Source organism: Canis lupus, chromosome X, assembly GCF_011100685.1.
Source record: "Canis lupus familiaris isolate Mischka breed German Shepherd chromosome X, alternate assembly UU_Cfam_GSD_1.0, whole genome shotgun sequence".
In the NCBI taxonomy this organism is placed as follows: Eukaryota; Metazoa; Chordata; class Mammalia; order Carnivora; family Canidae; genus Canis; species Canis lupus.
In genome coordinates, this window is record NC_049260.1 from 25,754,400 (window position 1) to 25,826,488 (window position 72,089).

Consider the following 72,089-nt stretch of genomic DNA (forward strand, 5'->3'; position numbering starts at 1 on the left):
TGTGGTATTGTCAAGGGGAAAAAAAAACAGAGCCTGTATCTAACATCCCCTCCTGTCCAGAATATCTCACTGCCACACTACTGATAGTGTGTCCTGTAGTCTGGGCCTGGACTGTGAATTGTTTGTTGCCAGTTCACAAGATTAAGTACAGAAACTGAGGAGTAACCAAATAAGAAACTTTACGGCAATTTTACTTTGCTGCAACTGCTAGAGTTTCATTTTTATTGAGATTTACAAAAAATATCAGACCTTGGTGAATTCAAAATTTAGAACAATAACACTCTCATACTGGTTCTTGCATACCAGCAGGGCCAATGTTACAAATAGGCTTTATTGGAATAGTCTGTGTTTTTGTGACTTTCATAGCAGGAATATGGTCCATTCCAAAATGTAAGCCCCTCTTCATGCCAGACCATTATTTTAAGTCTTTATTTCCATTCCAGTTAGTCAACATACAACATTACATTAGTTTCAGATGTACAGTATAGTGATTCAGTGCTTCCATATATCCAATGCTCATCACAACAGGTGCATTCATTAATCCCCATCACCTGTTTCCCCATCCCTCCACTCCCTCTGGTAACCAGCAGTGTGTGTTCTCTATAATTAAAGAGTCTGTTGCTTGCTTTGTCTCTCTTTTTTCCCTTGCTCATTTGTTTTGTTTCTTAAATTCCAGACCATGACTATAGCATAACTCCTTTGAGTGCTGAAGTCCTTTGGATGTTTAAGAAACTTCCTACTAAGTGCAAATATCTAATGGAAATCTTAGATTTCCACTAACTATTAACACTTTAGGCATCACTTGCCATTGGCATAATAAAGGAAAAAGAGGACAAGTCAACTGGTATTGAAGGTGCCCAGGAACAATCTTGAGTAACAGTATTGTAGCAATAGTGATATCAAGAAATGGGACCAAATGACCGTTCATCCTAAAAGTATGGCAACTGCAATATTAAAACCATCAGTTCCCAGATGTTGCTATGACCCATGATTTCTAAGTAGTAGTTGAGTGCCAACTATTTTAGTTTGACCTAAAGTAAAAATTTCTTAGTAAGTAAAATTCACTTGGAAGCAGCCCAAGTGTCCATCAATCCATGAACGGATAAAGCAGATGTGGTACATATATACAATGGAATATTACTCAGCCATAAAAAAGACTGAAATCTTGCCATTTGCAATGACATGGATGGAGCTAGAGAGTATAATGCTAAGGGAAATAAGCCAGTCAGTGAAAGACAAATACAATGTGATCTCACTCAGATGTGGAATTTAAGAAACAAAATAGATGAGCAAAGGGGAAAAAAGAGAAAGAGAAAAATCAAGAAACAGACTCTTAATTATAAAGAACACACTGCTGGTTACCAGAGGGGAAGGGAGTGGGGGGGGGGGAGTGGTGAAACAGGTGATGAGGATTAAGGAGTGCACCTGTCGTGATGAGCACCAGGTGATGTATGGAAATATTGAATCACTATATTATACACCTGAAACTAACATAACACTTTGTTAACTGGAATTAAAATAAAAACTAAAAAAAATCCAATCCATAGTAATTTACTATGATATGTGACTTTGTTTCTTGAAAGGATACTGTTGATTTAGCAATATCTTGAAGTATCTCCACTTCATCAGTTAGATATTGCCGCCAAAATGCAGCATAACAAACCGCCCTGAAACTAGAGGCATAAAACAATAATAATTTCTCCTTGCTTGCACATCTGCAGTTTGACTAAGGGCTGGCTCATGTGAGCTGGCCTCACATGGGCTTGGTGCCATGCTGCAGATTGGGTCCAGGTAAGCACCATGTGTCCTTTGTCTTCTTTTCATGGTACAGAAGCACAAGAGGAAGGGTGGAAACACAGATGGCTCTTAAAAATTTGGCTCGGGGGCACCTCACTGGCTCAGTCAGTACAGCATGTAACTCTTGATCTTGGGGTTGTGAGTTTGAGCCTCACATTGGGTATAGAGATGACTTAAAAATATTTTTAAAAAAAAAGAATTTGGCAAGAAACTGTCATACCATCACTTCCTCTTACATTTCTTGAATCAATGCAGATGACATGGAGAAGCCTAGGAAGAATGCTCTGCATCTAGTGGGAGTAATTGAAAAGTCACGTGAAAAAGGGAATGCATATAAGTAGAGGTGACAAATTCAATAACTTACCACATCTGTCAAGATCCTTACTAGAGGGACGCCTGGGTGGCTCAGCGGTGGAGCGTCTGCCTTCAGCTCAGGGCGTGTCCTGGAATCCAGGATCAAATCCCACATCCGGCTCCCTGCATGGAGCCTGCTTCTCCTTCTGCCTATGTCTCTGACTGCCTCTCTCTCTCTCTCTCTCTCTCTCGTAAATAAATAAATCTTTTTAAAAAAAGAATCTTACTAGAAATTTTGTTTTCATGAAGCCAGGGTTTGTGTGATATATTCTCCACTGTGGCTTTTGCTGTGTGAAAAGCCTCCCCAAAAATCAGTGGACTAAAGCAACAATCAATTGTTAGCTTCTGATTACGTGGTTTGAAAATTGGCGCTGGGCTCAGCTGAGCAGTTTTGCTGCTGGTCTCCTCTGAGTTCATTCCCACAATTCTCATTGGCTGGGCAGTTTGCTAGGGACCAATTGGTCCAGGATGGCCTCACTCACATGCCTGGCACTTGGTGCTGAACTGCTAAGTGAAGTGGTGAGGGTGAGAGGGCCACATATCGCCAACACTGTAGCGTGGGCTAATCCACATGCTGGACATTCAGGTTATCTAGGACCAGCAAAAGAGAGTGAGCCCTAATGCACAGACATTTTCCAAGCTTCTGCTCATGTCCTATTTTCTATTATCCTATTGGCCAAAGGAAGTCGAATAGCTAAGCCCAGACTCAGAATACTCAAGGGCCCAGATACTGAGTATGAACAAATTGTAATCTGTTACCACAATAATCTGCCATACCTGGCACTGTTTTTGACACATCACAGGCACTCAGAAATAGCAGTTGAATAACTGAACACTGGTGATTTGTCTTTCTGTTGTTGTTATCAGTATAAACTTACAAAATCTTCCATGCTGCTATTGACACACAACTAACATATCAATGTCTACCAGGGCAAAGGCTCTAGCGATGTGCTTTCTGTATCAAGGAGATTTAAAAGGCATGTTTTTCACATTTTCAGATGCCATGATATTTGAAGCTAATACATTGAATGATATAATTAAAATCCAAAGTATTGAGTTGGAATAAACATAACATTTTTAAATTATCAGAATATTATGTTCATTGCACATGTTTTATAATAAAACCAAAAAAAGTTTTATGTTAAAACATGGAAAACATATAAAAAATGTGAACAACCAGGAGCACTTGACAGGATGAGCACCAGGTGTTATGCTATATGTTGGCAAGTTGAACTCCAATAAAAAAGTTTTTTTTAAATGTGAACAACCTAATGACCAATAAAAGAGGATTGATTAAAAACTATAGCAATCTATATAATGGAATACTGTGCATTTTATGAAGCTGAGATATATATTCACTGGATAAATACATATACTGATATTCATTGGATCTATCTATCTATATATATATATATAGTCTGATGTGGAAACAGTTTTACAACTATTAAGTTAAAAAGAGAGTTACAAAACAGTATATTAAATATAATTCATTTTTGTTATATACAATGTTGTAGGCACATACATGATCATATATTTATATCTACAGAATACTGTCTGGATAATTATAAACAAAAATGGTTTGAAAAGAAATCTGCATCCCCATGTTCAGTGCAGCATCATTTATAATAGCCAAGATATAGAAAAAACCCAAGTGTCCACTGATAGATAAACAAAGAAAATGTGACATACACACACAATGGAACATTACTCAGCCATAAAGAATGAAATTTTGCCACCTGTTGTTACATGGATGGAACTTCAGGATATTCTGCTAATTGAAATAAGTCAGAGAAAAACAAATACCATATGATCTCACTTATATGTGGAATCTAAACAACCACCACCACCAAGCTCATAGGTACAGGAAACAGGCTGGTGGTTGCCAGAAGCAGGAATTGGGCAAAATAGGTGAAGATGGTCAAAAAGCCAATTATAAAATGAGTCATGAGGATGTAACATACAGTATGGTGACAAAAGCAGACAAGCAAACAGTATTTTTTTAAGATATATTTAGTTATTAGAGAGAGAGAGAGAAAGCATGGGGAAGAGAGTGGCAGAGGAAGATGGAGAGAGAATCTCCAGCAGACTCCTGCTAAGCACGGAGCCTGACTCAGAGCGTGATCTCACTCACAACCCTGAGATCATGACCTGAGCCAAAATCAAGAGTCAGACCCTTAACCAGATGAGCCACCCAGATGCCTCAGTAAGCAAACAGTATTGCTTAAGTTGTACAAAATGTTTAAAACCTAGTTCAAATGAAATTACTCTCTGTTGCTCCAAAATCTGATTCCTTGTTGCTGCCTTCTTTCTGGCTTTTTTTGTATCACAGACAAAAAATTATATCTCTCTTCCACATAACAATTCTACCATTGTAGGAACAGAAAGATCATCTTGTTCTCTTCTTTAGTCCTTGAGATGTTCTTTGTATAACATGCAGGGATCCGGCCCTTCTACCTGGAAGAGCCACATGTGCCAAGATGTGCCATTTAGGTCTCTCTGGGAGTTAGCTGTTTGGTGTCATCACCGGCCATATGTGTTTTGTGCAGCAGCAAGAGGCATATTCTCTACCACTGCCCCTTCCTGTGATTATCTTCCCTGTTCCTTCCTCAATGTGGCCTCTCCTCTCCCTCTAGTTGTGTGGTTTGTTCTATCAGTCCTTAGGTTGATTTTTTGAGTATTCAGAACAATTCGACAGTTACCTAGCTGTGTTCAAGGGATGAGGCAAGCTTAAGGTCCTCTTACTACGCTGCCATATTATCTCCTACCTCAAATAAATGTTAATTCTTTATTTTTTTAATATTTTATATATTTATTTTTAGAGAGAGATAGAGAGAGAACTTCTGTGAACAGGGAGAGGGGTAGAGGGAGAGGAAGAGAAAGAATCTTTTTTTTTTTTTTTTTTAAGAGAAAGAATCTTAAGCATGCTCAGCATGGAGCCCAACCTGGGACTCAACCCCACGACCCATGAGATCATGACCTGAGCTAAAGATCAAGATCCAGACACTCAACCAACTGAGCCATCCACATGCCCCCAACATAATATTTTTTTTAAGATTTTTATTTATTTATTTATTTATTTATTTATTTATTTATTTATTTGACACAGAGAGAGAGAGAGCATGAGTAGGGAAAGTGGGAGGCAAAGGGAGAGGGGAAGCCAACTCCCTGCTGAGCAGGGAGCCCAATGTAGGGCTTGATCCAGGCCCCTCAGATCATGACCTGAGCCAAAGGCAGATGCTTCACCAACTGAGCCACCCAGGCGTTCCCCCCCCCCAACCCAACATAATATTTTAATAGGATAACTAGTAAGTTCTGCATATAGATACCAAAAATTTATTTTTGAAGTTTAGAATGAAAGACCATGTTTCACCTCAAGTCATTTGGAAAAGACATTAGGTTATTTAGACAATTCCAAGTTCATTTGAAGCCCACAGCATCATATGTCCACATAAAAATGAAATTTTTAGTCTACATGGATAGGTATTTGGGATCATCATCCTAAGGCCTAATAGTACTGATAAGACCAGCATCCATACCTTTCACGCATTTCTAGATGTTCCACCTAAAGAACTTTTGTAAGTTAGAAAATGGATCAAGGCAAGCCGCCAGGACAGTGAATAATGTGGAAATCACAGATATTTATCCTAAACCAAGGAAACTTAGAGAAACATGATACTGATTCGCCAATTCTTTGAAGAAGTATATCATATAGAAGAAAGAACAAGCTGTGATGTTTCATCAGTTTCCTAGAACCAGCAGCCAGAAAGTTCCAGGGAGGCAGATGTTCGCTCAGTAACAAGGCCTAGCATTTAGATACACATGAAATGGAACCCTTCATAAAGAATAAGCAGACACTGTGTGGCCATCTCCCAGAGATGTTGCAGAAGTGAGTTTTTTAAATTTGGAGCAAGGTTGATATGCTGTTTAAGTTCCCAGTCAGATTCAAGTTTGCATCTGTTGCTTTGCATGGCTGGGTAGGGGGACAGGTTTGGGAGGGAGCTGTTGCCAGTGTTGGAGAAGACTCACTATTGTCACTTGTCTGTGGATTAGTTAGAATAATACTGTCACACAGTACCAGACTGAAGAGAAAATGACTCAAGGTTATTCTGCAATGGTAGCTGAATTACTGCAAATATTGCCAAGATGAGAGTCACAAAATCACTTCAAGTAAAGAAAGCGAAACTAGAAATTTCCCATTTTAATTATTTTCTGTACAAATTCAATTGTTAGTGTACCCATGAGTTTGCCCTGTCATTCCAGGAATATGCGTGGGGTTTTTTTTTTCCTTTTTTTCTCTTCTCTCAATGTAGCAATCTTCATCCTTTTATTACTGATAGAAACAAACATTTATTTTTGAATTGTAAAGCCATTATTATCCTTCCACTAATTAATTCTATCTCTGTGGCTGTGGTTTGTAAAATACTGCTTTTCCGTATCTTGAAGTACAAACAAAACTGTTCTCTGTGATGTTAAGCACAAAGAATAAAATAAATAAGTTCTGTTCACAGTCAGGATTTATCTGTTTCAAATTTTTCTAAAGCACAAAGCATTGTTAATGAAGCACTTAGCATTAAACTCCCAACAGCCTAGTATAAAAACAACCACACAAATCCCCCAGATAAAGAGAAACATGGGAAGTCATTTTCAGTGGGTGCAGGGAAGGAATTTATGCCCTTTTAGTGAAGTTTTAAAGGTTCTGGGTTCTATTATTGTGTCAGAGATATGATGACAAGGAAGCTGAATGATCTTTTTAATTGATTCCAAAAAGTTTAGGAAACAATGGAGTAGGTCTGGGGATGAATAAGACTGAGTGAGTGAGTGAGTGAGTGAGTGAGTGTGTGCAAACTTTCTTATTAAATGTGCAAGTTGAACCCCAGAGATCCAAAGAAAGTTCTATAATAAAAATCTGAGACACCATCTTGCCCCCTCCTGGTCCGATTGCAAGAAGTAAGGGGACCGTGCCAGGAAAGAGGGCTGTCAGTGAACTCCATTAGGAGCCCACTTGATAATCTTTGTTAGCAGAAGAGAGGGAGGGATCTATCAAGGCAGTCCCTACAGGGAACCAAGTTTGTGCCAAAACCTGCTAAAGGAGAAGAGGAGGCTGCATTTGTAACAATAATCAAGGCTTTGCAGTTCAAAACAATGTGTTCCAGGGGATCCCTGGGTGGCGCAGCGGTTTGGCGCCTGCCTTTGGCTCAGGGCGTGATCCTGGAGACCCGGGATCGAATCCCACATCGGGCTCCTGGTGCATGGAGCCTGCTTCTCCCTCTGCCTGTGTCTCTGCCTCTCTCTCTCTCTCTCTGTGACTATCATAAATAAATAAAAATTTAAAAAAAAAATAAATAAACAAAACAATGTGTTCCAGAAGCTATAGGAGATGTCTTTGTGAACAAGAAGCAACAGAATAACTGATAGAGGTCCTTTGGTATAGATGAATTAGAAGAACACCAGAGTCTTCAAGGATAAAGTTTTACGTCTGTCCTTTTGCCTGTGTCATAGGTCTTCATTTATACAGTAAGACATATGTATGGAGTCTACGTTTTTTGGAGATGGACCGGACTGAGCCCAATGAAACCTCAAACCTTATCCCTCTCATGGCCAAGAGCTGATACATACAAGATGACTGGCTTTGGCTTAAGATAGTATTTTTCCCCCAGGAAACCTAATTTCTCTATTTAAGAGACTTAATGACCCCATTAGAGGGTCAACACACAAGTCCTACACATAGAGGGCTCTTAGAAATATCACACACTTCAACAGATATTAGCCTTCAATGAAAGATGTTCTTTCCACAAAAAGTAGACACGCTTATTGCTGAAGAATCAGATAGAACTTTATGAAACTGCCAGATTTGTAAGTTCAAGAATCAGGATGATTATTACAGCAGGCATCTTGCATCTGTCCAGGGTTCCCACTCTTCCCCTTTCTGCAGCCTGCTGTGACACGGGAGGCTGCCCCAGATGAACTGCATCAGGGGACTCTTCTAGTTTGGCCTGCAGATTGGCCACTAGAGGGTAGAGGCGAGAGACAGGAGGGAGAGAGGAAGGGAGGGCGGAGGCCTTAGTTGCCCAGCTCCCTCTCTGGCTGGCTCCCTAATCTCCATCCCAGGCTAGAGCTGCCATCACCCACCGCACCCCACAGCCTTGTCCCATCCTCTGTCCCAGGGGCCGTTTCCTCCCCTCACACCCTGAGGCGTAGGGGCGGAAAGAGCACTCAGCAGTTACTAGTCCTGGGGATACTCTGAATCCTTTGTGGTTCTCCTATACTCTGACTATCCGTTTGTAAACCTATTTATGAAACTATCCTCAAATGACCCAGGTTGACAGCACCATCTTGACACTAACTGTTCTCAGTGCCTGGCAAATTTATTATATACGAGGAAAAGGGACATTCCATAGGAAGAGGAAACTTTTATACTTGGGTTTTCTTCATTAGTAACTACTATAAAAAAAATAATAGCTAATGTTTACTCGGAGCTTATTCTATGCCAGAAACTGCTCTGAAAAGTAGGCACGTGTTAACTCATATAACCTTATAATTAAGCCTGTGAAGATGTTACGCTCATTATCCTTACAGGCGCAGAAAGGTTGAGTGACTTTTGCCCATGTGATATTGTGATTTATAAGAAATATGTATTTGTAGGGATGCCTGGGTGGCTCAGCGGTTGAGCGTCTGCCTTCGGCTCAAGGCGTGATCCTGGAGACCCCGGGATCGAGTCCCACGTCGGGCTCCCTGCATGGAGCCTGCTTCTCCCTCTGCCTGTGTCTCTGCCTCTCTCTCTCTCTCCCTCTCAATGTGTCTTTCATGAATAAATAAATAAAATCTTTATTTAAAAAAAGAAATAGGGGATCCCTGGGTGGCGCAGCGGTTTGGCGCCTGCCTTTGGCCCAGGGCGCGATCCTGGAGACCTGGGATCGAATCCCACATCGGGCTCCCGGTGCATGGACCCTGCTTCTCCCTCTGCCTCTCTCTCTCTCTCTCTGTGACTATCATAAATTAAAAAAAAAAAAAGAGTGAGAGTTCTGGAATCCTACTCTAAAAAAAAAAAAAGAAATATTAATTTGTTTGGTCTTCATCCCCGTTTCTAGCTCAGAGCTCCTAAAGCCCTTGGAATTTCCTAAGTGGTCAGAGCAATAGGAAGCGTCTTTGGTTATTCATAACAAACCCCTTTCAATCACACCTGATTCTATGTTAATGAGATGACTTTTAGAAAGCACCTACGGATGGGGGCTGGTTGCCAGGGCAACCAACCACTTGGTTGGAGGATTGGAACTTTCAGTTACAACCCCCCTGAGACCTGAGGAAGGGAGGGGCATTAGAGGTTGAATCCACAGCCGGTGACCAATGATTTAATCAACCACACCTATGTAATGAAACCTCCATAAACACCCAAAGAGACCAGGTTTAGAGAATTTCCAGGCTGGTAAACATCGGAGATGTGGAGAGAGCGGTGCACCTGGAGAGGGCATGACAGATCCGTACCCTTTCCCCATGCTTTGCCCTATGCATCTCTTCTACCTGGCTGTTCCTGAGTTATACTCTTTTATAACACACTGGTCATCTAGTAAGTAAAATGTTTCTCTGAGTTCTGTGAGCCGCTCTAGCAAACGCATCAAAACTAATGAAGGAGTTGTTAGAACTTCCAATACATAGCCAGTCAGTCAGAAGCACAGTTGAAAACCTGAATTTGGGATGGGCAGCTGAAGTTGGGGGTGGAGGGAATCTTGTAGGGCTCAGCCCTTAACCTGTGGGATCTGACACTATCTCCATGTAGATTGTGTCAGAATTGAGTTGAACTGTAGAACACCCAACTGGTGTTAGAGAACTGCTTGGTGTGTGGAAAAAACATTTTGGAATTAGCACCAGAATTATACTCAATATCACACAACTAACAAGTGGCAGGGTTGGGATGTTGAAGCAAAGTAGTCTGACTGCTGAGCCCAAGCTGGTAACACAGAGCAATACTGCTTCTATATACAAGAACGCTACAAGTGTAATTCATGGGGAAAATTTATGTAATCCAAATGTAAAATTACACTGATCAAAACTTCTAGCATGTATGAAGTTGCTAAGTATCAAAATTAGACACGTTGGCTTTAAATTGTAGCACAAAAATTTCTAGAAGATAAAATGTTATACAAGGTAAAGCCCTAGGAGAAATGGTGCTTTCAAAAAGGTAGATTGGGGAGGAAATTAGTGATTTTTGAGCACCTACTCTATACCTAAATGTTTACATACAAACATTCATACTTACAGGGGCACCTGAGTGGCACAGTCAGTTGAGCATCTGACTCTTGATTTCAGCTCAGGTCCTGATCTCAAGGTCATGGGATCAAGCCTGCCTCAGGCTCCCCACTCAGCAGGGAGTCTACTTGGGATTTTCTCTCCTTCTCCTTCTGCCCTTTCCCACTTCCCCCCACTCACGCATCTGCACTCTCTCTAAAACCAAACAAACAACTAAACACATACATACTTATATACATTTCATAAAATAGAATCCTTGTAGCAAAACTGTATGACAGCTACCACTGTCCTTATTTTATAGATGAGGAAACTGAAGCTCGGGTTGAGGTCACACCACCAGTGGACACTGACCTCCCTGGTTAAAATATGGTGCCCACCTCAGTGTCAGGGGTGCTGGTATTACCACTACAAGACAATTCGGAGATTAGCGACATATCACAAGACCCACATGAAGCCCCATATTCTGAAGCCATCATAACCACAGTCCCATATTAGAGAATGAGATGATGATGATGACAAAGATAACAATGACAGAAAAACAAGCCACCTTTGGCCACATATCCAGTTGGCTCAGTAGAATCTGATAGTGTTCTCAGTTACTCTGAAACGACTCTTCCATTGGAGGTAGAAATCAAGTTGGGCTCCTTCATTTTCACAACAAACTATTAACTTTACTAGCACAGCTGGTGTCTTCACTGAGCAATTTTACAAACACTCCTTACCAAGTTCAGTTGAAACTGATAACCATCATTCCTCCCTTAAGTATAGTTCAGACAACTGATAATTGAAAAACCACAGACTAAGGAACATTAGTGATATGTTATATTTCTTTTTTTTTCTCTTGGTAGGTGAAGCCCACCCAGTTTTCCTATTGGTACAGATCCTAGATCCCTCAGGCACTGGACTAGAGTGGAAGAACAATCAAATATCTTCCCATCTTCGGTGTAGGTTGCTCTGTCTAATGAACCAAAGCATGGGTAAGAGATTTTTTTCTTTATCTAGCTAATAAGCCATAGCATTGTGAGAAATCCCTCCCAGATTTTGTTAGTAACGTCTTTTTTCCCTTTATTCTAAGCTTTTTTGGTTATTGTTATGTGTGAATATTCATGAGAATATTTTTGTGAGACATTAGGAGGATCTACCATCAGAGATACCTCTTTATATTCCTTTACCTACAATGTGTCACATTATGACACCTAAATTTTGTCAGCCTTTTGTTTCTTTTCTCCTATAATTTGGAACAATTTGCCCATTTCTAGAGACTTCTAGATTGTCTAGGGCTATCTTATGTGGGTACTGCAATCTCAACCAATTATAGACCTGAAAATTTTTATTTTTATTTTTTTTATTCATGAGAAACACACAAAGAGAGGCAGAGACATAAGCAGAGGGAGAAGCAGGCTCCCTCTGGGGAACCTGATGCGGAACTCAATCCCAGGACCCCAGGATCATGCCCTGAGCCAAAGGCAGACAATCACTGAGCCACCCAGGTGCCTCTGAAAATTTTTATTTTTATTTACATCCTTTTAGCTCCCCTAAACTCTGTTCCAATAAGTTAGCACTTGATGACCTTGTAATGTATGAACTCAGTTCTCTGACTAGCTACGTAGTTTGTTGGGCCCAACACAAAATGCAACTAAGGAATTTCTTGTTCAAAAAATTTATCAGTTTCAAGATGGCAACAGCAGAGCATTAAACCAAGCCCTTCTGAACACGGGGCCCCTGCCTTATGCTGCTGCATGGGCCCCATGCCTCAAGGCCTGAGATAGAGTGCCTTAAAATGTTTAAATGTTGCATTCTTTATTGGATTATTTTTAAGCAAGAGCATATATGAGAAATGGCTCAAAGGAAGCTTCTTGCCATATGTAAGGCATGAATTTACAGATTCACTTCCTTTTATTAAAAAAAAAAAAAAAATAGAGGGCAGCCCCGGTGGCTCAGCGGTTTAGCACCACCTTCAGCCCAGGACGTGATCCTGGAGTCCTGGGATAGAGTCCCACATCAGGCTCCCTGCATGGAGCCTGCTTCTCCCTCTGCCTGTCTCTCTCTCTCTCTGTGTGTGTGTGTGTGTGTGTCTCTCATGAATAAATAAATAAAATCTTTAAAAAATAAAAATTAAAAATAGAAAGAAATCTTAAAACTATTTTTTCTGGTATTTAAGGTTAGTAAAAAAAATGTCTCCAAACAAATGCATATGCTTTCTTCCATTATCCATTCCTCCATTTCTCAATACTGATTGATTAGCCTCTCTCTTCAAGCACTGCTCCGGCCCCTGGGATAGATCAGTGAACAGATCGGTGAACACGGCAAATCCCTGCCTTCCTGGAGTTTACAGTCAATGGGTGGAGTTAGGATCGATTTTCTAGCCTTGTCAGGGAAACTTGCAGCTCTCCTGAAGGCTGACAATGTTTCCAGCCTTTTCCTCCACCAGACAGCCCACTTTACATGCAATATTAAAGAAACAAATATTTAAAATTTTATTTCAGTGCACAGTAGGAGCAAAATGAAGGAACCACATTCTAACATACCACCCTCTGCACTTCACAGAGCTTTTTTTAAATGCAAGAGCAAATTTCTGTATAATTTATGTTGACCCCTTTAGACATGAATGAAAAACCTGTTTCCACGTAACTCATTAATAGATATATAATTGGTATTTCATGGCAAGTTTTACGCTTATCTCAATCACCTTCTGTCACGACCAGGCATCAGTGTTATGTCTACTCTCTGATAGAAAGGGGGCTAAGAAGCAAAACAAAAGAATCTAAACAAAGCTTTTTCATTAAATGTGATCACTAACTGGCAAAAGTAGGAAATAGATTCCCAGCTGGCACTCTGAGATTTCAAACTCCCACATCCAAACAAACACACCTGAAATGCCCTGAGCTGGCTGCTGAACAGAATCGTATTTATTGACAACACAGCAGTACATCGTGATTAGGAACTTGGAGCTTTGAATCAGACATTCTGTCATTCTGAGTCTGAATTAGAATCCCTAAATTACCCCCCAAAATCGGCCCAGAGGGAGGAAGAGGCAAGAGCGTGGAGGATTTTTAGGGTAGTGAAGCTACTCTGTATGATATAATGGTAGATACGTGTCATTATACATCTGTTCAAAATCCTAGGTCGTACAACACCAAAAGGGAACCCTAATGCAGACAGTGGACTTCAAGTGTTAGTGATGTGTCACTGTAGCTTCATTGCTTGTAACAAATGTGCTGCTCTGCCGGGGGATGGTGATGAGTGGGAGGCTGTGCCTATGGGGAGACAAGGGGTATATGTGGACACTTTTGAGCTCAGTACTGCTGTGAACCTAAAACTGCGCCCCGAAAAAAATACACTCTCTTAAAAAAGAAAAACCAGGCACACATAGCCCTCCCAATCCATTATGTCCTCCGCCAAAACACCACTCTCATCCTTACTTGGCCTTGCAATAAAATACGGTTCAGTTCGAGGCACACTTTGAAACTTAAAGTATCTCCTAATGGCTTGAAATATCTCAAAAGATTAAAAAATATCCTGAGTCAGAACAGAATGATAGGGAAGCAAATGGCTGGTGAGGGTTCTCTCTTTCAGACATTGTAAAAGTACAAAGTATTGAGATAGCTCCTTAAATCACCACATTCACCGTAAAATCCTGAGGAATGGAGATAAGTAGCAGTTGAGAGAGCTTTCCCCAACAGCTTCACTGGGTCACTCTGTCTTAGCGCAGGTCGCCATAACAAAATACCACAGACTGGGACATCTTAAACAGCACACATTTCTTTTTCTCAGTCCTCGAGGTCTGAGATCGAGGTGTTGGCAAGGTAGGTTCTCTGATTTCTTCTCTGGACTCCTAGCAGCATGCGTGCTCACGTGACGTCTTGTCTGCGCATGTGTGGAGAGGACCAGGGCTCCCGTGTCTCTTCTTCTAAGGGCACTAATCCGCTCATGAGCCCTACTCTTAAACTAAACACATTTTCCCCTCAAAGTCCCAAGCTCTAAGTACCATCATACTGGGGAGGGGGAGCAAATTTCAATATATGGATTTGGGGTTGTGAGGGGAACATGGGGACACGATTCAGCCTATAGCACCATTGTTCCAAGTGTGGTCTCTTGGCCCTACACATAGAAGATGAAGAAGGAGACTTTGTTTGGAAAGCACTTAATATATTCTGGCACTGGGTTAAGGTTTTCAATATACTATTTCATTTAATAGAGCAAACCGAATTGGGAGGCTCAGAGAGATGAGATCACTTTCTCCAGGTCACAAAACTAGTAAACTTTGCAGATTCCAACCCTGTCCCATAGGACCCCGGTGCTCTAGTCTTCCTGCTGGCCCATGGGGCCTTTCTTAAATTTCAGTACTTGCCTAGAGCTTATGTAAGAGTGATCAGGCCCACAGGAAACAGGCTCATACCTCCAAGGTCACAGGAAACCAATTTGAATCAGGAAGTCAGTGCTTTTATTTCATAGAGGGAGCTATAGTCAGTCGAAGAGCGTAAATTTGTGTTTGCTCTTGAATCCGTGAATGAGGTGAAGAAATTGATTTGTTTAATTGCTTAGTTAACGTGAAGTCAGACAAAAGGATTTGCATGGTCTGCAGGGGTATTTCAATACTGGCTGTTGTTTTGCATTCTTCTTCTTGACCACATGATTTTTCATGTCCCTTCACATCAGTATCATCTAGCTTAGGACGTAAGGACTATGTCAATCTAAATTACTGTGTACAGCTGAGTATATAGCAGCAAAGTGAAAAGACGAATTAAAAAAAGAATCCCAGTAACTGCTCTTTATCCGGCAGCATCGCTAGGTCCACCTTCAAATACTTGGCTGCGAAGCCAGGAGAATCTACAAGTGTTCTTCCTTGGGTTTGGAACCCAGCAGGTCCAGCCTCCAAGATTCTTACCCCTCTCCCATGTTGACCTAATACCCAGCACTACATTGCAGCTCCTTTCCCCAGCCCACTCTGCCCAAACAGCCCCCATTTAGTGCTACAGGGGTTGATGATATTTTGCTGTAAAGGACCAGATAGTAAACATTTTCAACTTTGCAGGCTATGTGATCATGAAAGCAGCTCCAGACAGTATATAAACAGATGAATGTGGCTATGTTTCGGTAAGATTGCATTCATTTTAAAAAGGCGGCAGCCCACATTTGGTCTGCTAGCAGTAGTTTGCTCACTCCTGCACGAGTAAATAACATAGTCTTTGCTTGAAATTTCCATGATGGAGAAGAGTGTTCATTAATATGACACGCTTCACCAAAGAACTCACTTAAACCCCCAATGAAATTCTTAATTGTTTTGGCCTCCAGTAGCGCCCCCACCAACCCCACCCCACCCCCGTCTCTTTTCTCTTTCCCTTCCTACCACAAAGACCCTAGTATTCTTCAAAGCATGTCAGTTCTTCCTTAAAACTTGCAAGGCCCATTAAACGGTTGACAATACCCATTGTCCTTTAAAAGCAGGTTGAGCAAGTCCTATTGTTAGTAGATTGTGTCTCTTGAAAGTCTCACTCTCTACCCCAAGATCACATTAAACATGCAACATCCAATAATTGCCTGAAAAGACTTCTGTATCATTAATCATCAGGGAATCACAGATTTAAAACTCAATCATATACCACTGCACACACTAGAATAGCTGAGATAAAAAAGCTTGACAACACCAAATGTTAGTGAGGACATTGCTTATTTTTTTAATAATAAATTTATTTTTTATTGGTGTTCAATTTGCCACATACAGAATAACACCCAGTGCTCATCCTGTCAAGTGCCCCCCTCAGTGCCTGTCACCCAGTCACCCCCACCCCCTGCACTCCTCCCCTTCCACCACCCCTAGTTCATTTCCCAGAGTTAGGAGTCTTTATGTTCTGTCTCCCTTTCTGATATTTCCTACCCATTTCTTCTCCCTTCCCCTCTATTCCCTTTCACTATTATTTCTATTCCCCAAATGAATGAGAACATATAATGTTTGTCCTTCTCCGATTGACTTACTTCACTCAGCATAATACCTTCCAGTTCCATCCACGTTGAAGCAAATGGTGGGTATTTGGAGGACATTGCTCATGGGAATGTGAAATTTTACAGCCACTTTGAAAAACTGTCTGGCAGTCTTTTGATAAACATACATCTACCCTATGACCCAACCATTGTACTCTTTATATTTGTCCAAGAGAAATGAAACCATATATCCACATAAAGACCCATATACACATGTGCATAGCAGCTTCATTCCCAATAGCCCAAATCTGGAAACAGGCCAGATGTTTCTCAACAGAAAAATGAAGAAACTGTGGTATATTCACATCTTAAGATACTAGTCAGCAATTTAAAAAAAGCAACGAATTACTGCTATGGACTTAATGTGTCACTCCCCAAAAGTTATCTGTTGAAGCCTTAATTCTCAATGCGATGGTACTCGGTAGTGAGGCCTTTGGCAAGTAGTTGGGTCATGACAGGGGAGCACTTGTAAATGGAATTAGTGTACTCAGAAGAAGAAACCTGAGAGAGATGTTCTTTCTTGGCCAAAGAAGAATACAGCAAGAAGGCAACCAACCTGCAGAGTGGGAGGAGGGCTCTCACCAGACACTGAATCCACTGGCACTTTGATTTTGAACTTCCAGCCTCTAGATCTATGAAAGATAAATATTTGTTGTTTAAGCCCCCCCGATCTGTAGGGGTTTTTCTGTTTTGTTTTGTTTTGTTATAGCAGCCCAAGCTAAGACAACTACCCATACACATAACAACATGAATGGTTGTCAAAAATATTATGTGAAGTGCAAGAAGCTAGATGCAAAAAAGAGTCAAGAGCATATGGCTCCTTTCTGTAAAATTCTAAATAGATGAAATTAATATATGAAAATACAAATGAGATTAGTAGTTGCTTCTTAGGTGGAATATGAGGATTGAGTAAGAGAAAACATGAAGGATCTTTCGGGAGTGATGGAAATATTGTGGGTCATGATATGCATGTGTTAAACTTATTAAACAGTATATTTCAGAGCTGAAAGTTTCATTGTGTATACATTTTACCTCAGTACACAAATATTAAAAATATCATATTTACCTGACATTTTTTAAGTCCCAAGATGACCTTTGGAGTTCCAACCATCACATCTGCAATCCGAGTAGTGAAAAGGAAAATGAATGGAAGGGTAAAAGGATAAAGGACACCTGCTGGCTCTCCATCATCCATACAAAAACTAAAATTCTCATCAACAAGTTGAACAACCCTAAGTGCAAGAGAAGTGGAAAAACAGACACATGCTATTTGGACAAGCACCTTTCAGACAGAATAAAATCTGTTTGTAGTAACAAGAACCAGGGAAGAATGGATACTGGCTATCCATTGGTAGATTCAACCACACCATAAAAAAGTGTGTGTACACACACACGCGCGCACACACACGTCTTACACAATTTCAGGGGATTCATGGGCCTTCACTGAATCCCATTCTATTTGAATTCTTTAGTAAAAAAAAAACCACTGGTCTAGGGAGTTTGAGGAACTAGATTTTTTTTTTAAGATTTACTTGTTTATTTTATTTTTTGTTTATTTTTTTTTTTGCTTGTTTATTTTAGAGAGAGAAAGAGCAAACTAGGGAGGGACAGAGGGAGAAGGAGAGAGAGAATCTCAAGTGGATTCCACACTGGGCGCAGAGCCTGACATGGGACTCAATCCCACAATCCTGAGATCATGAGCTGAGCTGAAACCAAGAGTCAGACACTTAATCGACCGAGCCAACCAGGTCGCCCAAGCAACTACTTATGATTAAGCACAGTTAATGAAAGTGTGTGAATGGCAGGTTCACACAGCAGTGAAGATTCAAGAGATACAAGATGGCTTAAAATATGCCTTGCTCAGCCACCTGGGATGAATTTTGTTGCCTGGGTCTCCCAAAGACTAGTTCACTATATAGCCTGTTCTGAATCGAACGTTATTTAATTATGCTGCCTTCTGAACTATACAACATGCGAATATAGGATGATAGGCCACTTCATTTATGTGTACATTTCACTTACACACTTGATTTGATGACATTAGTTTGCAGGTGTCTCTACTTCAATTAATTGCATATTGGTGAAATCCATAATTCAAACTTGGTACAAAACTGAAGTATTCAAATAATAGTCTCTTCAATATAATTATTCCACATAAGTTGAAGTGCTGACAAATGTTGTCCTTTTTTTAAAATAATACCTTCAAGTATGTTCAAGATTAGATAACATAGAAAATGTCAAAATTAAAATAATGAGATGAAAACTTTGTATCTTTATCTAATTTTTCCTCCATGGATAACACAAACTGTTCTTCCATATGAAACTGGGTTACAGTCACCCAGTGCCCTGCATGGTTTTTTCAGCCAGATTGGAAGAACAAAAGAAAGTTTCTCTAAAAAGCCCACACAAATACACAGTATTTTTGCTGACCAGTAAAAAGTTGATCTGTAAAAACACGCTGACTTCCATTTATTGTAATAGTGAAGAATGAAAATGATTCAATTTAACGGAGGGAATACACAACTTATTCTACACAGTGTATTTGCAGATTGACTTAAGTGATTTATTTTTCTTATAAATCAATCTATTGCCTGAGTAGATAATGAAAAATGGATGCCTATGGCCCTTCCCTAAACCCAAAATGTGGAAAATGTCATTTTATCACGGAGTCATTAATAGCCACAGCACCACACTACTAAATGAACACTTCCTGTCCTATCATAACACATATAGTTCTACTTGCTGTGCACCTGGTCAGCAACCTATGAAGGCTACTTCAATGACAGAGAGGATTTTACACATTTTATTTAATTAAGGATCAAGACGGAGAGGTGATCTTAAACTATCTGGATGCATCCAACAAAGTCAAAAGAGTCCTTTGAGAGAAAATATGATGTGAAGAGTCAGCCAGAGAGAGATGAAGATGCTCTGCTGCTGGTTTTGAAGACGGAACAAGAATCCATGGACCAGAAAAGGCAAGTGAGTTCTGACAGGCTCCAGAAGCTAAAAGAGGCAAGGAATGGATTCTTCCCTAGACCCTCCAGAGGGAAACAGGCCTGTTGAATCTCTGACACCAGCTCAATGAAACTGATTTTGGGCTTTGGGCCTTTAGAACTGTAAGAGAATCAATGTCTATTATTTTAAACCACTACACTCTGTGATAATTTGTTATAGTAGCAATAGGATACTGATACATTTTCCAACTTCAAAACTGCTCAGGAAGGAATATTATTACATACACACAATGAAGAAAATGAGATGTGAAGAAAGGAAAGAAAATAAGCAAGTGTACAACACTAGGTAATGGCAGAAAAGTGTGGCCTCTGGCCATGACTTGAAGCCCACAGACCATTTTTCTTTATCATGCTGGCTCATATGAACCATCAGAACACATTTCCCTATGTCTTATCCCCCCAATTTTTTCCTCTGTTGTAAGAGAAGCAAACCATAGTATTTCATGTTACATGGATTTCAAAGGGCAAGTATTTCTTCTAAACAATGAGGTGGTTGAATCAAATATTTGCAGGCCCTAGTCTGTTTCCATAAGAGGGCTTTTATAGTCCAAATTAAACTCCTTTGCCCCTGTAGGTGTGGGAAATACAAAGAAGCTATCAAGAATTGATTCTGCATGAATACTTCATGGAAAGGAACTATAAACCCAAGAGTGGCCACCATTTATGAAATCATTGCCCAATTGTGAAGGAGTCCAGCCTCTGCCTGAAGGTTTAATAATTCTGCCAAGCTTCTTTGTAGTGGATATGTGATATGCTCATCCAGTCTTCCCAAGAGTTCTTCTTTTGCTGGCTAAATTGAAATTCAAAAGGAATTTTCCAGAAACACCTCATTTGGGGTTGTACAGTTGACCCCTTGAACAGCATGGGTTCCAGCTGCATGGGCCCAGTTATACATGGATTTTTTGTAAATAAATACATGGGAAGAATTTTTAGAGATTGGTGATAATTGGAAAAAACTAGCAGATCAAACCACATGGTCTAGAAATACAGAGAGAAAAAGAAAAAGGTCCATCAAGAATGCAGAAAATATATGCAGATACTGGTCTATTTATCATTTATCACATAAAATATATGAAAATCTATTATAAAAAGTTAAAATTTATCAAAAAGTATGCACACGCTTAGAGACCATGCAGTGTTGTTTACAGTCAAGAGAAATGTAAATACACCTAAAGAGGCAGTATTAAATCATAACTGCATAAAATTAACTATAGTACATGATGTACTATGGTAGTAATTTCGTAGCCACCTCCTGTTGCTATTGCGGTGAGCTCAAGTGTTGCAAGTATCTGCTTAAAACAGTGTGATGCTAATCATCTCTGTGTGAGCAGTTTGTCTCTGCAGTAAATTGCATATCGTAGTAAAAAGTGATCTCTCACAGTTCTCACATATTTTTCATCGCGTTTTGTGCAATACCATAAACCTTGAATAACACCAGGGGACCCTTACAAAGTGCCACTAGTGATGCTGCAAGTGCTCCCAAGAAGCAGAGGAAAGTCATGACAGTACAAGAAAAGGTTGAATCGCTTGCTATGTACCACAGATAGGGGTTTGCAGGTGTGGTTGCCTCACCAATTCAAGGTAAATGAACCCAGCATTAAGGACCATTGTAAAAAAGAGAAAAGGAAATTCATGAAGCCATCACTGCAGGTATGCCAGCAGGCACGAAAACCTTCCACTTTTTGCAAAATACCTCTTTACCTTGTATTGAAAATGTAGCTTCTTTGTGGGTAGAGGACTGCTATAAGAAAAGCTTATCTATAGACTCTAACATGATTTGAGAAAAAGTGAAGTCATTATATGACCACTCAAAGCAAAAGGAAGGTGAAGGATCTAAAGCTGGAGAATTTGGTACCAGCAATGGATGGTTTGATAATTTTAGAAAGTGGCCTGGTTTAAAAAATGTCAGGATAACAGGAAAAGTAGCTCTGTCAACCAAGAGGCAGCAGACATTCTCAGATGCCATCAAGAAAATCATTGAAGGGATGGTGCCTGGGTGGCTCAGTTGGTTAAGAGTCTGACTCTTGGGGATCTCTGGGTGGCTCAGCGGTTTAGCGCCTGCCTTTGGCCCAGGGCATGATCCTGGAGACCTGGGACCGAGTCCCACGTCGGGCTCCCTGCATGGAGCCTGCTTCTCCCTCTACCTGTGTCTCTGTCTGTGTGTGTGTGTGTGTGTGTGTGTGTGTGTCTCATAAATAAATAAATAAATAAATAAATAAATAAATAAATAAATCTTTTTTTTTAAAGGGTTTGACTCTTGCTTTTGGCGCAGGTTATAATCTCAGGGTCATGAGTTTGAGCCCTGAGATGGGCTTCATGCTGGGCGTGGTGCCTGCTTAAGACTCTCTCCCTTTCCCTCTGCCTGTCCCCACCCCTTGCTCATGTGCCCTCGCTCTCTCTCTCTTAAAAAAGAAAAGAAAGAAAATCATTGAGAAGAAAGCGTATCTGCCTGAACAGGTTTTTAATGCAGACAAAAGTTCTCTATTCTGGGAAAAAACCACAAAGGACATTTATTAGTAAGAATGGGAAGTAAGCACCAGAATTTAAGGCAGAAAGGGATAGGCTAACTACTGTTTTGTGCAAATGCAGTCAGGTTTATGGTCAAGACTGCCTTTATCTATAAAGTTGCTAACTCTATAACCTTGAAGGGAAGAGATGAACACCAGCTGCCAGTCTTTGGGTTGTACAAGAAGGCCTGGACAACAAGAACACTTTTTCTGGATTGGTTCCATCAGTGCTTATCCCTGAAGTCAGGATGTACCCTGCCAGTAAGGTACTGCCTTTTAAAGTTCTTTTGTTGGACAATGTCCCTCGCCACCCAGAACACCATGAGTTCAACACTGAAGGCATCAAAATGGTGTACTTGCCCCCAGACACAACGTCTCTGATTCAGCACCTAGATCAGGGGGCTATAAAGACCTTTAGGGCCCATTACACATGGCACTCTATAGAAAGAATTGTCAATGCTATGGAAGAGAACCCCAACAGAGAGACCATCATGAAAAGTGGCTCAGTGGTTGAGCATCTGCCTTTGGCTCAGGGCATGATCCCGCGGTCCCAGGACCCAATCCTGCTTTGGGCTCCCTGCAGGGAGCCTGCTTCTCCCTCTGCCTATGTCTCTACCTCTGTGTGTGTGTGTGTCTCTCATGAATAAATAAATTTAAAATCTTAAAAAAAAAGAAAAGTCTGGAAGGATTACACCATTGAAGATGCCATTATTGTTACCAAAAAAGCCATAACAGCCATCAGCCCAAAACAATAAATTGCCGCTGAAGAAAACTGTGTCCAGATGTCTTGCATAACTTCCCAGAATTTAAATAGAGCCAATCAGAGAAATCATGAAAGAAATTGTGGCTATGGAAAAAAAGGTTGCCAGAAATTCAAGAGCTAACAGACACCACACCAGAGGAATTAATGGAAGGCAACTTGATGGAGATGAGTGCTTCCCAACCATTGCCGGACAATGAAGAAGACAACCAAGAAATCGCAGTGCCAAAAAACAAATTGACATTAAACAGTCTAGTAGAAGGGCTTTGATTATTCACACTGCTTTTGACTTCTTTTACAACATGACCCTTCTATGATATGGCACTGCATCCAAAGCACACAGTGGAAGGATTGGTATCATATAGAAACATTTTGAGAAATGAAACAGCAAAAAATTCAGACAGAAATTGCTATGTATTTCTATAAAATTACACTGAGTGTGCCTGCCCCTCCTGCCTCTCGTTTCACCTCAACTTCTGCCTCTGCCACCCCTGCGAGAGCAAGACCAACCCCTCCTCTTCCTCCTCCTCCTCAGCCCAGTCAACATGAAGAGATGAGGATGAAGACCTTTATGATGGTCCACTTCCACTTAATATAGCAGATAATCATCACACCATCTAGTTAATAGACTGAATCCATTGTGTAGGCGCGTTGTCTTCATATGGAAATCTAACAACCGCACAGCAAGGAATGTATGGGATATTTTGTGTCTTCGCCATCATCATTGCCTAAGTGTAGAACATTGTGTGCAAGTTATGTATGGAAGTGGTAGCCTACTCTTCCATAGGCATAAGGTAAGCGATATTTAATATAAAATTCATAATGTGTAGTTTTCTTACTGTTTTCTAACTTTGCTTTCAAAGAACCATATTAACATACAGTATGTGTCTCATGATTGGAGAAACATTTCAGCCTATCATCACAGGTGAGTGATTTTTTTAAAAAAAGTAATATTTCCAATATTGTATTATGAATATGACTGTAATATTGCATGCCATAAAAATTTTATGACAATTCATTCATTAGTGTGTAGGCTAGGCTACCGTGAAGCAATTGTATCAATTACACCAGGCTACCATAAAGCAATCCTGTTGCTGCTTCTGTATTATCAGTGCATGAATTGTTATACCTGTAAATAAATATGAATTTCTTTTTCATATTATCTTTTCATTTTTAATGCCTTACATTAGTAATACATATAATATCCATACTGATTTTTATCGTAGCAGACAGTATTGGTGTAGGTACTCACAGATGACTCATCTTGTAAACAGATAACATAAATTTATGATATTGATAAATACAATACAGTGCTTATTTTCTCTTTATGATTTTCTTGATAGTGTTTTCTTTTCTCCAGCTTACTTTTTTTAAAGATTTTATTTATTTATTCATGAGAGACACAGAGAGAAAGCAGAGACATAGGCAGAGGGAGAAGCGGGGTCCCCATGGGGAGCCCAATGCAGGACTCGATCCTGGGACCCGAGGATCATGCCCTGAGCCGAAGGCAGACGCTCAACCGCTGAGCCACCCAGGCGTCCCTCTTTTTTCTAGCTTACTTTTATTTTAAGAATACAGTAAATAATACATATAATAAACAAGATAAGTGTTAATCGACTGTTTATGTTATCAGCAAGGCTTCCGGTCATGAGTAAGCTACTAGTAATTAAGTTTTGGGAGAGTCAAAAGTTATATGTGGATTTTTGACCACACAGAGTTGGCACCCCTGACCCACGTATTGCTCAAGGATCACGTATATTTGTAATATTTGAGAAGTGATGAATTAATAGATGGTTTCATAAATCTTAAAAGCATAGAGTGGAGCAAATAAAGAAAAATACTTAAGTTAACCATGATAATTGTATCTACCCAATGTGTACGATGACGGGGTGGTTATTTCAAAGTCTCTGGAAGGTTCTGGATTTGGTGAAAGATGACCAGATAATTTGCAATTTAATCTTTCTTCAAGTGAAATTTTTTCCCTTAAACCAAAATTTCTTTTTTAGGTGTTGAGATATAATAGACGTATAATGTTATACTAGTTTCAGATGAACAACATTTGTATACACTGTGAAATAACTACCATAATGAGTCTAGCTTCCCCATGTCACAATAAAAAGTTACATAATATGCAATACAATATTGTTGACTATAGCCACCATGCTGTACATTACCTTCCCTTGACTTAATTATTTTAGACTGGAAGTTTGTAACTCCTGACTCCCTTCTCCTATCTCACCCACCTCCAAACCCCTCCACTCTCTCCATCACCAGTCTGTTCTCTGCATCTATGAATTTTGTTTTCCTTGTTCATTTGTTTGTTTTTTAGATTTCACATAAAAGTGAAATCATATGGTATTTATCTTTGTTTGACTTATTTCATTTAATATAATGCCCTCATGGTCCCTTCATGTCATTACAAATGGAAAGATTTCATTCTTTTTTTATGGCAGAGTATTATTCCAGAGTATGTGTGTGTGCATGTGTATACCACATTTTTTATGTATTCATTTATTAATGGACCCTTAGGTTGCTTCCGTGTTTTAGGCTACAGTGAATAATGCTGCAGTGAACATAGGGGTGCATATATCTTTTTGAATTTGTATTTTTGTCGTCTTTGAGCAAATACCCAGAAGTGGAATTGCTGGATCATATGGTAGTTTATTGTTAGGTTTTTTGAGAAACCTCCACACACTTTTCCACAGTGTCTGTGCCAATTTAAATCCCCACTAACAGTGCACAAAAGGTTGCTTTTTCTCCACATCCTTACCAACACTTGTTATTTCTTGTCTTTTTGATAATAGCCTTTCTGATGGGAGTGAGGCGATATCTCATTGTGGTTTTCATTTGGTTTTGTGTGTGTGTGTGTGTGTGTGTGTGTGTGTGGTTTTCATTTGTATTTCCCTGATGATGAATGATGTTCAGCATATTTTCAAGTGTCTATTGGCCATCTGTATGTCTGCTTTGGAAAAATGTCTATTCAGTTCCTGTGCCCATTTTTAATTTGTTTTTTAATATTGAGTTGTATGAGGGTTTTTTAAATATATTTTGAATATTAACTTTTTGAATATATGATTTGCAAATATCTCCTCCCATTATATATGTTGCCTTTCTCTTTTGTTGGTGGTTTCATTTGCCATGTAGTAGCTTTTTAATATAGTCCCATTTGTTTAATTTTGCTTTTGTTGCCATTGCTTTGGTTTCAAATCTAAAGAATTGTCACCAAGACTGATGTCACAGAGCCTATCGTCTTTATTTTCTAGTAGGAATTTTATGGTTTCAGAACTTACATTCAAGCCTTTAATCTATTTTGAGTTAATTTTTATGTATAGTGTAAGATAGTGGTCCAGTTTCATTCTTTCACATGTGGCTCTCCAGTATTCTCAGCACCATTTACATATTTCCTTATTGTATATTCTTGCCTCCTTTATTGTAAATTAATTGAGCAGGTATACATGAGTTTATTTCTGGAGTCTCTATTCTGTTCCATTGGCCTATGTATCTATTTTTATGCCAATACCACATTGTTGCGGTAACTAAAGCTATGTACAATGGTTTGAAATCAAGGAGCATGATGCCTCCAATTTTGTTCTTCTTTCTCAAGATTACGTTGCCTATTTGAGACCTTTTGTGTTTCCATACACGTTAGGATTGTTTGTACTATTTCTGTGAAAAATGCCATTGGAATTTTGATAGGGATTGCATTGAATCTATAGATTGCTTTGGGTAGTATGGACATCTTAACCATAGTAATCTTCCAGCCTTTGGCACAAATATATTTCCACTTATTTCTGTCTTTGTCATTTACTCTTATCAGTGTCTTACAGTTTTCAGTATATAGGTATTTTACCTCAGTTAAATTTATTTCTAGGTATTGTATTGCTTTGATGCAATTGTAAGTGAGATTGTTTTCTTAATTTCTCTGATAGTTCATTGTTAGTGTATAAAATGCAACAGATTGCATTATATTGATTTTGTATCTTGCAACTTTGCTGAATTTGTTTAGTTTCACAGTTTTGGGTGGAGTCTTTAGGGTTTTCTACATATAAGATCATGTTGACTATGCATAGTAAGAGTTTTACTTCTTTCCATTTTAGATGACTTTTATTTTATTTTATTTTATTTTTGCCTAATTGCACTGACTAGGACTTCCAATACTATGTTGAATAAAAGTGGAAAGATTAGGCATTCTTGTCTTATTTCTGATCTTAGAAAAAACCTTTCAGCCTTTCATTGTTGAGTATAATGTTAGCTGGGGGCTTACCATATATGGCCTTAATTATGTTGAGATATATTATTTAAATACCTGCTTTGTTGAGAGTTTTATCATAAGTAGATGTTGAATTTTATCAAATGTTCTTTCTGTTTCTATTGAGATGATCATATAATTTTTATCCTTCATTCTGTTGATGTGGTATATCACGTCGATTGATGTCACATGTTGAACCACCCTTGCGTCCCTGAAATGAATCCCACTTAATCGTGGCATATGATCTTTTTAATGTATTATTGAATTCAGCATGCTGATATTTTTTAGGATTTTTCATAATGTTTATCAGGGATATTATTAGTCTGTAGTTTTCCTACATTCTTGGAATGTCCTTGTCTGATTTTGGTATCGTGGTAATGCTGACCTCATAAAATGAGTTTAGAAGCATTTCCTCCTCTTCCTTTTTTTTTTTTTTTTTTTTTTTTTTTTGAAAACGTGAAAAGAACAGTTGAGTGGGGAGAGTCCCCAGGAGGGCTGAGTCCCTGGCTAAGGAGCTATGGACCCCAGAAAGATGGAGCACTTCTCTTCCAGCGTGATTTTGATCGTGGCCATTTCCAAAGCCATTCAACTGGACTTAGTTGCTGGGTTGGGCACTGTGAATTTGCACATCTCCCTCAGGGAGACATGGCTTTAGGAAATGACAGCATTCCGTCCCAGGAGGAGCCTGCTGTTCGTCATTGGTCTTTCCAGTTTGTGCCATCCAAAGGAATCCAGGACACTAAGCTAACAAAACCTGCTGCCTGAGTGGGAAAACCTAGACGCCTTGGTTGTCCTGTGCCTGCTCCCCTTCCTTCTACAGCTGGAACTGTGAGCATGATGGGAACAAAGAGAAGTATGAGTCTGTGCTCCATGATACCTGGCTGCCCAAGAAATGTTGCATATGTAAATGCTGGCACAGCCAGCCTCATGGCTTTCCTCAGACATTTCTACCAGGGTATGGTAAGTGGATAGGCCCCTCTCTTGCCCTTTCAGATGGTTGTGTGATAGTTGAGCACTTCCTGGTTTCCAGAACTTAAGAATTAACACTGTCTTCAGACAACACTTTTTTGCTCGCTGGCATCTGCCTTGCTATATAAAGTTACTATTAATGAACACTTGCACGCAATATTGGTCATGCAAATTTCGTGACCTGTAAAGGCTGTCATACCCATGTCATAACTGAGAGATGATCGTTTGTTAGTTGCCCTGAAATACTAGATAGATATCCATAATGGTCCCTAACATTTCCTTAAAGTACCAACTACTTCCTTCTCTCTGCCCTCTCCGAAAAACTGCTTTTAAAAAAAGTCAACCTAAAAAAAAAAAAAAGAAAAGAAAAAAAAGTCAGCCTGGGATACCTGGGCTGCTCAGTGTTTGAGCGTCTGCCTTTGGCTCAGGGCATGATCCTGGGGTCCTGGGATCGAGTCTTGCATCAGGGTCCCCACAGGAAGCCTACTTCTCCCTCTGCCCATGTCTCTGCCTCTCTGTGTGTCTCTTATGAATAAATAAATAAAATATTTAAAAATAATAAAATTTAAAAAGTCATCCTTCTCTACACTGTGATCAAGTTCTATGTTTCTTGATACATGTATTTCTACCAAGGGTTTTTCTTATTTTCCTTTAACTATTGAATTCTGTCTTCAGATAATTAAAGAGTATTCCTAATGTGGAAGTGAGTTTAAAGCTTTGAGTAGAGTTGATCAAAATCAATTAAGACCTCATGTTTAAAAGGAAAGAAAAGAAGCCCCCTGAAGGGAGCAGATGAGAGGTGAGGGACAGAATGCTGAGTTACTGGAAGTGTGTGTGTGTGTGTGTGTGTGTGTGTGTATGCGTGTGTGTGTCTACCAAGGATACTAGATAGAAAAAAGGAAGCAAAAAAGAGAGATTAGAAAAAATAAAATGGATAACTTGGTTGATGATTAGATGAGCCTGAGAAGCAGGTTAAAAAGCTAAGCTGAAAGGCAAGTTTCTATCATCTATAGAAAGCTTTAGAAGACAAGAACACCCCCTTTTTTCACAGTGCATTGTAAAAAGAATGAAGTCTCCTTGGAAAAAATTCTTTCCCCAAAAAGAGAGCTTAATAAGGGCACCTGGGTGGCTCGGTCAATCAAGTATCTGCCTTTGGCTCAGGTCATGATCCCAGTTTCCTGGGATCGAGCCCCACGTTGGGCTTCCTGCTCAGAGGGGCGTCTGCTTCTCCCTCTCTCTCTACCTGCTGCTCCCCCTGCTGGTTCTCTCTCTCTCTCTCTCTCTCTCTCTTTGTGTGTGTGTGTGTCAAGTAAATAAATAAAATCTTTTAAAAAGAGAAAGAGCTTAATAAATTATGTTTTCTCCATACTTTGCAAATATTTTAACTGCTGTAAAAGAGAAAATGTTCACAATATATTTAATCTTAAAGCAGGTGATAAAACTATGTATGGTAAAACCCATTTTAGAGTACATTGTGAAAAAACAAAACACATTGTATATATGAGTGTGTCCAGTAAAAATGGGAAATATATTGGAAAAAGAGTTTGAGAAGAACAGATAGTAAATCCTTAAATATTTAGTAGAAATCACCATTGGAGCTGTCTGGTCCTGGACTTTTGTTTGTTGGTAGGTATCTGATTACTGATTCAATCTCTTTGCTGATGATTAGAGTATTTAGATGTTCTATTTCATCATCATTCAGTCTCAGAAGATTGCATGTTTCTAGGAATTTACCATTTCTTTTCTTTTTAAAGTTTTTTTATTTCTTAGAGAGAGAGAGAGAGAGAGCGCCTGCACAAGCATGAGGGTCAGAAGGAGAAGGAGAGAGAATCTCAAGCAGACTCCACACTCAGAGTGGAGCCCAACTCAGGGCTCGAGCCCAGGATCCCGAGATCATGACCTGAGCCAAAACCAGGAGTTGGCCGCTCAACGACTTTGCCACCCAGATGCCCCAGGAATTTACCATTTCTTCAGCAGGCCCACAGAACTGTTCCAACTGGGATGCACCTGTTCCCCAGGGTTAGCAGGACAGGGCTGCAGGGGAACACAGGGGCAGGACAAGCAGCACTAGCAAGGTACAGGGAGAGTACAAGAATGGTATCCACCATCACTTCCGTCCCTGGAGTGAGTTCCAGTAGACCCCTGCACCTCAGGCAGATGCTTTAGGATTAGCCAATGGATATCCTTCACTTCCTAGGCACTTTCAACCTGCACAACCTGTCCTTGTGCGGGGTCCCAGGGCCAGTGAGTTTGTGTGCCAGCCCTTTAAAGGCAGAGCTGCAGTTTCTTACAGCTTTTTTGGATCTCCTAGACATAAGCCCCTCTGGTTTTCAAAGCCAGATATTTGGCAGAGGGGGTTGGAGCTTGTGTCTCCAGTGCAGGTCCCAAGGGTTGGGATGCCCTTGGGACATGGGTTGGGAAACCCGATATGGGGCTCAGGGAAGCACTCCGTATTTGTAAGATTCCCCCGCTGCCCTGTGGTGGGGTCTTTGGCAATACCTAGTCTCTGCCTTTACTCCTTGTCTCAATGTGGCTTTTTAATTCTTTGCTATGGAGGAGCTGTTTAGCTAGTTTTCAGGTCTTTCCCAGGAAGAATTGTTGTATATATAGCTGTAGATTGGATGTGTTCATGGGAAGAAGTGAGTTTCAGGGCCCTCCTATGCCACAAGCTTCAACCACCATTCTGCAAGGGAAATTTATAATGTCCCCCATCGGAATGATTTTGACAATAAGTCATTGAAACATCAGCAGAGGAAGATAGTTTCGAAGGGTTGCAGAAAAGCCTACCCTGGTAAAATAGTGACATCTTGTGGTCAGAGTTTGCAACAAACTCCCAAAAGTCAAAAATTAAGATGAAAAAGCCAAGAAGGGGAAAAACAACCAAAAGCACACATACAAAAGGCTTTATTAAATCTTTGTTTTGGATGATAAAATGAATTTTTCTCATTTTGGCTTTTGGCTGTGAGAAAAAAATTCTTTTTCCCTTATAATTATATTTCCCATACCAATAAGGACAAAGGAGTTTAATTGAGAAAATAAAACCCTGCCTATAGAAATAAATAGGACACTGCAAATATTTCCTTGTATACATGCATCATTTAAAACAAAAATATTTACATTTGAAATTCATGTAACATGAGAGATTTTTGACTTGTTTTTGTAAACTTTAAATTAAAAGAGAGGAAACCTATCTTCCCCTTTAGTGCCTTAGTGGCTGCTCTTGGCAATTTTGCCCATGTTCCTTGGGCTGACCCCAGCACCAGCTGCTCATGGGGGGACAGTTCCACAGTCCAGGCCTTCTCTCTGCCTGAGGTCAATCTCTGGCTGCAGAAATGAATCCTGCCTGGGCAGCACAGGCCGGAAGTACCTGACGGTTTTAACACCCTTGTGAGCTACCTTCAATCAGGAGGGAGGCCACAATGGAATAAATACCTCATTTCGTAGATCAACAGTGAGACAATTCTGAGTTGTGTACTACATGGTCTCTCGGGGGCCCCAGCAAGACTGACCTCCAGTTTGTCACAATGGTAGCTTGCTCATTAATGTGCCTTTTCAGGCCCCGGGGTGGCAGTCAGTTAAGTGAAAAATTCTTGGTTTTGACTCAGATCATGATCTAGGGGTTGTGGGATTGAGCCCTGCCTCAGGCTCTGCGCTCCGCGTGGAGTCTTCTTGAGATTCCTTCCCTCTTCCTCTGCCCCTCCCACTTGTTCTCTCTCTCTCTCCTCTCTCTCTCTTCTCTCTCTCTCTCTCTCTCTCTCTCTGTCTCTCTCCAATAAATAAATAAATCTTTAATACACCTTTTATTTTCTTTTTTCCTACGTCCTTCACCATGTTCCCTGGTGTCATCAACTCATAAACCACAGACGCCCCAACCACTGTCTCGGGGATATCTTTTGGAAGAATCCAAACAGGTGTAGTGATCTACCCATGCTGCACACATCTAGTCTAGTGTGTCTTGGTTTACTGCAACCATAAAGCCTTTCACAGCTTCTTGCAGATGTGCTGCAGTTCCCCTATGGGCTTCATCTTTGTGGAAATGGTAGTTCAATGTAGGGAAATTGCCTTACTAAGGAAAGAGGGCACCTCCACTCCATGGATTTTGTATCCAGCCCTAAATCCCTGCAAGAGAACTTGAACCGGGTGCAAAAAGTTGGTTGAACCAATTGATTTTCTAATTGGTTAGGAAATATGTTAAGATTCCATACATGAAGACCCAAAAATTAGAAATATATTTTACAAGACATGTTTATCCATGAGGAGTTGTCTTTTTTCCTTTCTAACAGTCAATGCGGTCGACTATTTTTCTACACTTTCAAGTGCATGCAAGGGGCAGAGACACCAGTATCTCAATATTTTACACAAAACAGATGCTGATATACCAGAAGTGGGGGCAGTAGGGCTAGTCGGCACTGTGACCATCAATCACATGCAAATTTCAACCGCTGGCCACAATTTTGCATCGGAGCCAATTTATTCCAACCTGATGGGAATGAGGGGCAAAAAAAAAAGAAGCTGTTTTATATTGGCATGTTGAAAATTACAATATAAATCTCAAATGTATTCACCTGAACTCTTGGTCACAAACAAGCCAAATGTGCTAACTACAGCATGTGACTAATAGCACTTTATACATCAAGTGATGTTGGTGAAGTCATGTTTTTATTTTCCTTTAATAGAAAAGTATTTTCAGGTCAATTATTCATCTCCTCAGGTAGTAAATTTATGAAGTTTAAGAGTCATTGAACTAAAGGAAAAAGGATTTATCTGCCCCAGGTTTCAAATGCCTTTCTTTAAACCACCATATATTCTAATCTCTAATCCCTACCTTGGAATCTACTCACGTCTCCCACTTCGTTGCATTTCTGAGTCCCAAAGTATCTTTACATCTGGAAGCATAATATTATTAATAGTGAGGCTTTCTGCCTTCTATTTTACATATACTATTTTAGTTAGTACCTATAAGACTGTGGTATAATGATAACTATATACATTTTACAGATGAGAATGCTGAATCTTTAGGGAGTTTGTCCAAATTCTGATCTGACAGAAAATCAAGCTCTTACTTATAATATCAGCCAACTATATCCGTATAATAAACAATCACAAAATCTCAGTGGTATACGACTCTAAACATTTCTTTTTCACGTATCTGCCTATTAGGCGAAGTGGCTCAAACTGATCTTGGTTGGGCTTAATTAGATGGTTCCAGGCTTCAGGCTGGATCCAGCTCTGCTCCACATACCTACCCGCACCCCAACCTCTCCCAAGGTAGTGACAGCTGAATAAGTTTAACCAGGGATCCCTGGGTGCAGGGCATGTGTGCTTAAATAGCAATTGTTGACCAAATTTTGGAAAGTAAAATTCTTTTATCCTCATATGAGTTTATTTTAAAACCGAATGTAGTAAAATACAATAGTGGTGCTATATTATTATCCTATTAGTAGTCAAATGATATTAATTCCCTTATTAATAGTCAACTGTTATTAGTTCCCATAAAGGGGAGCAGGAAAGAGACAAACTGACTTATTCTCTGGGTCTCCCTCTCAGTACACCCCGGCGACCTCTGAAGTTCTTCCGCAGATTCTCGAAGTACTGCGGAACACAGTTTGAAAACCTGTAACGTGAACTCTCATGTTAGGAATGTGTGATGGATCCTCTCGTCTTTCAAATCGCACTCAATCTCCCACAGCCTCTGTGAAAGCATAAAGCTCTCTAGGTCCTAGTGCCTCTGTGATGTGATCCGAGATGCATGTGAAATTTTTTTGCCTTTAGTCTGCCACAGTGTCTGCATACCTGCAGTTGGAGGGACTGCTCCTTTGGTCTAGGGCATTTTCTTGTTCAGGAGGCCTTTTAAATGTATAAAATCTCTTTAGAGAAACAACCCATCAGTCCATGAATACCTTAGCTTGAATAGGGATTTTCCGATGGCCTGTAGACAGTCACAGGTAGGTGGGGTAAAAAATCTGAGTCCTAGATGTTCAAGGGGCATGGTGAAAAGGGGTCAGGAGAAGCTCTGGGGGGGGGGGGAGGTGAACAGAAAAAAAAGGAAAATGTAAGTGGAAAGGTGAGGTGAATTCAAAACCGGGCAGAGTCTTGTCTGAGAAACACTTTTGCACTGAGTGGTGCACGTAGCATATAGAGATCATCTTCTCTGAACACAGAGCCTTTAAGAAGTTCATTTCCCTCTTCTTCTGTAGGGAAAACCAAGGAGGTAGGTTTCCTTTAGATTCCACACATACTGTGGGATTGGGTATAATTCGGACGGATCCAGAGCTCAAAACATCTGTTTCAAACCATCTTTTTGGAATGAATTGCCCAAGGAATAACAGCCTCAAAATTATTTATTTCCTATTTTTATAGGTGCTGGGAAGAAGAAATGGGGCAAAATGGGCATAGTTGGGGGTTACCTGACAGCTGTGTTACATCTTCTAAAGTCTATCATATGGTAAGTGATCAACTGTGCCTCATCAAGAGCACAGAGATATAGAATTTATTGATTACTGTAGGATGACTTATTATCTGGACTTGAAGTATATTACCAAGTAGCAGATAGTTGCTGAAAAGGTACAAAATCGTAAGACATAAAAAGAATTCAGTGTTTCCTGTCAGATTCTTTAGGACTTCACTGAGAGCTTCCAGTGTACTTGTTCAATTCAATTCTGCAAAAAAGTATTGCCCATTTCATGCCAGACACTGTGCTGGAAAAGCAGAGATAAATAGGGCATCCTGTCTGTCCTCCACATGCTCAAAGTCTGAGGGAGGAGGACAGAGTTATCAATGACTATATTGCTGGGTAGTCAGTGCTACATTCGAGGTATAGAGAGCCGTATAGGAAGAAGCAAGGGACCAAGTGATCTAGCCAGAGGCTTCAGGGAGATGGAAGAAGGTAGGTCGGGGAGATTCTATAGCTCAGGTGAGCCCTAAAAAGCCACTGGAGACATAGGGCTAGGTAAAGGCATGATTAGATCAGCTTTCTCAAAAAAAGCACTCTGGTGGGGGGAAAAGCAGTCAAACTAGTTAAGAGGTTCTTGCAATCAATCACTCAAGAGCTATTAAAAGAGACCAAATAAAATGTGGAGTCCTGGGACAGAGGAGGGACTTCTTCTAGGTGACCTCAGGAGGTAGAAATAATGAAAGCTTGGTACTCAAACAAGAGGTAATATAAAAGGCAACTACTTTACCACATGTATGAAAAAACTAAAATCTTCCAATTCCTGTCATGCATTGTGGTAGTCGTCATTATGGTAACTGTTTCCTCTAACTAAGAAAGAAACCAAGAACTCCTTTCTTAGGACTAGTCAGGCAGCTGCTAGGGTCAAGACATGAGTTCCCTGTCATAGGGAGACTCACATTCTCAGTTGAAGCATAACTACTGTAGTATTTTCCATGTAAATCCTATTTGAAATGGCTGCCCTCCTGGCATTGATAAGAGGAGGTTCAATTTGCACTGGTCCTGTATGTCTTCATATCATGATACATTTATGAGAATCACTGTCCTATATGTCTTCATATCATGATACATTTATGAGAATCACTGTATCACACAGGTACTATACAAAACATTGCAAAAGCAAGTAGAAAATAAAATATTGGCACTCCAGGATTAGTGCTGGATATCATGTAGTAGGTAAAGATGAGAGTGGGAGAGGGATGTCACCCCATCAGTTAAGAATCCTTTATTAAATGACAGTGCCCAGAGCTCTACCTGACATAGAGGAGTACTCAGGGAATATTTGATGGATGAATGAATGAACAGGAAAAGTAGTTATCAAGAACACATAAATGACTTTCTTGTGATACTTGTCTCTGAAATGCTAAGAAAATACTAATGCCCTCCTTCATGTGGTTGCAATAAAAAATCATAGTGAATATTTTGCCATTGTCTCTGGGTTTTTTCCCCATTTTTCATTTTCTGCAGTTTAAACCACTACTCAATTCTACCAGAAGTGGAAACATGTTTCAATTCTCAGAATAGCATATGAATTGACTTTTCCCACCTCATGTACCTTAGTGAGAAAAATATTTTTTTATGAATAAACAAAATATGGTGTTAGATCCATACATTCAGAATAAAATAAAGTGGGAAAAAGACCTGGGATATTATGGCATTCATAGTAGAAGTGAGTGGCCATGAATATTCCCACGTAAAGTAGTGGGGCACAATTCTATCCGCAGAAAGAGAGCTGAATCCCCAAATGCACCAGAAGTAGAATAAAAATGTGACCCAATATGTCAAAACTCAGTGAACATTTTTATGACCCATCAATTGTATCATTGCAAGTCGTTAGAGAGAAGATTTTGATGAACATCAATTTCTACATCAAGAAAAATAAATGAGCCTCCATTTCCTTCCTTCTCTTTGTTCTCACCTTCAAGTTGTTAAGGTCTTTGAGAAGAATAAAAGATGACACTTCAGTAGCTCACAAATCAGACTTAACTGTTCCCATGTCAGTTTGAGTTTAGAAAAGATTACTTTCATCTAACAGCCCTCTCAGATACAGTACTACAGTGGGGTACTATGTCACCTCCAGAAATGATTTATACTGTATCTATCTAAATTTTAAAATATTAGAGAACTCTGCCTTCTATCTATCTCCATGCTTTTAAAATAGCTCCCAACAGTGCCTTAATAGCATAAAGAACAAAGAAAGAACATTTTCATATTACTTAACTACCTACCACCCTAAATTAAGTCAGTGTTTAGAAAGAGGTTGAAAACAGAAGTCAAAATGAACACGCACACACACTACTCTTCTCCAGTTTTCCAGTCATCATATAAGAAACAATCCAAACCTGAAACTTGATTTACTTTTCATCCAAAAAATCAGAAATTAGAAGTAAGACACCCTTGTGAGGATTACAAATATAAATAATCCCTTTCTTCAGAGAATACCCGGTCTAACAGGGACAATAAGAGATGTCACAAATACTTACAATGTACAGAATAATAAGATCACTATCTTGGAAAGGTGTCCAAAGTGACAACAATACTCGGAGAAAGGAGGGCTAACTTCAGAACTAACTAGGACTGGGAACCCGAGGCCATTCTTGTCAAAGAAAATGGGACAAACATAGGACCCGGGGTCTTCGAGGTCCCTGAGGACTAAGAGCAGTGAGAGAAAGTTTTAAAAACTAAGTGTAGAATGAATACAATCAGTGACCTTGAATGACAGCACCAAGAGTGGATTTTATGGCCTGGGTGGCTGAATCGGTTAAATGTCTGCCTTCGGCTCAGGTCATGACCTCAGGGTCCTGGGATTGAGCCCCATGTCAGCTCCCAGCTCAGCAGGGAGTCTGCTTCTCCCTCCTCCCTCTCCCCTCTTTGCGCTGGCGCACTCTGTGTGGTCTTTCTCTCTCAAATAAATAAAACATTTTTAATAGAGTTTGGATTTTATAAGATAATAATGCTTCAAAGCAAGGAAATGATGTGAAGTCAGCTGCATTTTAGATTAATTAGGAAACGATGTGAAGCTGCAGTGGAGGAGAGCGAGAGACACCAACCAGACAGGTATTAAAACAGCCCAGGAAGAGAATCTTAAACCAGAGCACCAGCAAGGGGAATGGAAAGAAGGATCCAAATGCAAGAGATATAAAGAGACAGAATAGCTTCCAGTTTCTAGTTCTGCACATAAGAAGCTTGGGAGTCGCCACATTGTCCTAATAAGTAAAAAGCTGAACAGGCTGGAAAATCAGTGACTCTTCTTAGATTCATAAGACAGGGGAAGACACAGGGCAGACCATTGCCCCCAGGACTGGAGAGACAGACGAGCAAATGCAGGGAGTCAGAGTTTGTCAGAGCAGAGACTCACAAGTGGAAACCAGTGCCAAGGTAGAAAAACCCGAACTATAATTAATGAACTGATGGAGGCTCAGGGCTAGAAAGAATAGACATCCACATGCAAAAAAAAAAAAAAAAAAGGAATCTAGATACAGACCTTACACACTTTTCACAAAAATCAACTCAAAATGGATCATAGACCTAAATGTAAAGCCTCAAACTATAAAACTCCTATAAGATAACATAGGAGAAAACCTAGATGACTTTGGGTATGGTGATGCCTTTTTAGGTATACCACTAAAGACGCAATCCATGAAATAAATAATTGAGAAACTGAACTTTATTAAAATAAAAAACTTCTGCTCTGTGAAAAACAGTATCAAGAGAACGGAAAAGACAAGCCACAGGATGGGATAAAATATTTGCACAAACGTCAGATAAAGTACTATACAAAATATGCAAAGTATTTTTAAAACTCAACAGTAAGAAAATGAATAACCCATTTAAAAGCTGGACCAAAGACCTTAACTAGACCCCTCACCAAAGAAGATACATGAAAAAATAAACATATGAAAAGATGTCTGACATCCTATGTTATCAGGGAAATGCAAATTAAAACAGTGAGATACCACTATGAGACCTGTTAAAATGGATAAAATCCAAAATACTGACAACACCAAATGCTGGTGAAGATGTGGAACAACAGGAATTCTCATTCATTGCTGGTGGGAATGCAAATGGTGCAACCACTGTAGAACACAGTTTGGCAGTTTCTTATAAAATGAAACATACTCTTATCATGTTGGCCCATTAATAGCACTCCTTGGTATTTACCCAGAGGAGTTGAAAACTTAATTCCTCACACAAACCTGAACACGGATGTTCATGGCAGCTTTTTTCATAATGGACAAATCCTGGAAGAAGCCAAGATGTCCTTCAATAGGTGAATGGATAAATAAACTGTGGTATGTCCAGACAGTGGAAGATTCAGAGCTACAAAGAAATGAGCTATCGAGCCATGAAAAAGACATGGAGTGTAAATGTATATCACTTAGTGACAGAAGCCAGCCTGGAAATGCTACGTAATGTAAGACTCCTACTATATGACGTTCTGGAGAAGGCAAAGCCATGGAGACAATAAAAATATCAGTGGATATGGAATGGGTAGGGAGGGTGGAGGTGGAGGGTTGGGAACAGAAGAATAGACAGAGGAAGGAGAATTTCTAGGGCAGTAAAAATACTCTGTGTGATATTACAATGATGAGTACAGGTCATTATATATTCATTCAAACCACAGAATGCACAATACCAAGAGTGAACTCTAAGGTAAATTATGGACTTTAGGTGATGATGATCTGTCACTGTAGATTTGTCCTTGGTAAAAAATGTACCATTCTGATGAATGCAATTGATAATAGGAGAGATTATGCATCTGTTGGGGCAGGGGATATATGAGAAATCCCAGTACCTTCCTCTTAATTTTATTGTAAATCTAAAACTGATCTATAAAAAATAAAGTCTTTTAACAAGAGAGAGTTTTAGAAGTACTGAGATCTGTGGCACCTGGGTGGCTCAGTCAGTTAAGCATCTGACTTGATTTCTGTTCAGGTCATGATCTCAGGGTTGTGAGAGTAAACTCCATGTCAGGCTCCATGCTGAGTGCAGAGCCTGCTTAAGATGCTCTCTCACCCTCTCCCTCTGCCCCTCTCCCCACTTGGGCCTCTCTATCTCTCGAAGAAAGAAAGAAAGAAAGAAAGAAGAAAGAAAGAAATTAAAATTAAAATAAATTTTAAAAATATAAGTATTGAGATGTGAAGATGAAATGGGTACAGACAAATATGGATTCACTGTGAAATTTGTGTGACTGGAAAAATTGTGTGGCATTTATACAAATTGGAAGCCAAGAAAGTGGGACATATGGAAAAGGAGAGATAATTAGTTCAAGTTTAAAATATGTTGAATTTGAAAAAATAAAATAAATTTGCTGAATTTCAGGCCCCCATGGAACAATCGGCTAGGAAGCTCCACTTTTGTTCAGTGGCATGAACTTCACTAGACTTATTCAGTTTTGTGATTTATTCTTGTGTGTGAGCAGAAATTCTAGACAGTAGAGTTTATCACAGGCTAGGTATTGTCATCTACCTGTCAATGACACCCACCTGGAAGAAAGCCAAGATGTCAGTGAGAAACAAGGCCCATCTGGAGTAAGGCCAAGAAGAATGTCTATTTCAGGGGCACCTGGGTGGCTCAGTGGCTGAGCATCTGCCTTTGGCTCAGGTTGTGATCCTGGGGTCCTAGGATCGAGTCCCACATTAGGCTCCCCAAAGAAAGCCTGCTTCTCCCTCTGCCTATGTCTCTGCCTGTGTGTGTTGCATGAGTAAATAACTACATTTTTTAAGATTCTTTTTATTTATTTTTTCATTAGAGACAAACACAGAGAGAAAGGCAGAGACACAGGCAGAGGGAGAAGCAGGCTCCATGCAGGAAGCCCAACGTGGGACTCGATCCCGGGTCTTCAGGATCACACTCTGCGTCAAGGGCAGGCGCTAAACCACTGAGCCACCCAGGGATCCCAATAAAATATTTTTTAAATATCTAAAATTTTTAATTAAAATAAAATTAAATAATAAAATTTTTAATCATTTAAAAATATTCTTTAAAAAAGAATGTCTATTTCAAATTACTAGCAAAAGCAGTATTGGAATGGCTAGTTTTAGAATGGACAAGACAGAAGAAACGAATCTTGTGGTCTATTTCCCTAGAGCAGACTTCCTCACTTCCCCTGATGTCCATGGCCTTTGCGTTGTTACCTAGAATCACCACCTCTTTTTCTTCAAGCCTTTTAGACCTAATCTAGTCTTTTACCTCGCCACTCTGTCTCCTAGGACGGATACCCAGTGGTATAATTGAATCAGTGTTTCCAAAATGGCGGTGTTTAAAGTGAGGTGTTTTTTTTTTTTTTAATCACTTTTGTCAGACAAAAGAACAGAATACAAATTTGGCAGGTTAGCAAAGCTAGATGTTTCCCTCACCAAATCAGCAGCGCAGAAGGAAAAGAGGAAGAGAGGAAGCAGGAGAGGGAGAAGGGAGCAGAGGAGAATGGAAAATGAAGAACAGGAAAGGAAGGAGGAAGGAAGGATAAAATGTTTGCATTGGATCCACTGAGGTGCCCTACAATCCCAGAAAGAGGACTGTTTTCAGTAATTCAAAGCAACATAGAGGCGAGAAATCTAGGTATGCCAGTCCTCAGCACTCAGTACTCAGACAAAGCTATACCCACTGATGCCGCCTCAGGAAGTCCCTCCACCGCCTGTGGTGCTGTGGGGAAGAGAGACGGATTTGTAAACCCCGGAGGCCAGGCCGCAGCCACCGTCACCTTGTCTGACCAGGAGGCAAGACCTTCAACTGAGGACTTGGGAGATAAGAAGGAAGGAGAATACATTAAACTCAAAGTCATTGGACAGGATAGCAGCGAGATTCACTTCAAAGCGAAAATGACCGCCCATCTGAAGAAACTCCAAGAATCCTACTGTCAAAGACAGGGAGTTCCCATGAATTCGCTCAGGTTTCTCTTTGAAGGTCAGAGAGTTGCTGATAATCACACCCCAAAAGAACTGGACGTGGAGGCAGAAGATGTGATTGAAGTTTATCAGGAACAAACAGGGGGGTCGTTCTACGATTTAGATACTCTTTTTATTTTTGTTTCTTTCCCCTCAATCCTTTCTTATTTTTAAAAATAGTTCTTTTGTAATGTGCTGGTCAAAACGGAATTGAAAACTGGCACCCCATCTCTTTAAAACATCTGGTGATTTGAATTCTGGTGCCCATTATTCATTATCACTTGTCTTCCTTGTGCTGATTTTTGGTGATCAAACCTCAGCCCCCTTCATATTGCCCTTTCCTTTTCAAAAATTACTTGTGTGCACAGAGAGGCCACCTTTTCCAGGGCCGTGCATTTTCAGGCTTGTGACAATAAGTAAGATCGACCACTACAGGTGTTCATGATGACTTTCCAATTGGCCCTGAAGTTCTAGCATGTGATTGCTTCACTCCTGGACTATGACTTTCAGTGGGACATGAAAGTTTTTCAGAGAACTGAACTGTGGAAAAATGATCTTTCCTTAACTTGAAGCTTCTTTTAAAATTTGAGGGTCTGGACCAAAGAAAGAAATATCAGGCTGGAGTCGAGAAGACAGAGATGGTAAGAGTAAATGACTAACTCCAAAGATGGCTTCACTGAAGAGAAAGCATTTTAAGATAAAAGTCTTGTCAGAAAATCCCAGAAAAGTTCTAATTTTCATTAGCAGTTAATAAAGCTATTCATGCAGAAGTGTATTCAACAGAACACTGCTCTTTTTTATTTTATTTGTACTTTTTGGCCTGGGATATGGGTTTTAAATGGACATTGTCTGTACCAGTTTCATTAAAATAAACAAAATATTTGTGAAAAAAAAATCTGCTTCAGGCAGAGACCCTACTCAGATCTATTAGAAATAGAAGACAAGGTAGAAAATAGGAGCTGGAGTCCTAAAAAAAATTGTATTAAGCCAAGCTTTACTTTGTATTGAATTACATAAGCTAGGACATTTTATTTACCTTTGAGCCCTGATTTTCAGGTGTATAAAATACTTTTAGGAACACTCACTTTTCGATGTCACTTTAAATTAAAATCTGTATATGTATGTGTGCTTATTATGCATCACCCACCATAGAACTCAACATAGTCTTGATAACTTCTAATTCACTTCCTTACAGAATTACTGTTAGGATTATATGAAATAATGTGTTTGCAGGCACTTGGAAAACAGTAGATTAGCTTGACAAGCTTACAAAGTAATAAAATGATGCTTGGAAAAATAGCTTTAGCCATATACATATCCTCATGATTCTTTTTAAGTTGACGTTGAAAATGAACCTATTTTATTTTACTGAATAATACCTTGTAACCTTATTGAAGTTCTAAATATTCTACATGCTAAAATAAAATTATAGTACACTCCCTAAAGTATTTTCAATCACTATAAAATACCATCTAACTGCAGAGCCTGGTTTTTAGATGCAAGCCATATTTGACTTTGAAACTATGCTGGCTGAGAGAGAAAAGGCAGTGTTGATTAGCTTTCTAAGCTCCACTAGATTTTCAGGATAATCATCTTCTCTAAGTTTTAGTTGTGTAAATATGGCCATAATCTGTATTTATGTGACTTCCAAAATTTAGGTGAAAGTGGTTCCAAACCCTTAGATCTCTGACCCACTTTGGTGGTTAGTTGCAAAAGATCTACACACTCATATACACACAGAATGTTAATTTCTCATTGGCTCAATAATGCCTCATGAATATTTGTGCTAATATTTTAAACATTGCTTGCTCTTGGGGATTCATAAAATAACATCTCAAAGCATTTATAGTAGAAAAGACTTTTGCTTGCAAGTAAAGGAAACCCAGTTTGAACCCTAAATGATGTTTATGGACACATATATCTAAAAAGTATATGAGTAAATGCAGGCATGAATAGTTTCAGGGACCCAAACCATGAAAATGGTTCTCCATCTCTTTAGATATCTCAGCGCTATCTCTTATCATTGAGATTAATTCTCATACATACTTTATCATTGTGTAGATGTTGCCAACAGCTACAGGCTTATGTGGGCCAATCCCAGCGATCCAGGACAAAAGGAACAACCTCACTCTCAACAGTCCCAGCCAAGGTTCAAAGACCATCTGCAACTGGGTAGTCCATGCTCATCCTGGAAATAATTACTAAATAATTACTGTGGCCCTGGAGAAGAAGTACTATGATAGGCCAGGCCAGAGTCACATGCTCAGTCTTAGAGCCAACAATTGAGTGAAAATCATCCAACATGAATGGATTGAAAATAGAAAAAGAGAGATGATTCACCATAGGAAATTTGGGGTACTGGGACATCAATAAAGGGAGGGAATGCTGACCAGCAAAAGTAACAGATGGCCATTACAGCATTCTGGATTCCATAGTGGTAATTTGCAATGCTGTATTTTCTCAACTAGTATAGATCTTAAAATGTTTTGTTGTTTAAAAAGGGGTCCTTCCGATGGGCACTGAGGGGGGCACTTGGTGGGATGAGCACTGGGTGTTAAGCTATATGTTGGCAAATTGAACTCCAATTAAAAAAATTTTTAAGGAGTCCTTCCATTTGAAAAGCTTGAGAATCTCTAATCAATTCTCCTTTCTATAGGAGCATATGGACGAGGGGCGCTTGGGTGGTTCATTTGGTTAAGTATCCGACTCTTGGTTTCAGCTCAGGTCATGATCTCAGAGTTGTGGAATTGAGCCCTGTAGGCTCCCTGCTCACTGGGGAGTCTATTTAAGACTTGCTGTCCCTCTTCCCCTGCCCCTCCCTGCACTCATTCATTCTCTCTCTCTCTCTCTCTCTCTCTCTCTCTCTCTCTCTCAAAATAAATAAATATTTTTGAAAAAGGAATATATGGGAACACCTGGGTGGCTCAGCGGTTGAGCGCCTGCCTTTGGCCCAGGCGTGATCCTGGAGTCCCGGGATCAAGTTCCACATTGGGCTCCCTGCATGGAGCCTGCTTCTCTCTCTGCCTCTGTCTCTGCCTGTCTCTCTGTGTCTCTCATGAATAAATAAATATTTTTCCAAAAAAAAGGAGTATATGGACTAATATAGATCAAATACATGGTTGAATAACTGAAGTGTGTGTCTCTCAATTTAGATGATTACTATGGTGAGTGTGATAACATAGACAGCTGCTTTGGAACTTCTCATGCCTGTAAGTCACTAGCACAGTGAGTTTTCTTGGCCCATTAAGTAACTTCTGAGAACATTGCCTTCTCCAGGGAGCAGGAAACACTACAAAAGAAACTTTTATGAAGCACATTTTTCAGCAAGAATTTTCTTTCAGTTGAACTGTTTATTCTTGAATCTTTTGAGATATCCAGGTTAGCTGCTTACAGAATGAGTTTATGAACTTTCTTAGTGCTAATTTGAAATTAGTTATGCATTCTACATATAAAGGTCTTTAATCTTACAGTAATTCTTTCCTTGAGATAGCTTAGCTCAAAGGAGTTTTATGAGGTTGATCATTATAGCATGGACTAAATGAGGACAATTGTTATAATAATTATGTACTTAGGAGTGGCAAGTGCTCCCCTTCCACTTGTGTACCCTTCAAGCTACCCAGCTACCTGGATGTTTATCCTTAATTGGAGGGAAGATCGATAGTGCCATAACAGACTACTTCACAATTACTTTGTGTATAAGGTTTTTCTAAAATTTATTTATTTATATGACAGTACCAGTGGAGGGAGGGAACAGAATAAGAGGGAAAGAATCTCCAGCAGACTCCCCACTGAGTCCAGAGTGGGACATGGGGCTCAAACTCACAACCCTGAGATCATGACCTGAGCCCAAATCAAGAGTCAGATGTTTAACTGACTGAGATGACTGGGGACCCCTTTTAAGTTTTTATAAAAGTAAATACTTGCTTGATAATGCCTATTTAATTTTTTCATAATGCCTATTTTTTTTATAATTTTTTTTTAATTTTTATTTATTTATGATAGTCACAGAGACAGACAGAGAGAGAGAGAGAGAGAGAGAGAGGCAGAGACAGGCAGAGGGAGAAGCAGGCTCCATGCACCGGGAGCCCGATGTGGGAGTCTCCAGGATCGCGCCCTGGGCCAAAGGCAGGCACCAAACCGCTGCGCCACCCAGGGATCCATGCCTATTTATTTTAATCGTACATTCTTTCAGCACTGTGGAGCTCTGTGGTTTAAATCTCAGATAGTGCTATATAAATGACAAAGTCCAATCTATTCATAAAATCACATGTCTCAGTTAACACTGTAATGTTTAGACCCACCCCAAATCCTCTTCCCTAACAAGTTGCAACTAAATATCTTTGGCTTAAAGAAGACTCTGATAGATCTTAATTTAAAATAGTTGGTCTTTTGGGATCCCTGGGTGGCTCAGCGGTTGAGTGTCTGCCTTTGGCCCAGGGTGTGATCCTGAAGTCCTGGGATCGAGTCCCACATCAGGCTCCCTGCATGGACCCTGCTTCTCCCTCTGCCTATGTCTCTGCCTCTCTCTCTGTGTGTCTCTCATGAATAAATAAACAAAATTTTTTTAAAAAATAGTCGATCTTTCGGTTTTTTTTTAGTCTATCTTTCAAAGCAAAAATTCACATTTGCAAATAACCCAAATTCATTTTCCTTTTTCTCCTCATGTTCCTCCTTGTCCTTCACCTATTATTTATTAAATAATATTCTTTTGTGATGCTAATCTTTGTATGTTTTTTTGCAAATTATCTATCCAATGAGGGATTAATATCCAAAACATATAAAGAAGCCATGCAATTCATCATCACTGACCATCAGGGAAATGCAAATCAAAACTACAATGAGATATCACCTCACACCTGTCAGAAAGGCTAAAATAAAAAACCCAAGAAACAACAAGTATTGGAAAGGATATAGAGAAAAAGGGAACCTCTTGCCCTGTTGCTGTTGGTAGGAATGCAAACTGGTGCAGCCACTGTGGAATACGTATGGAGTTTCTTCAAAAAGAAAGACTATTCTGGGGATCCCTGGGTGGCGCAGCGGTTTGGCGCCTGCCTTTGGCCCGGGGCGCAATCCTGGAGATCCAGGATCGAATCCCACATCGGGCTCCCTGCATGGAGCCTGCTTCTCCCTCTGGCTGTGTCTCTGCCCCTCTCTCTCTCTCTCTCTCTCTCTCTCTGTGGGACTATCATAAATAAATAAAAATTAAAAAAAAAAAGAAAGACTATTCTGTATGTTGGTAAATTGAACACCAACAAAAAATAAATTAAAAAAAATACAAAAAGAGTTAAAAAATAAAAATAAATTTAAAAAAAGAAAGACTAGCCTTTGATTCAGCAATCACACTACTGGGTATTAGTGATTCACACAATACTAAACACTAATTCAAAGGGATACATGTTGATACTGTACATAGAAAACCCAAAAGCCTCCACCCCAAGATTGCTAGAACTCATACAGCAATTTGGCAGTGTGGCAGGATACAAAATCAATGCCCAGAAGTCAGTGGCATTTCTATACACTAACAATGAGACTGAAGAAAGAGAAATTAAGGAGTCAATCTCATTTACAATTGCACCCAAAAGCATAAGATACCTAGGAATAAACGTAACCAAAGAGGTAAAGGATCTATACCCTAAAAGCTACAGAACACTTCTGAAAGAAATTGAGGAAGACACAAAGAGATGGAAAAATATTCCATGCTCATGGATTGGAAGAATTAATATTGTGAAAATGTCCATGCTACCCAAGGCAATTTACACATTTAATGCAATCCCTATCAAAATACCAGGGACTTTCTTCAAAGAGTTGGAACAAATCATCTTAAGATTTGTGTGGAGTCAGAAAAGACCCTGAACATCCAGGAGAATATTAAAAAAGAAAACCATATCTGGGGGCATCACAATGCCAGATTTCAGGTTGTACTACAAAGCTATGGTCATCCAGACAGTGTGGTACTGGCACAAAAAGACACAAAGATCAATGGAACAGAATAGAGAATCCAGAAGTGGACCCTCAACTTTATGGTCAACTAATATTCGACAAAGGAGGAAAGACTATCCACTGGAAGAAAGACAGTCTCTTCAATAAATGGTGCTGGGAAAATTGGACATCCACATACAGAAGAATGAAACTAGACCACTCTCTTACACCAGACACAAAGATAAACTCAAAATGGATGAAAGATCTAAATGTGAGACAAGATTCCATCAAAATCCTAGAGGAGAACATAGGCAACACCCTTTTTGAACTTGGCCACAGCAACTTCTTCCAAGATACATCCATGAAGGCAAGAGAAACAAAAGCAAAAATGAATTGGGACTTCATCAAGATAAGAAGCTTCTGCCCAGCCAAAGAAACAGTCAACAAAACTAAAAGACAACCTACAGAATGGGAGAAGATAATTGCAAATGACCTATCAGATAAAGTACTAGTATCCAAGATCTATAAAGAACTTCTTAAACTCAACAGCAAAGAAACAAACAATCCAATCATGAAATGGGCAAAAGACATGAACAGAAATCTCACAGAGGAAGACATAGACATGGCCAACAAGCACATGACAAAATGCTCCGCATCACTGGCCATCAGGGAAATACAAATCAAAACCACAATGAGATACCACCTCACACCAGTGAGAATGGGGAAAATTAACAAGGCAGGAGACAACAATGTTGGAGAGGATGTGGAGAAAGGGGAACCCTCTTGCACTGTTGGTGGGAATGTGAACTGGTGCAGCCACTCTGGAAAACTGTGTGGAGGTTCCTCAAAGAGTTAAAAATAGATCTGCCCTACGACCCAGCAATTGCACTGCTGGAGATTTACCCCAAAGATACAGATGCAGTGAAACGCCAGGGACACCTGCACCCCGATGTTTCTAGCAGCAATGTCCACAATAGCCAAACTGTGGAAGGAGCCTCGGTGTCCATCGAGAGATGAATGGATAAAGAAGATGTGGTTTATGTATACAATGGAATATTCCTCAGCCATTAGAAATGACAAATACCCACCATTTGCTTCGACGTGGATGGAACTGGAGGGTATTATGCTGAGTGAAATAAGTCAATCAGAGAAAGACAAACATTATATGGTCTCATTCATTCGGGGAATATAAAAAATAGTGAAAGGGAATAAAGGGGAAAGGAGAGAAATGAGTGGGAAATATCAGAGAGGGAGACAGAACATGAGAGACTCCTAACTCTGGGAAACGAACAAGGGGTGATGGAAAGGGAGGTGGGCGGGGGCTGGGGGCGCATGGGTGATGGGCACTGAGGGTGGCACTTGATGAGATGAGCACTGGGTATGTTATGCTATATGTTGGCAAATTGAACTCCAATAAAAAAATAATAAAATAATGAAATAATAAAAAAAAGAAGGGATACATGTCCCACTATGTTTATAGCAGCATTATTTACAAAAGCCAAGATATGGGAGCAACCCAAGTGTCCATCCATTGATGAATAGATAAAGAAGATGTGGTATGCATATAATGGAATATTATTATATTTAAAAATGAAAAAGAATAAAATCTTGCCATTTTCAGTGACACGGATGGAGCTAGAGAGTATAATACTAAGCATAATATATCAGAGAAAGATAAATGCTATATATTTTACTCATATTTGGAATTTAAGAAAAAAACAAGCAAAAGGGGGAAAAAAGAGCAAGAGGGGCAAACCAAGAAACAGACTCTTTTTTAAAAAGATTTTTTTTTAATTTATTTATTCATGAGAGACACAGAGAGAGAGAGAGAGAGGTAGAGACACAGGCAGAGGGAGAAGCAGGCTCCATGCAGGGAGCCCAATGTGGGACTCGATCCCAGGACTCCAGGGTCACGCCCTGGGCCGAAGGCAGGGGCTAAACAGCTGAGCCACCCAGGAATCCCCCAAGAAACAGACTCTTAATGATAGAGAATATACTGATGGTTGCCAGTGGGGAAGTGTGTGGAGTATGATTTAAAGAGGTGATGGGGATTAATAAGGAGTATGCTTGTTGTGATGAGCACCGGGTGATATATGGAAGTGTTGAATCACTATAATGTACACCTGAAACTAATATACTGTATGCTAACTAACTGGAGTTCAAATAAAAATTTTAGGGGCACCTGACTAGTTCAGTTGGTAGAACATACAAGTCTTGATCTTGGGGTTGTGAATTTGAGCCCCACTTTGGGCACAGAAATTACTTTAAAAAATTAAAACTTAAAAAAATTAAAAACTTAATAAAAGTGGTCTTCTTTTTATACTTTCTAGGTTCCTCCATATTTTCTTTCTTAAAACTTGGTTTATTGAGGTACAATAGTCATTTTATAAATTGTGCATATTTAAAATACAAAATTTAATAAGTTTTAACACACTACCAAGAAATCATGATCATAATCAAGAAAAGGGACATATTTAACACCCTCAAAAGTGATTTATGTTTGAACATCTCCAAAAGCTAGATGTAACAGAAAGGTATATTTGATTCAATAAAAGTAATAACTTTATAATAATATCCAGTTTGAAAAATCCTGGGTAACAAAAGAAATGGGTTTATTGTCATTTGATATACTCAATGAAGTGGGAGTTGACATCTGCTATGTCCCTCTCAATTCTGAGATACTCTGATTATCTGAAAATCAGTGTTTCCCTTCTATCAGGGAATATGCCATAAGTCTCATTTTTTGGAATTATCTTATAAATTTTAGACCAAAACTTAACCAAAAATAAACCCACATAATTCTACTGCCACAGCACAACCATTATTACCTTTTTGCACATTTCCTTCCAGTCTTTTTTCCAAATGCGTGTTCTATTTTTATAGTTGATTGTACTTTCACTGTCCTTACCATTTTATACAACTTGTTTCACTTGATATTTTCTCCATAGTCATAATTTGCTCGTCTTTTAGGTTGTTATTATGAAATAATTATAGATTTCTAGGAAATTGCAAAAAATGTACAGGGAACTTCTGTGTACTCTTCATCCAGTTTCCCCCAATAATAACACGTTATATAATTCTAGTACAATATCAAAACCAGAAAGTTGACACTGATACAATGCACAGGGTTTATTCAGATTTCATCAGTTTTATGTGCACTCATTTGTGCACACCTGTGTGTATAGTTCTATGGAATTATATCATACGTTCAGAATTGTGTATCCATCACCACAATCAAAATACAGACCTTTGCCTCACCAAAAGGCTCCTTCCTGCCACCCCTTTATAGCTATGCCTACTCCTTTGCCCTCCCCATTCCTAATCCCTGGAAACCACCAATCTGTTCCCCATTTCCATAATTTTGTTACTCTCACAATGTAATATGACATAATCATAGAATATTTAACATTTTGCAGTTGATTTTTTCACTTAGCGTAGTTCCTTTGAGGCTCATACAAGTCACTGTGTGCATCATTAGTTCACTGCTATTTATGGAAGAGCAGTAGTCCATTATTTTTATTTTTTATTTATTTATTTATTTTTTTTAATTTATTTTTTATTTTTTATTTATGATAGGCACACACAGAGAGAGAGAGAGAGGCAGAGACACAGGCAGAGGGAGAAGCAGGCTCCATGCACCGGGAGCCCGACGTGGGATTCGATCCCGGGTCTCCAGGATCACGCCCTGGGCCAAAGGCAGGCGCTAAACCGCTGCGCCACCCAGGGATCCCCCCATTATTTTTATAAGAGTTTTTTTACATTCACCCATTGAAGAACATTTGGGTTGTGTCTAGTTTTTGTCTATTACAAATAAGGCTATTATAAACATTTGTGTACAGTTTTTTATGTGAGTACGTTTTTGTATCTCTGGAATGAATTGCTAGATTGTATGCTGTTAGGGACTGAATATTTGCATCTCTTCCCCTGCCCCAGCCCCCACAAATATTCACAGTATGGCTGCATTTGGAGTAAGGGAGTAATTAAGGTTAAATGAGGTCACAAGGGTGGGGCCTCAATAACTGTAAGACTAATAGCCTTATAAGACACCATAGAGCTAGCTAGCTCTTTCCCTCTTTTCATGTGCATGTACCAAGAAAAAGCCATATGAGGAAATATTGAGAAGGTGGCCATCAGAAAGCCAGGAAGAGAGCTCTCACCAGAAACCAAATTGGCCAGAACCTTAATCTTGGACTTATGGCCTCCAGAACTGTGAAAAATAAGTTTCTGTTGTTTAAGTCACCCAGCCTGAGGCATTTTGTTATGGAAGCCCAAGCCAACTAATACATATGGTAAATGTAGGTTTAGTTATCAAAGAAACTGTCAGACAGTTTCCCAGAGTGGCTGCATCATTTTACATTTATTTCTTTTATTAAATTCAACTAGCCAACGTATAGTACATTATTAGTTTTGGATGTAGTGTTCAATAATTTATCCGTTGCATGTAACACCCAGTACTCATCCCATCACATGCCCTCCTTAATGCCCATCACCCAGTTATCCCATCCCTCCATCCTTTTCCCATTCAGTTCTATCATTAATTATTAATGAACAAGTTTCTCTGCATCTTTACCAGCATTTGGTATTGCTGCTATTTTTATTTTAGCCATTCTGATATATATGTACTGATATCCCTTTGTGGTTTTAAGTCGCATTTCCCTAAGGGCTAATAGCATTAAATACTTTTTCATGTGCCATACTTCCCTAAAACTTTGAAATGTCGGGTGTAAATCTCAATCCACAAAAGATTATATGTGCTAAAACCTTAACCTTGTTTTTCTGAAACTGAATGTGTTTTCCTATGTACCTATATCAGTCAGTTATTGTGCAAATAATTCAGCATAAGAATTAAACTCAAAATCTCAGTAGAGTACAATAGTAAGCATTTTTATAGGCCGATTTATACAGGATTTGGCTGGATGGCTTTCCTCAAAACTGTAGTCTGACTGGACATGGCTGGGGTGGCTCTACCCAACGTGTGTGCATTTTGGAATCCAGATAGAAGGAGCAGCAGCTCCCATGAGGAAGCTCTTTCCATGGTGATAGTAGAGGCTCAGGAGGACACATGGAAACATTCAGGCCTCTCAAGACCTAGGCCTGAAACTCATAAACTGTCATTTCTACCCATACACCATTGGCCAAGCAAGTTGTATCTCTAATCCCAGAGTCAGAGGGTGGGGAGGTACACTCTCAGCCTTCTGTGTGAGATCCTACAAATTATATGGTCATGGACAGATGGAGGATACATAATTAAGGCCAAGAATTTTTTTAAAGATTTATTTATTTATTCATTAGAGACACACACACAGAAAGAGAGAGAGAGAGAGAGAGGCGAGACACAGGCAGAGGGAGAAGCAGGCTCCATGCAGGGAGCCCGACGTGGGACTCAATCCCAGGTCTCCAGGATCAGGCCCTGAGCCAAAGGCAGACACTCAACCGCTGAGCCACCCAGGCATCCCTGGGCTTTCATAATTCCAAGCAGGAAGGGTAGGGAGGATCCTTTATAGGCGATCATCATCTGTCCATTCTGACATCTTCTAATTCCCCTCTTCATTCCATTGTGCTCTTTAGTCATCAGTCTACATAGGTCATTGCCACATCTTCTTTGGCTAATGACAAGGCCTTTTCAAGTGGGTTGACTCTGTCAAGTCTTCTTGGCCACTAAGAGATCCTGTGGGGTCATACTTGAATGCTCAGGCATGTCTGCCTATACACCATTAATACGTGAAAAGCTTCCCTATCTCAGGAACACCTGAATATTTGAGCCATGGCCTATCTTCTTGCAACATTAACTCAAAGAATGTGTAGCAGTATACCGGACCCAAGTAAACAGGGGTCCTAATGAGATTGCTATGTCCTGAGCCCTGTTATATGGGCAGCTATACATGGTTACTTGATTATTGAGATCATTCATTGTTTACTTGAGTAATCTGTGATTGATGAGATTAAGGAGCACTGGAGAATGGAATCTAGTCATATACTCCTGGAAGGTTTATAATACTATGAAAATATAAATGCTAGCAAGACCCCAAAGCATACCCTAATCTGACGCAATTTATGTATACTCGACCTCCTCTCTTGTGACCTTGCAAGTCCCCGTGTGGAGTCATTAAGGATATCGGAAGCTGTGCGCAAGAGTTGTAAGGCCTTTACGGTACTGTCATTGTGTATGCTGACCTTCCTGCCCTGCACCCCTTGTTAAAGCTCAGTACACTTGGTGCTGTGTGAAGCCAGTGGTATCTTTTGAATGAGATTGTCACTCTGAACCTGAGACGACCTTTAGTGGTTTCGGAGGGTTCCAGTCTCCCCTTTATAAAAGGACGTGGCCTAATTTGGGCAGAGATGGTCAGGGAAAGGGCTTCTTTTCAGGAACTACCCTGAAGTTCAAGCTCTTTCCTGTCTTCCAATCCTGTCTCCCTTTCACAGGTCCATAAAAGCTGTCTATACTGATAATACAAGCTTCTAAATCTTTTGTCTTAAGCCACAGACCTGGCTTCGTTTTTCCGCTCAAAAGCCAAGACTCTGATTCTGTTGTCTGTGTGTTCTGAAATGCCAGCCCCTTCTATGAGGAAGTGAAAGTAAAGTGCCTTAGCTCTCTTGGTCCTGTCTCTAAATATTATCCTGCCGTACCTGTCAGGTGAGACAGAGTATTATGTGGTGGCTTGTGTCCATTCTTCTTTGACAACCCCTCATTTCTTTTTCTCCAGCACTACAGAGAGTTCACTTGCCCTGCATTGGAGCAACATGCCGTGTTTAAATAGCAGCCCTTCTATTCACCAATTTTAAAAATGAAATTACCATCCTTGTACCTCTGGCACCCCTGCTTCCCAAACGTCTCCCATGTGTACAGCAACACCAGAGCACAGGACTTCTTACCAGCACCCCTGTGTCTACTTCTCATTCTCATTTCTTCGACCTCTGCCACACTCTGCTCCTTGGAAAGTCCATCTCTCCCCCACTGCCACCCTCCCCACCACCACCTCCTCCCCCACATCTTTCCCTCTCACCTAACGGGTCCTCTCTTTCTATGACTGACACAACAGCCTTGAAAGAGGAAACCACAGATTCTTATAAAAGTGATGCTAATGCCTACCTCACAGGTTTTAGAGATTAAGTGAGCCCACTGACTGGAGATTCCTTTTTGTCAGTTGTAAAACACTACACACATAGCAGTGTCATTGTCCTGTGAGGAGCCATAGGAGTAGCAGCAGCAAGAGTAACATTCCTAGCACCAGATTAAAAAAAAAAAAAAAAAAACAACCAGGGACACATGCCTGTCTGGCCATGTCTGCCTAACTGTGGGAACAGGTGGTCAGAAGGTTATTTGCATAAGAGCCTGCGATGCTCATGGAAAATACCTCATTTTGAGAATAGAAAGAAGTGCGGTGAATGTGACACAAGTAACAAAGCTACCGAAGATGATTAATTAATGTTGCAGCAGCTGGGGATGGTAGAAACCTAATTTCAATCATAAAGATCTGAAACTGATACCATAAGCCTTGGTCTCCGAGAGGCAGTGGTGATTCTGAATACAGTATGAGGGCAGCCATTTGAACTCCCCCAGAAGGATTCTTGGGTCATTTGGAGAAAAAGTGGCTGTTGTAAAAATCTAGATAATTAAAAAAAAAAAAAAAGCCTAGAGAACATTGGGCCACCTGCACCATGCTTTATGTACCCCTCTAACGGAAGACAACACACGAAGTAGAGGTCACAGAATGCCAGGAAGTATTGGCACATTAAGTGCTCCAGGAGCAGGGCACCTGGGTGGCTCAGTGATTGAGCATCTGCCTTTGGCTCAGGGTGTGATCCTGGGATCCTGGGATCAAGTCCCACATCGGGCTCCCCGCAGGGAGCCTGCTTCTCCCTCTGCCTGTGTCTTTGCCTCTCTCTGTGTCTCTCATGAGTAAATAAATTAAAAAACAGGGGGGCTCCAGCAGTATTGGGGGAATATTGAGGCACCATACAAAGACTGATAAGAGAGAGCCCCTGAATTAACAAATGTATGCTTCAGCTTAGGAGATGACATTAACTTTCAAGAACCATTGAGAATAAACCAATTAAGGCAAACCTGCACCAAGTGCCTCTGCACGAACTAGTAATCACTGTTTGGGGACCGAAAATAATTTGCAGGCCAGTAGAGGTCTGTGGGCCACAATTTGAGCAGCTCTGCATTTGAGAATAAACGATCCTATTCTTTCACTCACACTCACACACACACACACACACACGTTCTTCTCCTTTGCACTTTTCTATATTGCTACACCTAAGTTTTGAGCTCTTTATATCTAAGAGAACTTCCACTCTTCGTGAGATAAGGAAAAAGACCTGGCTTCTTCTATTACTCCATTTCCCTTGAAAGTCTTCCTAAAGTTTCATAAATAACAAGAAAAATGCTATTTTTCTTAAAAATCAAACAAGTCCAGGCGTACAGTATCACATTGTTTTGTTTTATCTTGTTTTTTTTTTTCAGAATTCTCTTGCAGAAAACAAACAAAAAACAAACAAACAAAGAAAACCTCCCACAAAGCCTACAAAACAACGAGCTGATTGCAAATCTTTGGTTCTTGGAAACCTGCAGCTTCTTTGCTCTGCCTTGGGTTCTAGAAGATACTTTCTCTCCCCTCTAGACACACATATCCCCATTGAGGGTCTACATATGTTCCACAAGTGTGAGACACTTCACAAGTGTGATGTTCCACATGTGTGAGACACATCACAAACACAACTCCTTGTTATCAAAGATAATTTGGAAAATAGGGGACAAAAACTCACTAGTCCCATTACCCATGACATACAGTCACCTTGAATATTATGTGTCCTTTCTTCCAGGCTACTCTCCATGCAAAGGTGACTCATTTTATGAAAACATAACTATAAGTCATACTGGATATACAATATTATATCATGATCTTACATTCAATATTACAGAGCAATATTCTTTACACTATTACATAATCTTCACAAATGACATTCTGGATGGTTTTGCAAAATAATTCATCAAATGCTGTACCAGAGACTGCTTAAACATTCTTCATTCTTTAATTAATGTTTAATTGACACATTAATTTTCATGATCATAAATTACACTGAAATTAATAATTTACCAAAAATTTGTCTTGCCTATGCAGGGTCACCTTACACTGACTCCTTCATTTTGTTTAACTGCTATATTCCTCTTCACCTCCCAAGATGGAGTAAAAATTAAGTTTTAGTCCAAACTGGTAAATTCCATTAAGTCTAATGATATAGACTTGAGTTTTACTTGGATGAGCCCAGATTTTAGATATCCTTTACATCTACTATTGTTACAAGGGAAGTACAGGGCTTACTGTACCTCTTGGCACTGGGGGGAGAGATGGGAGTCTGTAAGATGGTGTTGAACTGAGCCCATCCCCGTACATTCTGCTAGCATCTCCTGCTGGAATAGGGGGCCGATGCAATTTGTGGCCTATCTTGCTTACAACTTTGCCCGATCTGAGTTCCCAGTGGTGCCTGAGAAACCTCTGAGGTCTTGATATGTGTCAGCTTTCTCTGCATAATAAACCACCCTAAAAATATAGTGGTTTAAAACAACTCTTTAGCTCCTGATTCTGCGGGGCAGTTCTTTGTCTAGGTCGGGCTCAAGGGATTTCAGCTGAGCTTACTCGTGCATCTGTGATCAGCTGCTAGGTCAGCCACGGGCCAGGTGGCCTCCTAGGGCCGCATTCTCACATCTGGTGGTAGGCAGAGGCACTGGGGGTTACTAGTCCACAGAACCCTTGTTATCCAGCAGGCTAGCCCGGACTTTTTCACAGGGCGGCTGAGTTCCAAAGTAGAAAGAGGGCAAACTCCCCTGCGCAATTGCTCTTCAAGCTAACATTTACATGTTTGCACACATCCCTTACACTGGCTAAAGCAAGTGTAAGAACACACTAGACAAAGGGCATGATAGTGGGGAAGAAATATCTTGTGGCCATTTTTATAACCTACGATGCAATGTGATTGTTATTCAATTGCAGACACCAGAGCCATAGCAACCCACTCTGGTATACTACCCTGTTAGACTCCAGGCAACCCACTGGGGACATGTGGAAATTTCCCGGTACCATTTAAGAACCAAGGCAGCTTTGGAGTACTAGTTTCTAGTTCTCTCTTTCTGATCACTCCATTGTCCATTGTTTCTGGGGCAAGTGGGAAAATGACCCCCTGTCAGCTTTATCTTCAACCTCTCTCAAGTACCTCCTGTGTCTGCCAGAAATCCTAGCTGCAGACAATAGGATTCATGGACTAATTTAGCACAAAATGTGTATTAAAATATGTTAGGTAGACATTCTAAAAGGACCCAAGGGTGGACCCAGATGCTATACTCTCAGGATCAAAGTATTAAGAGTTTAATACAGTCTGGAAAAATAAAATACACAATTCTATCACAGACCCACCACTGAGGACTTTGACACTGGGTGCCCGAACACACTTCTGTGTTCTTGTGTTCTGAACATCAAATGCCTCAGCCCCTGTACTTTCCAGACAACCAACTCTTCCCACATGCAACCATTAACTCGTGTTGCTGCCTCCGGTTTCAACACTGAGGTGTTCAAAAACTGGGTCACATGCAGAACCCTAGAGGCAGAGAAATCTGAGAAATGTGGTTTTTAGATTTCCAGCTTTGATTGTATGAGGAAGTAAGCTCAAAGGTGGTTGCGATGGATGCTAAGTGCTCTACTCTGCAGTATCTATCTTGGCTTCCTATTCTAAACTCCAAGGTTAGAGAAGGGAGATCAGGATGGGGTGCATAACTGACCATCTATGGCCTCTATATCCATCTCTGCTGACCTTCCTATGATCCTTAATGACGGATGGGCCTTTGGGGGGTTGGGTTCCTGAGAAATGTACCCTCTGGCAAGGATCTTTGTGCATTTGATTTATGAAGGAAATACTCTGGGGCTAAACGGGTGAAAGAATGGGAACAAAACATCAGGATAAAGAAACCAGAGAAGGCAAGCAAGGTTGCAGTCGCAGGCCAAATCCTTAGGAAAACACCTGCAGCCTGATCCCACTGGGACAACTCTGCAGTGTAGCGCCTGAGACTTGGTCCCAGTTAGAGACAAAGGGGGCTAGGCTTTCATACGAGTGTGTTCTTCAGCAGCTGTTGGCTGAGGGTTGTGTCTTATTCCATTCGGGCTGCTATAACAAAAATACCACAGACTGGGTGATTGACACAACAAACATTTATTAATTTCTCACAGTTCTGGAGGCTAGGAAGTCCCAGAGAAGGCACCAGCAGATGTGGGGTTTGGCGAGGGCCCACTTTCTGGTTCACAGGAGGCCATTTTCTCTCTTTGTCCTCACATGGCAGAAAGGACAAGAATGTTCTCCGGGGTCTTTTTCATAAGGCAGTAATCCCATCATGAGGGTCTCTACCCTCATGACCCAGTCACCTCCCAGACGTCCCACCTGCTAATACCATCACCTTAGGGGTTAGGACTCCAACAAATGAATTTGGGGGATGGGGAAAGCATATCCAGTCATCACAGGCCACCCCAGAGGTACAGAAACTCCCAAGCAGTTCCAGGTCTCTGCCCCTGTGGGCAGAGCAGCCTTCAAGAGTCCAACAGCAGGGCTTCAACTGACAGGTAGGAAGGAGGGTGAAAGCTAAATGCATCAAAGCTGATGGAGGAGTACACAGAAACAATTAAGAGGATCACAGGAGATCTAGGGGAAGCAGCAGGCAGTGTACACTCTGGCATATCTTCTCATTATCAATAGCATGCAGTCCCCTGAGTCTGGATTTTGTTGTGTGTGATGCTATAGTGGCTTGGCATTCAAGACCCATTCGGCCCTCCTGTTCTGCAGTGGCTGAAAAGCAAAAATTGTATTTCCCAGGCTTCCTTATGGTTAGAATTCTGGGTGTGAGTTAAAATCAGACACTCAGATGCATCCATGCAAAACTTACAAAGTGGAAGTGAGGGGCACCTGGGTGGCACAGTCGGTTAAGTGCCCAACTCTTGCTCTTGGCTTAAGTCACCATCGCAGGGTCGTGAGATGGAGCCCTGCCTGCGCTCAGGGTGGAGTCTGCTTGAGATTCTCTCTCCCTCTCCATCTGCCCCTTCCCCTGCCTCTCTCTCAATCTCTAAAATAAATAAATATTTAAAAGAAAGAAAGTAGAAGTGAGACAGAGGTTGAAACTGTGCTGTCTGTACCATGTTTGGTGGCAAGTGTGGCTGTGTAGGCATCTGGTTTTCTGTCAGTTTTCTGTTTCACAGTCTCAGGATCCAGGGCACTTGTTCTGTCTTTGTGGAACACAGCAGAAATGGTGCCACTCCAGAACTCCCACTAGCAGTTTCCTGATCCTGATTGTGGCAGTAACCACGTAATTCTGGAGTCAGGGGCCTCCTGACCACGGAAGAGGTGGTATGTGTCAGAACGGCCAGGTTCTCTGGTGAGTCTGTGCAAGTTGTTCCTGAGAGCTCAGACAAGAATCTTTTACGCAGCCCTTCAACCACTGTTACCCCTTCCTGCTTGAACTAGTTCTAGTGCAGCCTATACTGTACAGCAGGAACCCTGACACCCATATAATATGCCAATGGGAAGTGTATGAATTTTGAAATCTTTTTCTCTCAAAAAATATATTGATATGCTTTTCTTTCTTGTATCTGAATGATGTGGGTTTTGCTTCAGTTGGCCTTATGATCAAACCAACTGAAAATTTTTCTTGACTCAAAAATTCTATTTTAGTAGTCAAAACTTAAGGATTGGGTTTTTTCTAATCTCTGCATTTCTTCGCCAACAGCTTCAGCTCCCCATCCCTTTACCTATATGTAGATAGATGCTTCAGACCAGCTTAAGAAGTCAGATACACCTAAATACAAAAAATAAAACTACAAGGATACATTTTTAAGTAGTATCTCATAAATATATTATGTATTTTTGAGATACTACTAAATTGCATCATCAACATTTTTTGCTCAGAATACTTATTTTGTATCATTTCCTAAAGTTTTGCACCAATGTATTTTCCTTCCATGATCTAAGATTCCTTTCAACCATTCATCCATCGTGCACTTCCCAAAAATAAGAATCCTGACAGATTTTTTGTAATTTGATTTAAAAATGACAGTCTCTTATTATTGCCTCAATATGCACTTTTGGTCACTGAGCTACTCTAGCCTTTTACAATATTTTCTCAATTAAATGTATTTCCATTTGTTAATGGAGTCATTAAAGGCTGAGAGAGTTTTATATGTAGAAAATCACCCCCACCTGGACTTTGCTTTAATGTCCAGTTCATCAAACATACATGTCTGGTGAAAAGCAAGTAGGAACATCATTCTTTCTTAAACACATAGAGATTAAATGCTGACCTAATTAAATGTTCCCAAATGGTTAAAGTCACCATAGGAAATTTAGTGTAACTGATTCTTTTGAACACTTTAAATACCTTTCAGCAGTTTGAATATTTCAAACACTCTCAACAGCAGAGAGACCATGAATAAACAGTGATTATAAAAACTTATTCCTACAAAATAACTCCAAGTTCTAGTTTCAGTATCAACCAAGCTGCTGAACTAGGACACCTGGCTCCCTCAACCAAGGTTATTTTTTGAGAGAGAATACCAAGGTCTGGAGAAGAGTGTGAGTAACACTTCAGAGGCTGGACTCCTGGTGAGGAGGTTTTCAGCAGTTAAATCAGGGCAGTGCATTGGAAGTGCTGAGGATTGGAGGAAGATGGGTACAGAATGGCTGATCTCCAGCACTCTCCTTCCTGCTTCCCCCACAAACTGTGTGGCAGGTGCCTTCTCCAGACGTTGTACAGTTGGAGGGGATATAGTTATTGAGGGTAAAGAATTAACGTGGTAGAGTGGGGAGTGATTAAATGTGAAGTTCCCTACTCTAGAGGGCTTATTCCCCCCACAGTGACTCTCTGGACTCATCTGAGTGAACACAGGTTGAGGTCTGCCCTCTGACCCCTTCCCATAGCCCCTGCTTGGAAAAAAAGGAGCCTGTATTGCAAGAAACATGAGTCCATAGGCCAGTACATCAAGGTATCTGAAGAGCAGGATGATTTTGCCAAAAAAGATCATTTCAAAAGATTCCATCTTAAGCAGAAAGAAATATCACAACACAAAGAGCAATTGTTTTAAAAATCAGAATAATAAACATAATATAAAATATCTTCTTTATGACACACATAAAGCATCAAGGACATGCAGAGGTCGAAAGCAAATGGATGGGAGAAGTCATCTCAGGCAAATACTAACCAAAAGAAACCTGAAAAAAAAGAAGCAGCAGCCGAGTATCTATGTTAGTAGCAAACAAAATAGATTTTTAAAAACAAAGCACTATTAGGGTCAGGGAAGGTCAGTACACATTGATGAAGATTCATTTCACTAAAAAGCAAAATTCTAATGATAGATGAATCTAACAAAATAACCTCAAAATATATAGGGTTAAAATCAATAGAATTACAAGAACAAAAAGGAGAATTTGAATTTCAATGCACCTCTTTCAGTTATCAATAGATTAGGGAGACAAAATTCAGCAAGGGGATCCAAGATCTGAACAACACAATTAAGAATTTTGATCTCACAGGCCTGCAAAGACTTTTACATCCAAAAATATGTGCTCTTCCTAACAACATATTTTGTATATAAAGCAGCTAAAAAAATCGGATCCTGTACTGAGTCACCAAATGAACCTTAACAGTTTTCAAAGCATCAGTATCTTGCAGACTCTTTTCTCTGACTACCAGGCAATTACATTAGAGAGCCTGCAAAAAAAATTAACAAATATATTCACTATTGGGAGTCCATTTCTCATGGGTCTCATATTTCTGAAAGTCTTGCAAGCAGAGGCAGTGACCCGTTTTTTGCTGGGCTGGCTTCTCGAGGATGCGTGTATAGTCAACAGGCTTGGGAGACAGAGTCCTCTTCCAGAGCAAAGGGAAGGTGTGCTTTCTCTAAGGTGTAAAAGGTTTGTGTTCCTTAAACTCGGAGTTCCTCTCCTGCAACACAACTCACTGCAAATCCAGGTACTACCTGGCTCCTCTTGCATCACCCTGGAGCATTTGGGGCTCAGGGACCCCACATATGAAAGCCAATATGCTGGCCACTGCTAATGCTGTGTGTCACAACATCTTTTGCCTGACCCAGGTGTCAAATCTTCTGTCACCATCCATTAAACTAAGGTAGGTTAATTTGTTAGCTTCTAAGTAGGATAAAATGTCTGATCGTTCATGATGAATGACATCCATAATCTCCAAATTTTTAAAAACACACTGCTAAATAACTCATAATAAAAAGTATGTCTAAAAATAAATCATAAAAATACTGCATATCAAAACTTAAGGAATATAGCAAAAATTGTGCTGTGAAGGAAATGTTAGACCCTAAAATACTTCTCTTAGAGGGGAGCCTGAGGGCTCAGTTGGTTAAACGTCCGACTCTTGATTTCAGCTCAGATCATGATCTCAGGTTGTGAGAGGAGCCCCAAGTCTGGCTCCATACTCAGGGTGGAGTCTGCTTGAGATTTTCTCTCCCTCTTCCTCTGCCTCCCCCTGCCCCCACTCCACTCATGCATGTGCACATGTGCCCTTTCTCTCAAAAAAAAGTACTTCTCTTAGAAAAGCTGCTAATTAGACATTTGAAAAAAATAGATTAAACCTAAAGAAAGCAGAATTAAAAGAGAGTGTAAATCAATGAATGAGAAAACACAGAGAAAAGCAACAAAGAAAAAATTGGTCCTTCAGAAAAAAAAATTACAAAGTAGGCATACTTCCAGCAAGATTCAAGAAAGAGAGAGGAGTCATCAAAATAAGAATGATAAAAAGAGGTACCTAACTCAGATAAAAAACAGAGATGAGAAAGATAATGAGTGTGAGCATATACCCATTGTAACGAATTAGGGAAAATGGAGAAATTTCTAGAAAAATAGAACTTAACCAGAACTGACTTGAGAATAGTATTATAAGCTTGAATTATCCTTGCTCACATTATAAGAATTAAGGCAATAATTTAAAATCTTCCTTTCAGGCAAACACCAAGCCCAGAAGAGATCATCTCAATCTCATGCAAACTGAAATGATGTCAGATTCGTCAAGGCTAGGGATTGACAAGATGTCTTATATATCGCTGCTGAGAATGGATTTATCTCCTTAATTTGAAAATTCATGTAGCCTATGACCCAGCAATTCAACTCTTTCGTGTGTACCCGAGAGAAACTCATATATACACACACACGGTGCCACCAGGCTGACAGTTAGTGAGGTCAGTGGAAAACCTAGACAATTATTGGTGAAGGTTATATGAAACATGAGTGAGAAAAAGAGGCAGAGCTGTCTCCAAACAGAAGTCTTAACATTCTTGCTATATAGGTCTGTCATTTATTGAATATTGTGAATCTACTACCATTTATTTATTTTATCATATGGTAATGGTTTTTTTTATTTTGTACTAAATCATTTTGTATATAAAAAAGGAAGAATATTAAGTGTAATTAACACCTGGATTTTCATGACTCAAGCAACAATGGTAAATGTGTGACTTTAGAAGAAACATTTGCCATCAACCATGTGGATCTCAACAATATTACTTACTACCGGAAAATAGAAATCTGCTGAAGAGGCTTCAGCATCTATGACAAAATTTTATGGTTATTTAAGACTGTACCTGCAAAAGGTTGAAAGAACATGACATGTCACTTTTCAATGAGATCAAATACCCAACCTCAATTAATTTTACTAATTTTCAGTTCCAAGCTCTCTTGTGCATGTATAAAAAAGCTAGTGTAATCGTTATAAATATGCTTGTGCCATGAACAGAAGAGGGATTTCTTATGATGTTAAATGACCTAGGATGCTTCAAGTAGAAAAGCGGTTAATTCCAAGAATCATTCACTTTTTTCCATTCAATTTATGTAATTTTTAAGAAGATTTTATTTATTTATTCATTCAGAGAGAGCCAAGAGAGAGGCAGAGACACAGGCAGAGGGAGAAGCAGGCTCCCCGCAGGGAACCTGATGCGGAACTTGATTCCGGATCCCAGGATCGCCCTGAGCGAAAAAGCAGACGCTCAACCGCTCAGCCACCCAGGCGTCCCCAATTTATGTAATTAAAGTAAAGCTTTGAGCGCTCATTCTGTTAAAGATAAAACATCGAACATTAATATCAGTGGTATTACAAATTCAGTTAAAAAGTTAAACTTGGAAGATAAAGCTTTTGCTTTTGATAGGATAAAATGATTGCTAATTTTGGTAGAGCAAAGCATCATGGTAAGAGCAGTGTTTTTCACTAAATTAAGAAACCTATGAAACAAAAATATGATATTCAGTAAAGGTCATAATGAACACAAAATTCATAATTGCATCCAAGCAAGGAATAGTATCCTACCAATTGAAATGAAAGTTGTAAATACCTTAAAGTATTTTAATGAAGACAGAATAAGTGAACTATAAAATGTTTATAATAAAGCTGACATTGAAAACTAAAAGTACTTTAACATGGCAATATGAGTTTTCTCTGCTTCTTGTCATCAATTAGATTGTAGAAATGCTGACACTTTTGAAAAACTCCTCTGTAAATCAACCTAAGTATCTTCATTAATATTGCACTTCTATGTAAATTAGCGTCTGAAATTTGGTTGCGTTTTGTTTAAAGTTCAGTGGTTTTCCATTGGAAACCATTGGAGCTCCTAGATGAAAATTGCAAAAAGGAAGACTGGAAATTTATCTCTGAAAAAAAAAGGGGGGGAGGAACTAAACAAATGGAATGACAATAGCACAAATGGTATTCCAGATTTAATTTTGCTATTCCATTTTTGGGCTTTGGAATATCTCAACCTGTGGAAAGAATCCCTTTTTTTTTTTTTTTTTTTTTTTGAGGAAAGAATCCCTTGGTAGAGCTCTAGTTTTTATTTTTTTTTAAGATTTTATTTATTCATGAGAGACACAGAGAGAGGAGAGGCAGAGACACAGGCAGAGGGAGAAGCAGGCTCCATGCAGGGAGCCCGATGCGGGACTGGATCCCAGGATCCCGGGATCACGCCCTGAGCCAAGGGCAGATGCTCAACCACTGAGCCACTCAGGTGCCCCGGAGCTCTAGTTTTTAACTGGATAAATATATTATCTATCAACATAAAACCAAGAAGGCTTTAATTTTGTAGCATTGAAATTTGGCAAAACATGCCCAAGTATCATAGATAGAGACAATGTACTGGACCCAGTTTGTCTTGTAAAAATACTTATTAAAAATTAAGTCAAAGATAGCATCTGGAAAATATACTTTTCAATACTTTTTTAAAGATTTTATTTATTTATTTAAGAGAGAGAGAGCACAAGCAGGGAGAGCTGCAGGCAGAGGAAGAGGGGGAGGTAGGCTCCTGGCTGAGCAGAGAGCCCAACACAGGGCTCAATCCCAGAGCCGTGAGATTATGACCTGAGCTGAAGGCAGACGCTTAACTGACTAAGCCACCTAGGTGCCCCTACTTTTCAATACTTCTTAAAGATGATAATATTTGGGATGCCTGGGTGGCTCAGCAGTTAAGCATCTGCCTTCAGCTTGGGTCCTGATCCCAGAATCCTGGGATCGAGTCCCATATTGGGTTCCCCTTGGGGAGCCCGCTTCTCCCTCTGCCTATGTCTCTGCCTCTCTCTTTGTGCCTCTCATGAATGAATAAATAAAATCTTTTAAAAAATAAAGATTATAATACTTGCTTTTTAGCAGTTAGAAGGATATTATTTCAAATAAAAATATTAGGCAACTAGTCATCATGTGCCTTCTTGTGGAAGGACACAACAATACCCGTGAATTCTTCTTAGGAAAAAAAAAAACAACCCTGAATCTGATTAAACCTCTAGATCTAACCATTATTTATTTTTTTAAAATAAATTTTTATTTATTTATGATAGTCACACAGAGAGAGAGAGAGAGAGAGAGGCAGAGACACAGGCAGAGGGAGAAGCAGGCTCCATGCACCGGGAGCCCGACGTGGGAGTCGATCCTGGGTCTCCAGGATCACGCCCCGGGCCAAAGGCAGGCGCCAAACCGCTGCGCCACCCGGGGATCCCCTAACCATTATTTAAAAGGAATACAGGGGACAGAAACATACTCTGGGAATGCAATCAGCTAAATCTAGGAGTAAAGTTACCAAGTTATTTTCCAAATTGTAAGAAAACAAATAAACAAGGATGAAGGCTAAAAGACACTTGAGGATATGTGGAATACAATAGTGAACGGGACCATAAGGGAAAAGAGAGGAAACTGAGTGGAGAAAAATTAGAGGAAGACAAACCATGAGAGACTCCTAACTCTGGGAAACAAAAGGTTACAGAAGGGGAGCTGGACGGGGGATGGAGTAACTGGGTGACCAGCATTAAGGAGGTCACGTGATGGGATGAGCACTGGGTGTTATACTATATGTTGGCAAATTGAATTTAAATAACATATTTTTTAAAAGACACGAGACGTCAGCCATCAAGCAGGAGAAATTCTCTGTTACCTGGAGGAAGGTCAACTTTTTGTTCTATTCAGGCCTTCAACTGATGGGCTAATGGCCATATGCATAAGAGACAACAATCTGCTTTACTCAGTCTACTGATTCAAATGTTTATTTCATGCCCAAACACCCTCACAGACACATCCAGAATCATGTTTGACCAAATAACTGGGCACTCCATGGCCTGGTCTAGTTGACACATAAAATTAACCATCATTGTATCCTGTGGACAAGACACAGAAATAAGAGCTAGATGAGAAGACAATCTAGAATCTGTGACCCATAGATGATGAGTTTGTTGATGGACCAGTGTCAATATGGCAGGAGATCTATGGCAAATGAATGACTTACACAGAGTCCTTTTCAGTGTAATACCATGTGTTTCAGCTGAATTAGGCTCCACATAACACTGGATGCCTAAAAAACAGTAAGAATCTAATTTATTTGGATATTCTTCCCCCTGGAAGAGATGTGGCTTACAAGGAGATAGTGTTAAGTGTTTCTTCTGTGTTGATATTCTCCTGTGTAGGTCTCCATATTTCCCATCCAAGCAAAAGCTGGAGTGACAGGGTCTCAGAGCATTCTCCTCACAGAGTGCATGTGACTTAAACCTCTTACAGAGCTCCTTCCTATGGAAATTTGTATTGTTAAGTTAAAAAAGCCAGGACAAGATAATATAATACCACTTGTCTAAAAATATAAATCTATAACATTTGTACAACTGTAGAGTACTATGAGACTTCCCATATGGGAAACCAAAAGGCAAAGGGGTGGTGAAGTAAGGAGTTTTCACTCTCTGAACTTCTTTTATGCAATGTACATGAATTAACTTCTTATTCATTCACATTTAATTAAATAAAATAGAGGAGAAGCATCTGGGTGGCTCAGTGGTTGAGTGTCTGCCTTTGTCTCAGGTTGTGATCCCGGGGTCCTGGGATCTAGTCCTGCATCCGGCTTCCTGCATGGAGCCTGCTTCTCCCTCTGCCTATGTCTCTGCCCCTCTCTGTGTGTCTCTCATGAATAAATAAAATCTTTTTTTAAAGAAAAGCTTTTAATAAAATAGAGGAATATATTTGAAATTTCAGAAATTTGCATTTTACCAAATATTAAAAGAGAGAGAAAGAAGAAAAGTAGGGAGGGAAAGGAAAGGAAGGAGGAGGGAGAAAAGAAACAAAAAGAAGAAAAGGAAAGCAGGGAACAGAGCAGAGGATGGAAGCAGAAGGACAGGAGGAACAGGAAAGAGCAAGAAAGAAAATGAAAGGGGACGCCTGCATAGCTCAGTCAGTTAAGTGTCTGGCTCTTGATTTCAGCTCGGGTCATCACAGATCGTGAGATCGAATTGTGCATCTGGCTCCACACTGACTGTGGAGCCTGCTTAAGATTCTCTCTCGCCCTCTGCCCCTTTCTACCCCCTGGTCTCTCTCTCTCTCTCTCTCTCTCAAAAAAAAAAAAAATAAAGAAAGAGAAAGGAAGAAACCAAAGAAGGTGGGAAGAGAGAGAGGAAGTTTCCCCCATTTCCATTGCCTCCTCCTCTCAGTTTCTATCCATCAGACAAGTGCTGAACCTAGCTTTTCGCTGGTCCCTCTCATAATGCTGTTACTTCAAAGTTGGAGGTTTCTATCTTTAGGTTATTCCTTCCTAGGACAGGGCAGAGGAATAAGGGTCCCATTACTAGAAGTTAAGCTTCATCACAAATTCAGGTGTGTAATAAATAACACATCTGTCAGATTCTGAACCTCCTTTTTCCCATAGCGGCAGAAAATAAAACCTCAGTCCTTGTTGGCTTCTTCAGTCCTTCTCAGGGTGGTGCCCCAGTGCTGGCACGTTGCACAGTGCCAAGGAATGATGGAGGGTAAAGCGGGAGTTTGTGGCTGGCCTTCAAATCATAGACTAGTGGTCATCAGGGGACACAGGTTACCACAGGTCACTGCCAAGAGGCTCACTGTCCCATCTGCACAAGCGCTTTGGTTTACAGGTGTCCGCTGATTCTAGATTACAGATAGGACCCTGGAATCATGTCCAGAGCTTATTATGGTCCCATCTACCACAAAAATGGTCCTCTTCCAAGCCACGCCACCTCCGTATGTGTGTGTTTGGGGTGGGGGGTCATGAGGGCTGTCAGAATGTAGGTCCAGGTTCCTGACTTTCTGCAACCCAGAGTCCACTTTGTCTTCTTCCTCCAACCATGAGCTTTATCTTACTTAAGAAAATAGTCTGATAAAGCAAAACATTCTTTTGACTAGTACATATTGAATGAAATATCTTTTATTTGTATTTTTTAATATAACCTCTACACCCAACATGGGGCTTGAACTCCCTACTCCCAGATTGAGTCACATGGTCTACCGACTGAGCCAGCCAGATGCTCCAGTACAAAACATCTTTTTTAAAAAAGACTTATTTATTTTGAGAGAGAGAGGCAGAAAGAGGGAGAGGGAGAGAGAATCTTTAACAGACTCCATGCTCTGCATGGAACCTGACACCTGAGATCACCATACCTGAGCCAAAACCAAGAGTAGGATGTTTAACCAACTGTGCCACTCAGGCACCCCAAAATATCTTTTAATTCATCTTGCAATTTAGGCTGAAATATTCACTCCCCAAACTTTGACCTTTGTCTCTGTTTTTCAAGAGGAAAAAGAAAGAATTATATTCTGCAAACAAAAATTATAAAAACCAGTCACAATTTTTTCATCTTCCTAAATCCCAAAAGTTAGTAAATCACAAAAGCAACTTTAACAACTACTCTCTGCAGGTCTCCACTGAAATGTTAAGAGACTCTCTACATGAGAGTCTATCTTTCCAACATTGGAGTTGTTCCAGCAAGACACTGGGCACAGGAAGACAGAAATAAGTGCTGTGCGAAGGAGGGGGAGAGGTTTTAGTCCCAAACGTGCCTTAGCCACACATCATGCCACCTCTGAGATTAAGACCAAGTCAAAGTCAAAACCAGGGTTGATTACTCAAGTCCATACAGAGGTACTCCATCCCTATCCCTTTCCTGCTTCTCAGTGTGCTGAGTAGAGAAGGTTCTAGTCATAGCCCTCTAATAAGGGACGAGGGTCAAAAAGTAAGAAAATAAATAAGATATGGGCAGGGACTGCGGATGTTGAATTGGGATAAATTGAAGGGAGTTTTTCAACATATCTTAAATTGTCACTGCAAAGGTCTTACCACACTAGTGTGAGTTACTTGATAATTTTGTACCACATAAATAAGCTCATTAAATGGGGACCGTATCAACCTCATCTTTGTATAATAGTTCATGCCGAATAAATATTTGTTGGATTTCTTTGAATTTAAAGTATTTACTCACTTTAAAGTCTCGCAGGTGATTTTCAGTGTGGACAAAAACAATATAAAAAGGCAAATAGGGATCCCTGGGTGGCGCAGCAGTTTGGCGCCTGCCTTTGGCCCAGGGCGTGATCCTGGAGACCCGGGATTGAGTCCCACGTCGGGCTCCCGGTGCATGGAGCCTGCATCTCCCTCTGTCTGTGTCTCTGCCTCTCTCTCTCTCTCTCTCTCTCTGTGTGTGTGTGTGTGTGTGTGACTATCATCAATAAATAAAAATTAAAAAAAATAAAAATAAATTAAAAATAAATAAAAAGGCAAATAATCTAATTTCTATTTATTGAATGTCAAACTTTAGGTTAACAGTTAAAACTCAGAGTCCTTATCGTTAACATAGACACTTTCCTGAGTCTACTGGCCCAATGCTCTATAACAGACCAAAATGTCCACAAAATATTGGACATTATCAAATAGTGTGTGAGGAAGGAAGAAAAACTAATAGATTATCCCCAGGCAAACATTACAAATCTACTAGTTTTAGAACTTCTATCTCTGTTACAGCGTCAGTGGAACAAACCAACAAACCAAGATATAATATTTTATTCAAAGATAACATGATCACTGAACAGTGATCATATTATATTGTGCACCTAAAACTAATGTAACACTGTATGTTAATCATAATTCCATACTTTTGGAGAAAAGACCGGAAAAAGATTCATTCAAAATGTTACCTGAATATTTGGGGACTGAGGACTTCAACTTTCTGCTTTGTTGGTATTCAGATTTTCTAGAGTGAGCCAATACCACACTTATAATGAGCAAAAGAAACATAATTTAGAAGAAAGGTTAAAGGCGCCTGAGTGGCTCAGTTGGTTAAGCATCTGCCTTCGGCTCAGGTCATGATCCTGGGGTCCTGGGATCGAGCCTCACATAGGACAGCCTGCTCAGCGGGGAGCCAGCTCCTCCCTCTGCTCCTCCCCCTGCTTGTGCTCGCTCGTTCTAGCAAATAAATAAAATCTTTAAAAATAAATAAAAGAAATATAAAAATAGACTTAGAACCAAGAAAAAGGATGTCTAACATGAGCATGAGAAAAAATGGGTTAATGCATATGGACAAATAAAAATATACAGCATGGGATGACAGCAGGAAACCAACTATTTTAATATATAAGCAAGCATGGACTTATTCATCTCTAATAAGAATAATAGTGGACAGGCAAATTTCTGAAAATCGGGAGGAACAAGTGGCCCTTTCTGTGGTAGACAGGATACTGTCCATCCCCCCTCATGTCCTAGCAAGTATTCATATCTTGATTGCTGGAACCTGTGAATATGTTACCTTAAAAGGCAAAAGGAACTTAGCAGGTGTGATTACTTGAAGAATCTTGAGGTGAGCACGTTAGCGTCAATTACCCTGGTGGGCCCAATGGAATCATAAGGGTCCCTTATAAAAGGGGAGTAAGAGGGATGCCTGGGCGGCTCAGCGGTTGAGCATCTGCCTTTGGCTCGGGTCATGATCCCGGGGTTCTGGGATTGAGTCCTGCATCTGGCTCCTTGTGGGGAGTCTGCTTCTCTCTCTCTCTCTCACACAAATGAATAAATCTTTTTTAAAAAATAGAATAAAAGAGAAGCAGGAGGGGCTGAGCTGGCAAAGTCCTATTGCTGGCTGTGGTGATGCACAGCAATGAAGCCCAGGAGTGTGGACAACTTCTAAAAGCTGTATAAAGGGAAGCAAACCGATTCTCCTCTATAACCTCCCAAAGGAACACTGGTGGCCTTACCAACACCTTGATTTCAGCCCAGTGGGATCATTTTCGACTTTTGACCTCCATCACCCTAAGATAATGAGTTTGTTTTATTTTAAGCCACTAATTTTGTGGTGATTTGTTACATGAGCCATAGCACATCGCCTGTTCATGCATCCATGCAGCTCTGGTTGTAGCCATGGACTCACAGTTCCCTATGGCCCCAAACATACTGACGCCTGTGCATGAGACCCCTCTCCCACTCATCTACCCAGATCCTATCTTGCTCTTCAAGAGTCATTTAAACTATCACTTCCTTTTAGTATCTTGGCCTGTGCTAGGCTCCCCCACTGCCCACCACCTCCAAACCTGTCTGCTTTTAACCCATGTCACACTTGAGTTGCAATCGTCGAGAATCGTATTCCTGTTTGTGCCACTTTGCCAAGTTCTTAGT

General features: G+C 40.1%; 1 protein-coding gene and 1 long non-coding RNA gene across 2 annotated transcripts; both read left to right on the forward strand.

Moving 5' to 3' along the window:
• The first annotated feature begins 9,425 nt into the window (after nt 1–9,425).
• LOC119868426 lies at nt 9,426–34,662 on the forward strand. The gene is made up of 3 exons (XR_005386230.1): nt 9,426–9,715; nt 11,244–11,372; nt 34,237–34,662. It is a non-coding gene; the product is annotated as an uncharacterized LOC119868426 (long non-coding RNA).
• Nucleotides 34,663–40,890: 6,228 nt separating this feature from the next.
• LOC100685896 (small ubiquitin-related modifier 1-like) lies at nt 40,891–43,390 on the forward strand. Its single transcript, XM_038588778.1, has 2 exons — nt 40,891–41,321; nt 43,276–43,390. Exons 1-2 carry the CDS (start codon nt 40,891–40,893, stop codon nt 43,388–43,390), a joined length of 546 nt encoding a protein of 181 aa, XP_038444706.1.
• Nucleotides 43,391–72,089: the final 28,699 nt, after the last annotated feature.

Bases quoted from the DNA above. Each gene is read 5' to 3' on its own strand.
- LOC100685896 (XM_038588778.1), top strand. From the start codon at position 40,891: ATGCCAGTCCTCAGCACTCAGTACTCAGACAAAGCTATACCCACTGAT. The intron at 41,322-43,275 runs GTCGTTCTACGA...ATCATTGTGTAG, and splicing joins TATCAGGAACAAACAGGGGG to ATGTTGCCAACAGCTACAGG.